We start from the raw sequence: 72,089 nt of genomic DNA on the forward strand, positions 1-72,089 counted from the left end.
AATCACTAAAAGTTTCACCCACAAAAAATATGTTAACGCACTTACATGATTACAAAGAATCCAATGAACTTGTTTACAAAATCCAGTGAGTACATGTTACAACAAATGGTGCCCACATGATAACAAAAATTATGAACCTCAAGCACACTCAAGGGAAATATTCACTCATCTTCCATTGTTTTCAACCCAGAGCACTCAAATTTCCTCACCAATGTGTATCTCTCAATGATATGTTGTGAAGGGTGAGTGTTTCTCTCATTTCATGCACTAAAACACGCTAAGTCTGATTTGTTACTCGTCTCCCACAAGTCTATTGTTAAGACTAAGCATGGATCACTAAGGGCTTAAGAGGGTTGTAATGTGGCCTGGCTATCAGAGATTTGGTTTTTCTTTGGGAATCTGAAGGCCTGTTTGACAAGAGACATTCTCACTCATATGGGTTAATTCCAAATTCTTGCACTAACTTGAACTCTCTTGACTCTTTATGTTTCATCCCTCTTTTTGATTGAATTTACTGGTTCCTTCTCTTTCAGACTGTACACAAATTGATGAACTGATAACAAGGAACCTTGATTATAAAATTAACTCTATTTTTTTTTTAAAGTAATGGATATACACAGGAAACACACTTTGCCTGTACAATTCAGCTCCAACCATATGATCTCTTCATACATGCTACCCCCAACTTGGTTCAAAACCCACTTGTTTCATGAGAATGTCTCTTACCAACAAGGCTAAGGACAATCATGGTTTTTCTTTTTAAGCTTAGGGGTTCTGTTTAGGCTCAAAACTGTTTGATTAAAGGTTTATGTAGTTCATGGGTTGGCTTTTTGGCTACTGGCTACATATAATAAACAATTGCCTTAGTAAATTCCAAGCATAGCTTAACTGTAACTCATGGGAGACTCAAACAAAACTGACTGCATGAATCAGTGATGACTCTCAATGATTGAATTTTAACTGTTTGGCTCACTCCCTCACACGGCTTGGTTAAGTGCCCTGGATGTCAACAACTTCAGACTCATTTCAATTTCACTTGAACATACTTGAAGCACACAATTAAAGTCAAAAATGTACAACCACTGGTGCAACAATGTAGATTTCCAGATTAGCAAACAATGCTCATTGAAAACTTTGAACCATGAAAATGCTCATTCCAGAAAGATTATCAATTTGATTCCCAAAAAGAATTTTGTCATCACCACAAGTGGACACAAAACACATTAGATACTAATACGATATTTGCATGAAAGCACAACAGAAATCAAAAGAGAGAACTTAAAACTTACCTTGAATCAAAGAGAATGATGGTGTGTATGAAAAAGAAGAAAGCGAGAGAAAATGAGAAGACCAGGTTTGAAAGTGTTGGGAATGAAAGACAAATAAAGGGATAACTTCTTTTCTGTTCTTGGATTGGTCTTTCTCAATTTTATTTTTTTTGAGGCGCTCAGCCCTTTTTAGGCGCTCAGCCATTTGGGTACAGAGAGCATTATAAAGAAAAGCGCTGAGCGCTTTGAAAACGCTCAGCCATTTGATGCAGAAATCTCAACTAAAATGTTTTGCTGATATGAACGGCTGAGCGCCTTGAAACGGCTGAGCCGTTTACCCCCTGTGAGGAAAATTTATCTACAAAGTAGACACTGCAGCCAAACGGCTGAGCCATTTTTAATGGCTGAGCCGTTTTGTCAGTTTTGTAAACTTACCTGGAAGAATCACATTTTGTTCTCCTTTCACACTCCCACTTCCAGTTACCTTCAATAAACTATAAAAAACATAACACAAGAGAAGAGAATGTTGAAGGAACAAAACATTTGATAGAATGCATCATCAAAACATCAAATCACAAACTCAACTCTTCAAAAGCATAACTACATATGTAAAGTATTAAACTAAAATGAAAATGAGAATTCAAACCAAAATAGTTGGGTTGCCTCCCAGTAAGCGCTTCTTTATTGTCATTAGCTTGACACTTCCTGTATGACCATGGCTCCTTCAGATGAGTAATGGTGGTGAGTCTTTCACCTCACCACCCAAATATTGTTTGAGCCTTTGACCATTTACTACCCAAATCCTTCCAGTGGCAGGATCTTCAAGTTCAATAGCCCCATATGATTTGACTTACTTGTAAATATATAGGTGAGTCCACAAAACACAACAAAACAAATATATCTATATATTATAAATATTCACAAACTAAATTATTTACAAAATTACAAAATCACAAGAACAAGAATTACTAAATAACACCAAATCTCCGGCAACGGCGCCAAAAACTTGATGAAGATTTTCGCAATCTCTCCACTTGGTAAGCGGACCAAGTTTCGATGTAGTATTTAAGTATCGTCCTCAGGGATTTGAGAATTTAGTAATTCTTACTCTAATGATTAATATAGAGATGTTGATATGATTGGAAGTGAGCTAATGTGAGGCAAAATTAAAACGGTAATGTAAAAGTTATAAGAACAATTATATGAAACAAGGATTGGACCCTAGAGCACTTGCTAACTCCTAAATTTCCTTAAAATAAATATGATTTCATCTTCATGACTTCCACGTTCATTTAGTAATTCAACAAGATCCCTCAAAATTGAATCCTAAAGTAATTAATCTAAAACATGATTCCTCTATGTTTTATGATTAACACTTTGCATTAAGAGCAATGACTTGAACAAGGTGACTAAACAAATCAAGTCTATTCCTAGAGCAAGAGATGTTTAGGTGCAAGATTCAGTTCGGGTTTTCAAAAACGTTTTCCAACCGGATTCAAAAACCAAAAATCATACAACGGGTGATCAAGCCGATATAAGCATTAAGAGAAGAATCAAACACAAGTAATGAAAATGAAATGCATATATATATTTAAGAAGAAGAAGAGTTAGTAGTTACATCTAGACCAATCCTCAAAGATTTAGCCCCTCATGGCCATTTACAAGATCAAAGGAGTGGAAGAAGAAATTACAAAGGAAGAGATGAAGAAAAAGGAGTTGATCCTCGTTCCCAAGTGATCCAGCCTCCAAATCTTCGTTCCCACTCTGTTCTTTCTTCCTCCTGTGCTCCCCGCTCTTGTTTTTCTCTTTGTTTTCGTCTCCCTTTTCCTTTTCTCTTTCCCCTGCCCTTTTATAATTGCTAGAATTAAAACAGAGTAGGCAGGAAGAGAAGAATCCGCTCAGCGCCTTGAAACGGCTGAGCGGATTGGGAGTTCTTCACCATGAAGAAACCTCAAGGGCTGAGCGCCTGAGATCCGCTGAGCGCTTTAGAGGTAGAGAGCACCCCTTGTTCCTGGATGAAATCCGCTGAGCGGATGGGAATGGCTGAGCGGATTGAAGGCAGAGAGCACTCCTTCTCCTCCAAGGCCAATCTGCTGGGCGCTTTGAAGTGGCTGAGCGCCTTGAGTTTGGGAAGTTCTCTGACCTGATTCCGCTGAGCGCTTTAGAATGGCTGAGCCATTCTTCTCCAGGTTTCAAAACCTACAAAATAAGCACCAAATTGGATCAAAGGCTTCCTATTCTCTGTACTAACATTAATCAAAAGCACCTCTTTGATTCTAAGCATATATAGATCAAAATAATATCAATATGTACACAAAATGTACTAGATAAGTGTCTCAAGTGAGTATTAAATCAAACTAATTAGACACGTATCACCAGCTCTGCATTTTCATAATGCCCATTTTTACTCACTTCATGGAAAATATTTTTTATGGATATTCTTAAAATTCATATATATTTTGTCATCCTAATTTCAACTCGGGATTTTGCTTGGGATGTTGATCCATTTTGGAACATCTTTTTGTTCATTGAAGTTACACATTAATAATTAAATGAAGGTTAATGTTTGTTCTCATCTTAATAAATTTTACACGAATCTAATTGGACCATATTTCACGATCGTGAATCGCAATGCAAAGCAGAAATCATTTGAATAAAAAGCAAGAGACAAAATCAGCCTTAGAATATTCACTTCATTTCGATGGGTATGCAAGAAAATTTAACATTTGTAAATCATTGTGTTTTTCTTTTTCTTTTTATTTTAATATTATGGTAAATTATACTTTATCCAACAGAATTTTTATACTTTTTAACTTAGTTATTAATTTTTTTTGGGTTCAATAAATTTTCTTAAAATTTGAGTTGAAATAATTTTCTATATTTTTCAATTACATTGCGTAATGATTTATACCAATTAAATAATTTTCTATATTTTGGCATTTTGGGGCTGAATTTGTTGCTTAGTATTATATATTCTCTCATATGAGAACAAACTCCTCTAAGGTGCAATTATTTATAATTAAGTTTTCTTGTCTACTTGAAAAAATCCACATAGATAAGATAATATTTCACCTGTGAGCAAGTCGAATAAGCAATGTACTATATAATTTGTAAATAAACAAATGAATGATTGATAATTCTAATATAGGATTAAAAAATTTTTCCCTTGTATATATATATATATATATATATATATATATATATATATATATATATATATATATATATATATATATATGTAAGTATTCATTTTAAAACTTTTATTTTAAAACGTTGACTCTTAGTTTTAAAAAAAAAACATTTTAAATAAGAAAAAAACCAAAAATTGACATTTTAAAAATGAAAGATTAAAAATAAATTTTTACATATTTATATTAAAAAAATATTCAGTCCTTTTAATGTATTATAAAATCTAATTACTGTAAGAAATTTAAGTCTATCTTCTCATCTATGATATTTTTTTATTATTATTCTTGAGTCAAAGGTGATATTTTCCTTGTCTAGCAAGGACATAAGTGAACCTTAAATTAAACGTCACGTTGCCAATACACTTTGTGTCAAGTAGTCCTTCCTAAATTGGGATGTATATCTAAACTTGACTTGTATGTGTTCCATATATTTTATTTTTTATTTTATTTTTGGGTGAGGTGTATGTGTTATTGCACACCCACATAGTCCAGACATAAATATATGAATAAATATAATTTAACTGTATGACACTAAAGTTTAGAGAAAATAATATTAATTTAATGATAGAATTTTACCATAAAATACGGGTACAATCTATATCATGAATTTTGAAGGAACTACAGACTCATCCATAGGTTTAGGTTTAGACTGCTTGACCATCGTGTGATTCGTAATATTTGCAACATGGCACACACAAGGTTAAGAATGCTTAATTATACATACCCGTTCTTAATATATGTCTACTAGTTTTATTATTACTTATTATATGTTATTTCTCTCCCTTAGATCGGTTCATGCTACAACTATTTTGCCCCCTCCTACGTGACATTCGTATAAAATAAAAACAAATTAACAATTAACAACATGCATGCATGAGCTGAAATAAAGGAATTTACTGACTTATACTCTTCTATCTTGATTTTCCATCTGGTAATAGAACGTTAAAATAGATAGAATAAAACTTACCTTTCCCTTGAAAAGGAACAATATATCAGGCTTTGCCAAATGATGAATAGCATTATAAAACTATGGCATATGATGAGGAACGCAATGAGTGTACAATTTGGAAGAAGCCATTCACATTGCAAGCGCACCCTTATGCAATGTGGAGTACTATTACTATTTTTTTAACCTATATCTTTGCTTGCGACAAGGTTAGAACCTAATTTTTTATTTTGAACTCGATCATGTTTTGTCAGGTGTTGGTTAATGGATTATGATGTGATTCCAAGTCGAAGTGATGATGTTGCCAAAATTGTAGACAAAGAGCTTCTTTCACCAAAAAATCCAACACACAGTTGCAGTTTGCAAATCCAAATCGTGACTTCAGAATAACATCCGAAAAGACATTACATCCAAAATTATTAAGGAACATATTCTTGGACATCTAATATGCTAAAATATACCTAGAAAGAGGAGAAAAAACAAAAAGTGATAGATTAATAAGTGTATCTATCTGGTGGGCACACTAAGTCTTCTAGTACTCTGAAGGCCGAACGAGAACTCCGATTGAATATTCCGGTGAAGGGGTTGGTACTTGCAAAAGGCACTCCAACGCTGAAATCAGGACAAACACGAATATCGATGGTAATTAATGAACAGTGACGGTACCTCGTGACATGAGCTATTTATACTGACATTTATGAGCCCGGATTCCCATGGGCCCTGCAACAGGATTACCAGATTAGGTAATACGCCTCTAATCGGCTTATTGGTGTGATTAACTCTTAATCCTTAATTAGGGGTAGTTATTGGCTCTTTATTAGTAGGAATCTGAGCTTATGGATCATCTTGTGGTCGATCGACAATCGGCCACCTGGTTCGGCCATTCGGGTGCCAATTGGGTATCGACTATCAGGTGGCCGAATGGCCGAACCAGGTGACCGAATGGTCTTACTAGTACAATAGGTATATGATATAATCGGATTAGAAAGATAGAGAAAAATATAAGTATTGTTTGAAATATTTGAATGTTCAAATATTATTATTCAATTATCAATAAATTGTTGGTTAAAAGAGGGGACTCTAGCCATAATTTTAAGCAAAAGACTAGTTATGGATTAGAAAAATTAGAAAATACTTTATATTAATAATATGATTATTAAAGATAATAATTATAATTCATAATAAAAAAAATAGTTAAATTGTAATTTAATTAAGATTTATAATAAATAAATATTTTTAAATTATATTTTAATTTATAATAAATAATTTAAATTGTTACATAATGTTGTTTTTTTTTAAAATGAAATGGATAAATAGTTAAGAAAAATATAAAGATAAAAATAAAATAGTTTAAAATGATTGCCAGAAATGATTTCGGGCTAACGGTTCTCAAAATATTATATGAAATGAAACTCTCAAGGAGATAAGAGAAAGAATATTGAGAATATTTAATTGAGATAATAAGAAGAGTAATAATTTTACTTGTCAAATTAGGAATATATTGTTAGTGTAAAAAATTTATTTACAATGTATTGATATTTTCTTATGTTATTATTGATTTTTTTTTAAGATCATAGGAGTCATTTTTTTATTAAAAAAAATTTGTTCGAGACATATAAGATTATTGTAGAATATTGGTGTAAAAAAATCATTTTTACCTTCGTGTATTTTTTAAATAAAAATAAAATAAATAATTAAATTAATTAAAAAAAATACATTTAATAATGTGAACAATTTGTATAAGTTATTTAGAATTTAGAAGATGTAATAAGTTTCACAAATAAATTCATGAAAAAATAGGGAAAAAATAATAATAATTACATAAAAAAGTATGAGAAGAAAATTGTGATTTGAAAGTTAATAAAAAAACAATTAACAAAATATTTACACCTAAAAAGTGTATTGTCTTTATTAAAAAAATAGATATATGTGGTACAAAAGTTATTTTACATAAGATGAACACATTTAAGTCAATTGAAAAGATCTTCTCTATTTGTTTTTTCTGTATTTCTTCCATTACAAAGCGTATCATCTTCATTTTATTTATTTTTTCCAAAAGCATAAGAAGAAAAAAATAGAGTTTAAAAGAAAATAGAAATGGTCCTTTCTCTCGACTTATACTTTAAGTCAATTGAAAAGGTTTTCTCTATTTACTTTTTCTATATTTCTTCTATTACAATTTTTTTAAGAAAATAAATGTTGCTTTTTATAAAAGTGTATCATCTTCATTTTATTTATTTTTCTAAAAGCTTAAGAAAAAAAAATAGAGTTCAAAAGAAAATAGAAATGATCCTTTCTCTCAACTCATACAATCATATATCATAAATAAATGATGAAATAAAAAATTTATAAATTTTTTAATTTATAATAAAATATAATAGTCTATTATTTATTCTTTTCGCTCAACTTGAATGACATTAAACTTACTAAACCTTTCTAATCCAGTTTTATTACATGTTAAGGATTCTTAAGCTTTTGTTCAAAAGTCCTTTCACCCAACTTAAAAAGGTTTCAAATTTTGTAGAATATATTCCTCTTAGCTTACTTTACATTTAAAAATAATTATACCTAAGATATTACATGAATCTTTCGGCTGAAAAGAGAGTAAACTTCAAGAAAAATCTTCCATTACTAATGAAAAGAGCTGCAAGAATGGAACGCAGTTCTTTAAGCTAGAGAAAATTTACTCTCAAAGATAACCGTTCCAAATACAGGGTTCCTATTGCAACATATCAATTTGGTACTAAAATCAAATGAAACTCGTACAAAATAACAAGCGGAGCATACATAGAAATTGAATGAACCATATGAAGAACAGACAAACAGGATGGCTTAAAGAAGTTGAGCAAGCTTTAGACAGAATGGCATCTAATAAAAAAAATCCATTTATTTATGGCAAAGAAGAAGCCGCAGGAAGTGATGATGATAACGAGGTTTTCTCTTTTCTTAGTTCCTTGACAACAGCAGCAAGTGCTTCGGGATTAACTCCAAGATCACAAAGTGCAATAAGAACGGAAAGTGTGTGACGGTCTAGACCTGTATCAAGTATATTTGACATATGGAATGCCAGGTCTAGAGATTCTCGGGCAGTTCGTGCAGCCTCTGGATCCATGCTTTACGCTGAGAACTAAGAACTGAGTAGAGTATGGTCAATTCACTAGTATCACAGAAATGAAAACCCCTGAACAAAAGTCAAAGATTCAGATATCACAAATCACAAATCAATAGTTGCTTGTATCGAGCATTTGAAAATTGAATTACCTACTAAATTTTTTGGCTTGGATAGAATTATTAGGTTTCTTTCTTTCACAAAATACCCTATTTAGATGATAATTTTGACAATAACCATAAAAAATAAGGAGAGCATTTACAAATCAAATAATATGAATTTTAAAATGGAAATCTATATATACACACTAAATCCTGTGAAATGCGTGGAGAAGCATGAACGAAACCGATTATAATAGCAATGAATCATCAAAATAATATATCAAAATGGCTTTTGAACAAAAAGTACACTCCACTATTGCCTTAATTCTAAGCTAAGGCAATTCCTTAACTCCACTGAGCACGCAAAAAGACTTGACATCAGTAGAAAACTCTATGCTAAGCTAAAGTGTGTTAAATCACTTAGATATGATCACAGAAAAATTTCCATACCCGGTTATTTAAGTTTTCTTCAACCTAGAGAAACAGAATTTGTCACTTTAGACTAGTCTATAGGTTCGTTTTCTTCCATGTTGAAATCTGTATACTTTCACACTATTTTAAAGTTCCTATAGAGAGTCTTCCAGAACACTTTTCAATTGTCAAGTCTCAAATTACTTATCTATAATACCATTAAAACTCAAGTAAAGTTCCTTTGAGAAAAATGAACTTTTTAAAATAACATTAAGAAGAAACAAAACTTGAACTGTTTTGTTAAATGTCAATTGACTATTGCTTTTCCCTTGCCATTTTTGCATGCAATCAATTTTTAAAGAAATTTAAACACTAAAATTAGAGATTGAAAACAAATAACTTGTGAAACATTTTATGGAGTGACAACCAATTCTTTTCCTCATACAGTTGCTTTTTCATTTTTATTTTCTTGTTTTCGATGTAGTGTGGAGGTGATTTTTATTATTCTTGGCTACATGAATCCACTGCCCCATTTGAATAGAAAACAGCACAACAGGGGCTGAAATCTGGCCCCAAAGAAGTATCATTGATGCAAGACTGTTTTGAATGGTACTCGAGATTCATCACTCTTGAATGGGTCTTTTGCCACTACGTGTTAAAACTTAAAAAGAGAATATAAACAAAAGTTAAGTCAGAAGAGAAGAGTTAGATATGATAAGATAAGTAGTTGTCTAAGAGATATAGCGAGTTTGGATTTGTGTCCACAATCAATGGTTTCACGTCAAATTATGCAAAAGACACATGAGCCACTCTGTTGCTTTGGAGTTGACACACATACATATATGATGGTGCCAATTGCCAAACACCCTAATAGGATCACATTTAACACAAATTGTTTAATTTGAAGGCTAGATCAGTTGTCATTGACCCATTTCCATCCTTAAGTACTTAATCTGACGCACTCAAAAGTGAGATTTTAAACACAAATTCAACTCCCCGCCCCAAACACCACAGAAACCTAAAGTAATCCCTAGAGCATAGCCTAACAACAAAAGGTAACATATCCTCATTAGCATAGGAGAAAAGAAAAGAGGTAAATTCAAAATTCGAAACTGGATATATTTTAGGGCAGAAAAAAAGAATTTTAAAAAGAAGGGAAAAGTTACCTTGTATAGCGTCGTCCACTGCAGCGATCGAATGGCAACAATCTAAAAATGCCGAAAGAGATTGGCTAAGGGTTTTGTGATGAATCGCACGAGTCTGGGCAAAGGAGGTCTCACTGTGTCGTTGCTCCTCCAAAGGCCGTCGCTCCTGGAGCAGTGCGTTTCGTCGGAGCAAGCAAATCGCAACCCTAATTATAAACAACAAGAAAATGAAATATATATATAAATAAATAAAAAATTACGACTACCAGAGACCGTAGGTTAGGGTTTCGGATCGAATCAGAAGAATGAGAGACGAAGGTGAATAAGTGTTCTTGCTCTTTTACTTTCTCTCTCTATGAAACGATTGGGCTTTGTGACTGAAACGGCGGGAATTAAAGCCCTCTTTAATTTGTGGTTAGTTGAAAAGGTGCGTTCAAAATTATGATAAAAATTATTATTAATCAAATCACTAAATATTTCATCTTTATATCTATACTTACTAATTGATAAGGAATAGATATTTCTATTTCTACGATTCGTTTTCGTCATTATAATTGTGGATGATTACATTTCTAAATTTTAAGAAAAAAATATTTTTAATAATTATTGTTAATTAATTTTAAATAATCATTTATATTGTTATATTTTATTTATTTATTTTATTTTTTAAAATATTTAGAAATATAAAATATCTTTTTCTCTTATTATCTATAACATATTTGTAAAATAAATAATATTAAAATGTATAATATTGTATTTATATTAATAAATAAAGGAATAATTATTTTTATAATTATTTTTCGTCTCCAGAATTATTGATGATTATACTCTTAAGTTTTAAGAAAAAAATATTTTTAGCAACTGGTATTAATTAATTATAAATAACTACTTATATAATTATATTTTTTTATTTTATTTTTAGAAATATTTAGAGTCATGAAATGTCTCTTTCTCCTAATATTTATAACATTTTTGTAAAATAAATAATATTAAAATGTATAATATTGTAATGGGAGGAAATTAATAGAATCAAAATTTGATTAGTTTGAGAGTAATTATTAACAACTTTCATGTAAATAATAATAATATTATTATTAATTTTTAAATATAAATAAGTGACTTTTAATTTTATTTTTAAATTTTTATTTTTAAATTTTTATTTTTAAAAACTTATAAACATTATTTTTTTTAATATAATTAAGTTTTTAATATAAAATAAGTGAGTTTCAATTTTAGTTCCTGGAATTTTATGTGTCTATTTTCACTTTTTTAAAATTATTAAACATTATTTTTAGTCTTTGCAATATATTTTTCATTTTGTAAAATGTGTAAATTTTTATTTTTATTTTTATCTCTCTAAAATATAAAATCACTATTATTACTGTTTAATGATGATTTTAACAAAATTTAAAAATATTATTTTTTTAAAAGATTCAATTAAATTATATAATAATTATCACCCAAATTTTATGTATACAATTAGTTGCAATTAAATATAAATGTTTGAGTAAATATCATTCTAAAACGAATTTTTTTTTAAAATAATTCTTATAAATTTTTTATCAGAAACATTTAATGAAAAACAATCATAAAAACAAAAAACCATATAATTATATTACTCATATTTAATGTATAATGTATTCTCTATTTTTGTAAATCACTATAGATGGACTAAAACACTTTATACTATAGTTATTTAAAGATAATATAAGTTTTTTATTTTTATTTTTACGGTATAATGATTCACAAAAAGTGAAGATCAAAAGAGTAGTTATCAAAATATATTTCATTTATAATAAATATAAATACAAAATCACAACGTGTTATCCTTTACTTCTTAACTTCAAGAATCTCTAACTCGAATAAATAAAATTATTATAAAATATAATAAATAAATAAGATCTAAAATTTGTAATAGTTTGTTAATTACAAATATTTAATTAAATTTAATATTAGAATTTTTATTATAAATTTAATATAAATGATTATAATAGGAGAATATTAAATTTTAATATTATTCTATTATAACAAATTTTAACATTAATTATACATTTTATATTCTAGACTTATGATTTTTTAGTTATTAATAATATATATGTGTTGTAATATGTTTTTGTTGAATTATATATACATATATATTATTTTTATAAATATTAAATATAAAATAATTCTAATTACAAAATATTTATAATAAATTTTAATATTTTTCTATTATAACAAAATTAAACATTAATTATACATTTTATATTCTAGACTTATGATTTTTAGTTATTAATAATATATATGTGTTGTAATATGTTTTTGTTAAATTATATATACATATATATTATTTTTATAAATATTAAATATTAAACAATTCTAATTACAAAATATTTATAATAAATTTTAATATTTTTCTATTACAACAAATTTTAACTTTAATTATACATTTTATATTCTAGACTTATGATTTTTAGTTATTAATAATATATGTGTTATAATATGTCTTTTTTAAATTATATATATATATATATGAGGAAGGTTCAAACGACACTGGTGTAACTCTTACCAAGTATTACACTATTCAATAACTTTTATATTCAATGTGAATTTTGTAAATTCAACCGTTAGATTGAAAGTTCTTTAATATTAGATCATATATACAAAATTTTATATTAATACAAGATGATTTAATACTCCATTCTTGTAAAAAAAAATTGATGTAATATATACACTTTAAAATATAATAAAATATGAACACTTTGATTACCTTCAACTTGTTGTTCAATTTTAATAAAATTTGTTATACACATATAAAGTGATATAAACTTTCAATCTAACAGTTAGATTTACAAAATTCACATTTAATATAAAAATATTGAATGGTGTAATACTTAGTAAAAATTATATCGGTATCGTTTAAACCCTTTTATATATATATATATATATAAAAATATATAATGATCATCAATTTTAAGGTTCTCGATACTATTCACAATTCAAAAAATACATTTTTCAATATACAATCTGTATCCCCATTCAACTCCCATACCTCAAATAAAACAGATGACTTCATGCAGCTACAGTATTTTTACTCTCACATGAATTGGGCTTCTTTTGGGCTTTTTATTTCAAATACAACACCAACATCTATATTTGTTTTAGTGCCTCCTCTATTCCTTTTTATTTTTATTATAATCACCGTAAAAATAAAATATTAATAATTCAATAGCTGCAAAAACAAATATCAAGTTCTTGCTTAAATTTTAACCGTATTATTGCCTGAATTAGTTAATTATATTGTCATTCTTTTTTACTTTAAAATATTTTTTATTTTAATAAAATTTTATGAATTGACTTATAATCAAATGATTTGTAGTTTCACTACAATCTTTAAAATCAAATGATTAATTAAGTTGTTCCGAAACCTAATTTTAGATATAGAACAAATTATATTAGACATTTGTATTTCAAGCCAGATTCAAGCCTATTAATATCGAAACTTTATAAGAGAATACTTTAAAGAAAAATCCACATATTTATTTATTTGACCTTAGCCAAAGACACATCGGATGCATTAGTTTAAACCTTTATTTTCTTATAAAAGAATTTTTTTTATAAATAAAAATAAGCAAATTTTTTTCACTTTTTAATGTGTTTATTTTGAAATTTTGTTCTTAAAACAAGTCATTTGCTACTACTACTACTATTTCTTCTTCTTCTTCTTCTTCTTTAAAAAAAAAAAAAAAAAAAACTTCTATTTATTTCTTAAAAAGTTATTTTTAAAAAGTGTTGTTTGAAAACACTTTTTTTTTTAATTTAAACAAACAAATTATTTTTATTCTATTTCTTTGGTAACGAATAAAACATAAGTGTTATTTTACGTTAAATAAATCTATCATATATAACAACATTATTATTGAGCCTAATTTAAATTATTTTGCTAAATAGATTTTGTAGAGTCAACTTTTAAGTGTGAATGTGTGATTGAATAAACTTATCTAAAAGCACTTTTGAGGGAGAATTATTTTTTCTCCTATAAATTAAAATTCGTTATACAGAAACTAATTTATAAAAACTTTTTCTTATTAACTTGTTCAATATTATTTTAACTCATTTATAAGTAAATTATAATTTATAAAAAAAATTATTCTAATTTGACTTCATATTTTTGTTGGGTAACGGCATTTTGGGAGAAACATATCCGAAAGAATAGTGGTAAATTAATATGACAGTTGTTCTCTTAGGGAACCAATTGAGCAAGCATATTGAATTATGATGCTTTAGGGAGTGGTTTTCCTTCAACAAACGCATTAAACAATACAAAAGATCTCCTTGGTTGGGTAGCTGGAGTTTCGTGTGAGGCTCCTCTTATTGTCGCATACGTCACTTGATTGCCATAAACTTGTGTCCATCCTCCAACCTGCATGTGTGTAAAATTATAACAACCTAAATATACAGAGATAATAATCATTTATAATAAAAGTGTATTTTGAAAATAAGACTTGAATTTATGGCGAAATTAAATAAAAGTAATTGTATTAAATTTCTTTTTTACCTGGATGATTTGTCATGTTACCTATAATTAGTTATATATGTAAAACTAGAAAATGCTTTTGTTAATCATGATTTGTTAAATAATTTTATATTTAAATAAAGTCCTTAAAATAAGAGAGAATGAATATATATATATATTAACCTGGTTGTCGAGAATCCAGGGAGTGTAAGGCAGGGTTGTTTTAAGTGCCAGTTTCTTGGCCAGTCCGTCAATCAATCTTCTCGTGCCCATGAATGGAACCACAGAGTCTTGATCCCCGCTATACATTTTCAAATCATCACATGGAATGGATTAATCTCATCATGCATATCAAATTCATTAATTAATCAATAAATTATGTATAAATTAATTTAACTTTTTAATTAATAATTAAACTGTCAGTCACATATATCACCTGTAAACCGTGACTCGAAGACCTGATTTTACAAGGAAGCCTATAACATCAGTTGTTGGGATCTCTATGTCCGATCGCTCATAATTTGTTTGTAAAATCCTGAAAATGTAAGAAATGTCAGCCGGATCATATATATATATATATATATAGGACTTTTTTGTCTTTTTTTAATGATTGTGGGGATAGTTTTATTTAATTTTTTTTTCCAAAAAATTGGATGTAACATGCCACGTGAAAATTGCTGTGCCCCAGCCTTTTAAAATATATTTTTATTTTTTTAAAGGTATCATTGTAATTCTCAGCCCTACACTCATTCATTATTAATTATTTTTAAAATAATTTGTAATTAGTTGCACGAATCATACATAAAAGTTAAACTATAGTAGTTTTACTTGTTGCACAAACGATAATCGGTAGTTCCCACCAGGCGAGCATGGAGGGCTTTCTGCACATCTTTTCTGTTCAAGTACATCTCTGAATATTTCAGATTACACTCATCAATTGGCTGCTTCATCTAAATTGAAAAGCAAATTCCAATTAACACTACACAGATCCAATCAGAATAAAATATGAACATTTTTAAAACTAAAAAGCATATTTGCTGCACCAATTGGTTTATCTCAACTTTTTTTTTTTTTTTTTGTCTTTTAAAATTATAAAAATAAACGTATACCGTTTTATTTAAATTTAGGAAAAAAGAAAAAGAATAAAATTAAATCAAAATGCTATGTTTTTAGAGAAATCTCACCTGGTCAGTAGGATCTTCAATTTGCTGCACATTATGGGACGACTTCCTAAGGCGAAACGTTCCTAAATTTAGCATTTCACTAAGAAAACTTGCCTGAGAAAGATTGTATGAAAGACATCTGTCACCAATGACATAATATTTGTCAATGAGAAGTGTAGAAGAATATTCTTCCGATACTTTTTGAGCTGCAACAAGACAATCAGTAGAATGATGGCCACTAAAGTTTTCTCTATATCTTCTTGACGAGTTACATAGAGAGGTACTGATTTTGTAAGCATAATCGCTAATAATTCCATGAGACCAGTAATATTCATCAACTGCATTCATATCAGTGTCCAAATCCAGAAGGGGGTTTCCTAGCTACAATGCAAATGCAAAGATAACTCAGAAAATGGCACAACATGAAAGTAACCATTATAAAAAATATAAATAAAAAAAAGGGTAAAAGCCTCAAGGGCCATATTTTACTCACTGCTATGCCCCTTAGATTGAAATTCACTTTACTCTTAACAATGAGTTCAGCAAGTTGAGGAACATAGTGACCTGCCATGCCAAAGACATCAACATTGCCCGTGGGCAAGCTATAGATTTTAGGATCCGATTCTATGCAGTGCAGTTTCAAACTTAATAACATCTAATTTTTAATGTTAATTTGTTATATAATAAAATAAAATAAATGGATGAGATTCATGCAGTTTTTAGGAAAACCGCAGAGGATCAAAATGTAAATTATTGTTTTTACCTGCATAACTCTCTCCTGTTATATAGAAATCTCTATTTGTGTATTCTGGGAACTTGGCAAACCAGCGCTGCAGGAAAACCAGACTGTCTCGGGCTAATAAAACAATTAATATTAATACACAAAATGTTAATTTTTTATTCAACTTTTGAGGGAATCTGACCAACCATTTTTTGGCAATTCTAAATTTAAAAATTATTACAAATATCAAAAATAAAATTTTTGAAAAAATACTTATCAAAACAAATAGTTTGTACTAATGTGACCCAGATTAAAAAAAATAAAATTGGAGTAACATTTTTTAAACATAAAATATTTGAATAAAAAACATTTAGGAGAACAACGCATTTTGAACCTATAATTTTTTAATAGAAAATACCTTTCTCTAAACATTTTCTATTCATGTTCCATCATGAATCAATTGAACAGAAAATGCTTCAAAATATTTAAATTATAATTTAATTTAATGTTTAATTTTAATAATTATATTAAACTTTAAGTTTCTAAATTTAAATATTAATTCTATTATACTTGTATATTTAAGATCATATTTATAATTTTTTTTATTTTTTTTTTGGTTTTTTAGTATTTAATATATTATGATTGATTTTGAAAAATTAGTTAATCTACTAACAACCAAGTTAATCTACTAAATATGATTATGCCTAGAATCATTTAGAAACTATTATAGAAGTTTCACTTAAGCTACAAACAAAACAAATTTATAAACATGCAAATAGATACATCACTTTGCAATTAGAAGAAATTATTACTTTTTAATTCTTACAATTTCAAATGAATTACTATTGTAAAGAATGAAGATACATCATACATCTAAGTAAAGAAAGAAAGATCGACTAGATATTACAAAATTTATACAATTAAATTTAAGTGTAAACATTATAACAAATTGATTTTATTTTATCTAATTCAACAAATAACTTACCACATTCATAATATATTAAATAAAATAAATAAGTAAAACTATAAATATTATCTTAAATCTACATAAAATTAATATTTAAGTTTGTAAATTTGAAATTTAATAATAAAAAAATAAATATAATTTTAAAATAAAATTACAATTTAAACATTTTTGAAAGAAAAAAAACATCACTTTCAAAAACGTTTTCTTTGATCTAGTAGCGTTGATATTAATTATTTATTTTAGTAAATAATTTTATTTTTGATATTTGTTTAATTTATAATGGGCAAAAAGCCTAACAAAAGAGTAAGATGAAGAAAAGAAGAAATGGATTAATTAAAATTTAAAAGCGTTGCATAAGGATAAGGATAAGTGAAGCACCTGTGACCTTATCGTTCACTGTTTTATAAAACGACAAATTGAGAGAGTAAGAGAATCCAGCACCTGCCGGTGACTCAACGTACAAAATGTTTGCCACTGCCAAGGAAAGAGATGGATTGTCTTTCACTTCACGAGACACAAAATATAGTCTTAGTATAAATTTAAAATGAAAGATTTTAGTCTTAAAATATATAATTTATTATTATAATTCTAAAGTTGTATAATTTATTATCATTTTAGTTTCTTAAAAAAAAAACTCACCACAACAAGAATAATATAGTTAATGAATTTACTTTTAAGAGATTTATTAAATTTGTATATTTCAAAAGAATGATGCGACAATTTGTCTTAAACATATGGAGTAATGAGAGTTTATTGTTTGTTAAAATATTGCAGCACCTTTGTTCCAGCTATACTGGTTTTGAACGATAGCCTGTCCTTGATTTGTAAGAAAAGGACCATGTTCGGTGAAGGCTCCAACTCCAACGGATGAACAGCCCAGCCCTGCAACAAACCAATTGAAACTTAAAAGACACACACATATATATATATATAGATAACTCTTTTCCCATCTCTAAGAGTTCGTTATAAATAAATAAATAAATAAAAATTGATCCATGTGTTTATAAAACTATAGAACTGGTTTGAATGAAATTAGAAAGAGAAAGGGATTTACCTCCATTTAGCCAGAGAACTAGAGGCTTGGAAGCAGGGTTGGTTTGTGCTTCAACAAAATAGTAGAAGAGAGCTCTGTTATTATTGTCATCCACTGCTACATAGCCAGCAAATTGTTGGAAGGAAACATCTGACTGGCCGGGCAAGGATTTTACCTTATCAGCTTCGGGAAATGACCTAACCATGAGCACTGAAGTTGCAACCGTCGTCATTATTATCAACATCCACGCCCGGTCAAACATTCTGACTGAGAAGCTCAAGTCAAAACTCAAGTCAGAAGCTTCTTCATCATGAATGCTACTATCAACTTTATAGATAAAGGATTTAGGTGGAAAAGAGAAAGAAAGAAAGGGAAAGCGAGGAAGAGGGAAAAAGAACAGACCATAAAGGATAAAGAGAGACAGACAAGAGAAACAGAGAGATCAATGAACTGAACAATATACTTCTATTAGTCAGTGGAAAATACAATACACTTCTTTTATCTATAGGCAGCTAACCAAGGGCTCTAACTAGCATTTAATGATCAAATTCTAGCTAGCAACAAATGATTATGTTCCTATTTATATTTATATAACAAACATGTTCTATTAAATCTGCATAAATTCAGATGTAATGTTTATATTTTCCAAAATTTGTGTTCTTCCATGAATGTTTTTAATATCTGATCCCTTAATCTTTTATAGATATTTTGTTTGCTTTCATATTGATATTAATGCTCTTATAGATTACTATATATTATCTTTTGTTTTCTCTGCAAAATGGGCTTCAATGCACTTAGACTTGGTGTTTGAAAACAGGACAATGTATATTTCTGAACACTTGCAAATTTCACGATCCTTCTTTGTTAAGAAACCTCGTCTCGGTTATCAAGTAGCTTAAAACATGATATGCTCATAACTCCTTGCAAGGTAAAACGTGATATGCTCATAAAATATAAAGCAAAATAGAATTCTTCTTAAGAAACGTAGTCTCGTTTATTTATTTAATTTTTTGCCCTTACACTAGATATGATTGAAACAATATACGCACATGTCTCTATGGTCCAAAGCCACGAATTTTTAATGTTATTAATATTTTTATTTTATTTTATTTTTGTATATATTAGAAACAATCTAAAAAGACAGCCTACCTTTTGTATTCTAATCCTACCGAGTGTTATATAAAATAGAAACAATCATGTTTGATTAGATAAAATATTGAAATGTCTTATGTTTGTGATTAAGGGATATTTCATTAGTAATATCATTAAGTATGAATTTTTTACTAAATTTTCATAATTTTCTTAATAAAATATGACAAGTTTCACTAGAAATTAATTCTAATCTTTTGTGAAAGGTTTAAGTAAAAACATTCTTGTTGAAAGTTAAAAGATAGTGAATTATGTTTGAATAGGACAAAGTAAAAAAAAAAAACTCGTGAAAGACCAGAATGATATTAATGTATAAATTATTCATCTCATTAACATACGTTACAAATAATTTTTTTGACATTTTAAAAATGATATAATCAAATAAAAAATTTAAAAATGAATATAACTTTTACTTATAACTTAATAATAATTTTTTTTCATTATGAGGGTTGTGCTTATAAAGTGAAACTTAACCACATAATCATTAACAAATAAATAGTACGTAATTCTCATGTCCCTTATATTTTTTCCAAAGTAAATTGATCTAGACCACAAATAAAAATATTTAGGGGGAAAGGCTAATGTGTTCTATATCGTTAAGGAGAGTGGGGTACTTATATGCCTCAGCCCTCTGGGTTAACAAAATCAGTCTCCTGGTTCCTTTCCCTTCATTAATTAGATTTATTAGGTGGAAAGAAATCATTGAATATGCAATTAAACCTGTGCATTTAAAATAAGTTCCAATTTCTGCAAGTTGTAGTCCAAATGGTGTTAAGTTTGAATTTCTTAAGAAAAATCTCGAATTTGAATATTGGAGTGAAAAATGCCTAATCAAAATTGGAATATTGGAATTTGAATTCATTGAATTTCTTAATGATTTTAAATAAAGACATTGAATCTAAATAAAATGCCTAATCAACTATTGAAGTGGGCATTGGGTAACGGCATATAGGACACATGTGACTTATTTTTAGCCACTTGACGAGGCAAGGCATTCTTGGTGATACACATGTTTGCATGGCATTAATGAGACTTCCATGTCTTTATGGAATTCAGTTAGACAAATAGTGTACTTTTCTTTGGCAGCACCATCTTCTAGCTTCACTTTCTCAAGGGATTCGATGGCCATGTTTGATGCAGGAACTGTTTTGACTTGTCTTACGGACTCCATCAAGATCATGTTGGTGATGTCATTATCATAAAACTTTTGAATGAAAATATTCAAATTCAAAGTGAACAAACAGAAATTGAGACTTTCATAATGGAAGCCAGGACGAGGATTTTGAGCCACGGCTTTGGCATATGTTACCACTTGAGGCATCATTGAGTAAATCAATTCATTAGGAATGACTGGAGGAGGAAAGTACATTTCTATGTGTGATGGACTGTTTCGAAAGAATTCTTGGCTAGGCAAGAACATGAAGCCTTGAAAGAGAAACTCATTGAAAGGTAATGTTGAAGGGCATGATAGTTTTCCAATTCGACTTCATCTAAAGAAGCACAAATCACTTCCCAAGAGAAAAGAAATGGCATGGAACTCATGATTAATCTAAACAAAATTGGATTATACTTGGTGAGTCTAATTGCAAATAACAAAGACTAAAACTCGAGATTTTTAGTTAAATCAAAATACCTTATGAACTGATCTGCATATTCATAGTTAGAACCCTAATAATTGGTCGGTCTCCTATTGAGAAAAAAAATTGAGAGCCAAAAGAGAGGATATATAATAACTAAATAACGAAACCAACTTAATTAACGAAAGGGATTCAACAAATAGAAGATCATGTAATAATATGATTGTAGACTTATAGTCGTGTTCAATATACCAAAATCTATATCCACGCTTTAAAGATATGCAAGATTCTCGTGCATTCATTATACGCGTTTTCTTTTATGGAATAAAATTTAAAAATCAGAGGAAAAATTTATATGTATTAAAATTATCATTATTAATAAATGATAGTAAAATTATGTATTTTAAGAAAGAAAAGTATAATATAAAATATCTTTGTAGTCAATAATAAAGATTCTATTCAATTAAATAACAGTAATTTAAAAAGAATTTAAGGAAAGAATTGTAAAATAAATTATTTGAATCAAAATATATTATCACCGTAACTACTAGATTCACGTGATATATCAAAGTTTAAAATTTAATCTCGAATTTAAATGGTGAGATAATTTTTTTTTTTTTTTAAAAAAAAGCAAGACTATTCATGATAGCTCTTAATTTTTGACGGTAACTAGTCATGATAGCTTAATCTATAGGGATAGTGACCAATGGCCCAGGGTTGAAAGTGACCCAAAATTAAAAAATAAAATTTAAACAATTGTTTAGTAAGTTTTTTCATATGAATTGAAAATATTATCTCATTTCATTATTTATATCCAAATTAAAATTTGACATACGATTAGAAAATACTACTCACATATAATTGTTAGCTTTTTTCTACTTGTTATTTTCATAAATCTATATATGTTAAATGGATGCTCATTATGACATATTAACATATAATGGACATACGATAAAATGTGACTTAAAGTGTTTACCTTTTTAATAAGATAAAAAAAAAACACAAACTAAAACTCAAATTATAAAAGAACTAAATTACGTTTGACCCAACTTATTTTAGCTTAAGAGTTGTTTTAGAATTATAGCTCAAAACAATAACTTAAAAAAAAGAGAGTAGAAGTTATTTGATAATTTTAATTTCTTTTAATTTGAATGATGATTTAAGCTAAAAGCTATTTGATAAAAAAGAATATTAAAACTAATTGACTCGATCAATAGAAAAATATCATGTAAAATTAATTTAATCACCATACATTTATTTTATTGATAAAAATATAAAATTATACAAAAATATGCGTTAAAAAATTTCTTTTGAAAATATGGAAATATTTTAATTATTCAAACCATTTTCAAAGGTAACATAAAAAAATTTGTTATACATAATATTAGTTAAAGAAATTTATGTATTAAATACATAAATTAAATGTTTAAAACCTCCATATTATTATTCAATAATATTCTTAGAAGAATAAATAATTTATTTGAATATAATTCAATAAAGTAAAATTATATTAAAAATATTTAATAAATAATCATATATAATATTAATAATTAAAAAAATAAAAAATATTTAAAAACTTACATATTATTATTCAATAATAATTTTAGAAGAATAATTATTTATTTGAATATAATTCAATAATGTCAAATTATATACAAATGTATTTAATAAATAATCAAATATTATTGATTATATAAAATTAATTATTAATTTAAAATTATAAAATGTTTAAAAACTTCAACATTACTAGTCAATAATATTTTTAGAAGATAAAAAATAAATTATTTAAACATATTTTGATAATTTCAAATTATGTTAAAAATACTTAATAAGTTACCCAAAAAGTATTTAGTAAATACATTAATGTAATTATAATTCAAAAACTTAACTATAAATTAATTTAAAAAATCATTAAATATAAATTAAAATTAAAGAATAAAAATTATAAATATTTAAAAACATCAAAATTTTATTTAACTATATCATTGACTCATTTCAGTAATATTTTTTATTTCATGTAATAAAAACTATAAAAAAAACTAGGATAATGAATATTTCTGTCTGTCAAAAATAAATTCCATATTTCTTAATTTGCTAATATAATTTTTTTAAAAATAAATTAAGACATCACAATAAATAATAGAAGGTTAAAATAATCTAAAGTATGTGAAGGTCAATGAAAAATAAAATAAAATGGTATTTTGAGTTGAGTTGAGGATGAAAGAGGAGAATGTATGAATAAATTTCATGCATGCTTTGATAAAGTTCCTCTTTGTTAAGTGAATTGAAATTTTATAAGATTATTTTAACTTTAAAAGAGTTACGTGAATTTTTAAAAGTTTGACATGAATTTAATGATTTTTTAAAAGATGTTTATAACAAAATAGATTTATGTTACAAGAATGTATAGAATTTATGGGTAATTTATTATGTTATTTCAAAGGATAATATAAACTTGTAAAAAACAATATTTTTAATCTTTTAATGATTAAATTATACTTGTGGTTTTTTTTTAATCTTATTTTATAAATTTTTTTTATTTTATTATATGATAAAATATTCATTTGGATGATTTATCTTTTATATTTGAATAAATTTAATTTTTTAAAAATAATGATTATTTTTAATTTTGCAAAATAATTTAAAAAAAAACTAATTTAAGACATGAAATTAATAATATTAGATTCATTTTAATTAAAATTATAAAAAATAATTAATGTTTGAATTCAAATGAACTATAAACATGAAGAAAAAAAATCATATGAAAAGTATATATATGAATAATTAGAAAAATACTATAAAATGATGAAAAAATAATTATTTTGAGAAAAAAGTAACTTAATATTTAAAAAAAATATAGAATTGATATACTAAATGATAACTTATAAAGTGATGATTACTTTACATACTTGATAGCAAGTGACACGATGAATCTAATAATAATTAATAATTATTATGATAAATTTTAATATCATCTTAAAAAGTAAATTAGAACTTAATTTAATTTTATAAAATTAATTTGTGAAATAAAGATTGTCCTTCATTTATAAATACCTGAATGATAATATCACTACTCTATATAAAATTTCTATAAAAAGAAAACAATTTGGTTAATCAAATTTATTTTTACAAAAATAACGTAAATCGGTTTGTCATCTAAATTATTTAACACAAATAAAAAATTAATAAAATAGATAAAAAAGAATACAATTTTTATAAAATCAATATTGTGATTAATATCTTTTAAAAAAATAATATAACAAAATTATTTTTAAAAAAATATTATAAAAAATATAAATAGAAAACATAATTGATACTACATAAACAACTAACATATTAACTTATTTTATGAATTTATTTTTTGAAACACAAGACCTATAACAAATTTAGATCCTTCTATTTCAGGAAAAGACAACACTTGTAACAAATTTAGATCCTTGTGTTTCAGTAAAGATGATGTATCACTCTTCCCCAACCTCTCTCGCTGAGGCAGCTTGAATGGACGAAGCAGGGAGACAGTGATATTAATTGTTATGTTTGATTTTCGTGGTTGTGCTTTCATAAAAATAATACTAATTTAGTATAAATTTTTTTTACATTGATAATTAATTATATTTTTAATTATATCATATTATCATAAATATATTTATATAATATAATTAAAAAATATAATTAATTATCGATATAAATTATTTTTATAAATGTATAAATAATTAACTCGTACTTTAACTGTTCTTGCACGTGCTTGACAGCTCAACCGCTGTTCAAATCCAACAGTAAGTATAGTTGGACTTTCTTGGAACATTAAAATATGGTTTGTAATATTAAGGGCTCAATTCTTGTAAAATAAAAAATGTTAAGAAGTGTCGGAAGCCTCAAAAGAATCCTTATAAGAAGCAGCGTTGAGGATGGAAATGACCAGAGGAACCATTCCAGGCGTGATAAGAGCAAGTAATAGACTGTTCAAATCCAATGGCCACCGTAATCGACGGCAAAGCAATTTCACAAACTATCCGAAATCAAATCGCCGACGAGGTGCGTCTGCTCTCTCAGAAATACGGCAAGGTCAGCCCTTTTCCTCTATATAATAAGCTTAATTGTAACTTCACTCTCTCAACCACATTTGCGCCATTTTTCTGCTCTAAGTTTTAATGCCAAAAACTAGGTACTTCTAGTAGAATTTTAAGAAAAGATTGATAAAGGAGTACAATAGAGATTCAATTTGTTTAATTGAAACATAAAGTTCAAAATATCATAATTGAGATACTTAAAAATGTAATTTACCTAACATAATAATGATACTAGCACTAGTCTAGTGGTTGGAAGATAGAAGCAAGATCTGATATTCGATTTTTATTGGACCATCTTTGTAATTTTTTTTTTATCTTTATTAAAAAATCTTATATAATAAATAAATCGATTCTCTTCGTCTAATGGTTATAACTTATAAGGTTTTATGATAAGATAAAAGAGTTAACTTGATACTTGGAAGATCAATTATTGCTATTAAGAAATATGTGTTGTGATAATGTTGCAGGTTCCGGGATTAGCTGTGATGGTAGTAGGGAGCACAAAAGATTCACCACGCTATTTAGAAATGAAGAGAAAGGCATGCGCTGAATTAGGAATCAAATGCTTCGTTGTGGACCTAGCTGAGCAAGTCTCCGAAACTGAAGTAATAAAGCAAGTTCACGACTTGAATGCAAACCCTCATGTACATGGTTGGTCAAGAATGTGCTATTTTAAATATCAACTCTATTTCTTCTTTTTTTATTCTGAGGGTTAGCGTATTTATATCAACAGGTATATTGATTCAACTTCCATTGCCTAAGCACATAAATGAAGAGAATGTTCTGAGTGAAATCAGCTTTGAGAAGGATGTGGATGGCTTTCATTCTTTGAACATGGGCAAACTTGCAATGAAAGGCAGAGAACCCCTGCGCCTTCCCAGCATCCCCAAGGCAAATGCTCCCGAATATCATGTCATTTATGTAGTTTATTTTCCCTCTCGAATCATCATCAAGAAAGACGATTTTGGAGCTTGGCTAAGAATAGAAGAGGGGAAAACCAACTAATCTATCAAAATAACATGTCATTTTTTCTTCAAATAATAATAAAAAAAAACCCTCATTCATCTCTCTCTCTATACATTAAGGTGTCCCTTCTTTGGACTGAATTTTGGTCTGAAATGTATTGCTGTTGGGAGTTCAATTTTTTCTTTGTCTAAAGCATATATTTTTTAACATACGAGTAGCTTTAGCTTAGACATTGGTGTTTTATATAACCTCATTATCCTATATTGTTCTGGAGAGGTGATAAACGCTGGCCAAGAACGCTGCATATATGAAAATATTTGAACATAGAGATATTATTCATTATACCTAAAAGTAAAATGTACTCTATATTTGTTAACCAAATTCTGCCTGATCCTCACTAAAAGCATGGGATGGTTCTATTTTATGCTTTTTTCTTGTTTTGGTTTAAATAACTCTTGCTGATCAAGATTGTCTAACTGCAAGTTATCTTCTGGAATATTTTCTCAAAATCTCATATTTAAATTTGCTATTGTATGCAGGCATTTGTTGAACTATTAGAACGAAGTGGTGTAGGTATAAAGGGAAAGAGGGCAGTTGTGGTTGGTAGAGGCAACATAGTTGGATTACCAGCTTCATTGGTGCTTTTGAAAGCAGATGCTACAGTTACTATTGTCCATTCACACACAAGTCAACCAGAAAATATCATACGTGAAGCAGATATTCTTATTGCAGCAGCAGGACAGCCAATGATGGTAATTGGCAAAATGTATTTTTTACTTTATTGGTCTATTTGGATAAACTTTTTCAAAAATAATTTTAGATAAGAAAAATAAGTAGAAAAATCAAATCGTAAGTAAAATTAGTTTATAAAAAAACCTTATTTCATTTTTCCTTCTTATTTTAAACCCTTAAAAGTGTCATTACTTGTGGAGTTTCAATTTTTATCCATTGGCACTTCGATGTTTATTATTCTAAAACGTCATGGACAACAACATAAAGTATTAAAGTATGTATGAAACGCATTGCTGCTAACCTTCTTCCTGATGGATAGTTCCCTTATGCATGGTGAAATTCTTAATGTTTACAGATAAAGGGCAATTGGATCAAACCTGGAGCCGCAGTCATAGATTTTGGCAATAATGCTGTCGATGACCCAACAAAGAAGTCTGGTTACAGGCTTGTTGGAGACGTAGATTTTGAGGAAGCATCTAAAATTGCTGGTTGGATTACTCCTGTTCCTGGTGGTGTAGGTCCAATGATAGTCACAATGTTGCTCAAGTACACTTTGGAGGGAGCCAAGCGCTACATTGAGCAAAATAATTGATCTTCCTTTAATTTGAATGGGAAATTCTTCGTGGTTTCTAGTTTTCTGCTAAGGTAGGTAAAAATGTATTTTGTAAAATCACAAGGATCGGTTTTCAAAATCGACAAATAGAATTGGTCCAATCGAAACTATATGCCCTGTATCTTGTTCTCTCCTGTCCTTCATGTGTGTACTCAGCATATTTAGATTGGATTTACTGCCTGTTTGAATCTCCTACTTTGTTAACTTGTAAGACCGCGAGTTAGCGGGAACCGAGTACATGGTTAATCCAAAATAAAGAAAGATAATTTATGAGTGGTTGTGGATGGATATTTACACCATAGACTAAGGTTTCATGAATTTACTCTTAGAGGCCCATTGAAACACAAATAATAAGATAATAAATAATTTTATTTTATTTATTTAATAAAAGTTATTTTATTTTTTATTGTTGGTTTTAATTATCTAATCATTTATTTTCTTTTCATATGATTTCTATTAATATTACTAGATCAAAAAATATATAAACTTGGAAGATAAACGTTTACAAAAATAGGGAGAGGTTGATTTGGATGATGAGGTTAAATATTTACATATTTGTTTTTTAAAATTTAGAGTATATAATTTAATCTATAATTTTAATTTAACCAATTTTTGTATAATTTTTTCGTAGATTTTGGAGAATATTGTTAATATATGATTATGATATTAAAAGTTTAACAACAACTTTTACTATATTATTTTTTTCTTAAATTTATTCACAAGAATTGAATGTTTTGTAATATTTATTTATAAAAATTGTTATGTTAAATTTTTGTAATATTAAAGACATGACAAATTAATATTATGTTTATTTGTATAAAATGTTATTTTTTATTGATTTATTTACTTTATTTATAAGTAAAATGTGAATATATGAGAATACATGTATTTAATAGATACGAGAATGATCATTAAAATTACTATTAACGCGAATATAAAATTAGATAGATATTATTTTTAAATATAAGTATAAAAACGAGTATTATAATACTCTATCTACTGTCATCCTTAGATCAAACTAAGAATGCAGTACATGTGAAAGACCAAATTAATAGTGTTTTACATATATAAAAATTAAATTAACAATGTGTAAGATAATGAATGATGTTAGAAACCAAGTCAGCAATATTTAACAAGTATAGAAATTGATTGAACATGTTGAAGGACTAGTTGATATATTTAGCTTTAAAAAATAATAAATAAATGATACGAATAGTTTTTTATTTTTGTCTTTAATTGGATATCTTTTCACAATTTGATTGGATATCTATAACTCTTATTCACTACAGCTTACACGTTTGAGATTGGAGGCGTTCCTGAAGTTGGAGCGTGGCTACGTATCTCTAGAATGCAGTCAAATTCCAAGTCAATTCAACATTAGAACAAGAGTGTGTATATCATTATCTATATTCTATATCCATATCCATATATAACTAAGGAAAAGATTCACGTGTGGTTGGCCATTGAAGCCAAGTATGAATTGGGCCTCAACAATTACATTTTTCTACAGTGGAGTGTGGACCCAACAAATCGTCAACCAACTTCTGCTTCACTTCCTTACCATGCGCTGACTACGTTTGAACAGTACGACCAAAAATGGAAACTTAGCACATGCTAATTTCTATCCTAGCCAAGAATCTAGAATAATATATTCACATGCAAATGCTGGTAACTAAGGTTTTCTTTATTTCTTTTTAACACATTCTAACAATGTATTCGTTTGAGATTACACTTTACAGAAATTAGGAGACACATTGAATGGTGGGAGATCTTTCCCTTATCAAGTTAGCAACGCACTTTAGTATTTTGTCTTGCTATTTTTCGCGTAAGAAGGTACCGCGCAGGGGTTTCGATGAAATCATGAAACCACCAACTTTCCCATTTTAGAAACATCTACTAATTTCTTTATTCACAACACTAATAATTTTTTTATCAGATCGAAGAAAATAAAGTAAAATCTTCTTTAAAATGTACAAAAATCAAACATTTTGTTTCATTTTTTTTTATTTTACTTTTTCTTCAACAAAATGATAGAATTTTTCAATTTCAATTTCAATTTTTATATTTATTTTCTCACTTCATCCAAACACACGATAAATTTACATATAATTTAAAATTTAATTATAACGTTACGGTAGTAAAAAAAATAACTTAAATTAGTGGTGATCAAAATGTTCATGGATTTCGTGTGGGCTTGAAATAAAAAAAAAATTGATTTATATATTCTTTCACATTATTTTTAGTTAACTCAAATTAAATCAAGCTAAATATATTTGACAAGGCCATTTTACTCCTCAAAATAAGAATACAAATTGTTAGTTTTTATAAATTATTCTGATTCAATATGTTTTTTTATTCAAATTTTTGGTACATAGTTACAAAATATATAAAATATCGATTAACTTTTACATGTTACTGTTCAACTCAAACCATCACTACTAGAAAAATGTCATTTTCCTGCAAAAAAAAATATTTTTAAAATTTATTTGCGAAAAATAATTTACAGATATTTTTTACAAATTTTTTTATGAAAAATAATCTACAAGAAATTTTTGAAAATTTTGCTATAATTTTAATGATCATAGAATTTTTTTTCCATGATAAAAATTTGCAGAAAATATTGTAAGAATTTTATTTTGTTTCTTGTAGATTTTCTTGCAAAAAATAAATTCGCAAGTAATGTTTACTAAATGGTAGAAAAATTTTGCAGGTAACTTTTATTGTGGATTTTTCTGCCAATTTTAATTCGCAGGAAAAATCAAAAAAATATTTAAATTTATAAGTTTTATATTTTAAAAAAACTTTAAGCCCCACATTAATTGAAAATAAAATATATAAGTTGGGACAACACTTACCTTACAAGTTGATTTGTATTGTTGAGTGTTAGACTTATAATCTATAATCTTATAATTTAAAAAGATTATGTATCACATGTTGGAGGCGTAAAAACAAATGCTTCGTATGAATTCATTGTGAGCATTTGAAAATTGAAGAATTATTGATAGAATTTATAATAATTTCTTTAATTTTTTTTGGTAAAACATATTCTTGCAAAATTTCTTGCGAAAAAATTCGCAAGAAACTTTCCTGCGATTTTTTTGAGGAAACTTTCCTACAAATTTTTTTCGCAGGAAAATTTCTTGCGAATTTTAAAATTCGCAAAAACATATTATCTACAAAGGTATTACCTATAGATAAAATTCGCAGAAAAATTTATAGGAACAACGTTTCTAGCAAAATTTTATGAAAAATTCGCAAGAAAAGTCGCATGTAATAAGAAATTTCTAGTAGTGACTAAGACGATATTATAAATATAAATTTCTTATTTCTTTCCATGATCTCACAAAATATGTTATATTATATTGTTATTATCATTAATATATCTATAAATCTTAGAATTTATGATTATTATTATAACTATTTCAAATTATAACACATTGTGTCAACTACTTGTTATGGGATAATTTGGTTTAAAATTTGTCTTGTTATGAGACATATTTAATAAATTGGTTTATCATTAATGGGACTTTCTTGGTTCACTTAGTTAATCGAAGATTAATATAATAGACAATTGTCTAAGTTCAAATGTTAAATGTTAAAACAGGTTGGAATTTCTTTGTTAATCTTTTATGGGAAGTGAGGGGTTATATTGCCTTGTAATTCCTTTATTATTTCTCAACATTTTTGTATTTGGGTTTGGCACCCCTAATACCTCCTTAATACATTTCTTTTAGTTGATAAAAAAAAATATCAAGAGTCTAAGCAAGTGGGATGCTTCATCATTGAAATATATCAATATGGTAAAATAACATTAATATATATATATATAAATGAAAATGATTAATGAAGTAATAAATAAGCATAAATTTGACCGATTCTTTTTCTGATAAACAAATAGAATGAAGGAATTATTAATAGCTTTAAGAAAGAAAAATATTTTATAATTTTCATTATTCGTCTCATTGATTGCGTGTACACATCATATGTGTGTGTACAAATTAAAAAATAAAAGATGAGAGAAAGATAGTAGGAAGAGAAGATGAAAGTAAAATAACAATGGTAAATAGATGTCTTTAAATACGTAACAGGTTCAGAATGAGGTGTTCATTAATTCCTGCATTTTATGCTCTAGCCACCCAATAGCCATGCACGTCTTCTCACTCTTCCTCTTTCTCCTCTTCTTCTCAACTTCATTTGCAGCCACAGATACAGTCCCAGAGGGTTCCTCACTCTCCGTAGAGAAACCCAGCGACACCCTCATTTCATCCAACGGCGACTTCTCCGCCGGCTTCATTCAAGTCGGGGACAACGCCTTCTGCTTTGCCGTCTGCTTCACGCGCTCCAATCCACCCACCGTTTTATGGATGGCCAACCGCGACGTCCCCGTCAACGGCAAAGCCTCGCGCCTCTCGCTCTGGAAAAACGGCAACCTCGTTTTAACCGACGCAGGAGAAACCATTGTATGGACAACCGCCACCGTCTCCTCCTCCAACCTACACCTTAAGCTAAGAAACGACGGCAACCTCCTTCTCCTCACTTCAAAACACACAGTCGTTTGGCAAAGCTTCGATTCCCCAACCGACACCCTTCTCCCCGACCAAAAACTCACGGAGAGAGCAAGCCTGGTTTCTTCGAGAAGCGCAACCAACTTTTCCTCCGGTTTCTACAAGCTTTACTTCGACAACGACAACGTTCTTCGTTTACTCTACAAGGGCCCCACCTTGTCCAGCGTCTACTGGCCAGAATCGTGGCGGTTACCAATCGACGCAGGCAGATCCACCTACAACGTAACCAAAACCGCTCTGTTAGATTCCTTTGGACGCTTCTCCTCCTCCGATGGCTTTCACTTCCGCTCCACCGATTACCCAAACAAACTCTATAGAAGACTCAAGATGGATCCTGATGGTAACTTGCGTTTGTACAGCTTCAACCAGGAGACCAAGACGTGGCAGGTGACGTGGCAGGTTATTCCCCAACCCTGCACCGTTCATGGAATATGCGGTGCTAACAGCATGTGCAGTAACCATCATGTCACTGGAAGGACGTGCCATTGCTTGAAAGGGTTTAGGGTTAAGGATCCTAATGATTGGACTCAGGGTTGCGTGCCTCACTTTGACCCTTCTCTATTTTCTTGCCAGAGTCCTCAGCCTATGGCTTTTCTTCATCTTCCAACCACGGAATCCTACGGCTATGACTTGAACGTCACTCGCGTTACCAGCTTGAAGGAGTGCCAGGATTTGTGCCTGCGCCTTTGTGATAAATGCAAAGGGGTTCAGTTCAAGTTCAACGAGGTTTCTACTTACAACTGCTACCCCAAAACGATGGTGTTCAATGGACGGGATCCCCCCAACTTCGACGGAGAGTTCTATCTGAAATTGCCCAAAGCGGTTTTGCAATCTTCCGGGGACCCTCTTAAGTATTCCCCGATCAAGTGTTCGGCTGGTTTGTCTCAGCCGTTGAAGAGGTTTTATCAAACGCCTGGGAAAAACTCCACGTTGAGTTTCTTGGTTTGGTTCGCTTTGGGGATAGGGGCGTTTGAGTTGTCCACTATTTTCCTGGTGTGGTTCTTCTTGTTGAGAAGTAGCAAGAACCCTGAGGCGGTGGAACAACAGAAACACCTTCTTTCGGCCACGGGGTTTCAAAGGTTCACGTACGCAGAGCTGAAAAGCGCGACGAAAGGGTTCAGGGAAGAGGTTGGGAGAGGAGCGGGTGGGGTTGTTTACAAAGGAACGTTATATGATAACCGCGTTGCGGCTATTAAACGCTTAAGCGAAGCTACTCAGGGAGAAGCTGAGTTTTTAGCTGAGATAAGGACGATTGGGATGTTGAACCACATGAATTTGATTGACATGTGGGGATACTGCGTTGAAGGGAAGCACAGGCTGTTGGTGTACGAGTACATGGAAAATGGTTCCTTAGCGGATAATCTCTTTTCCAATGCACTTGATTGGAAGAGGAGGTTTAACGTTGCTTTGGGTACAGCGAGAGGGTTGGCTTACTTGCACGAAGAGTGTTTGGAGTGGATTTTGCATTGCGATGTGAAGCCACAAAACATTCTCCTTGACTCGGATTTCGAAGCTAAGGTGGCAGATTTTGGGTTGTCAAAGCTTTTAAATAGAGACGATGGTGGGAATGGGAATGGGAATTCAAACTTTTCGAGGATAAGAGGAACGCGAGGGTACATGGCTCCGGAGTGGGTTTACAATCTTCGCATAACTTCGAAGGTGGATGTTTATAGCTATGGGATTGTGGTGTTGGAAATGGTGAGTGGAAGGAGTCCAATGGAAATGCAGAGCCTTGAGAACAGTAGGGGCATAGAGCAGCGACGGTTGGTGACGTGGGTAACGGAGAAGATAAAGCATGCACCGACGAGTGCATTTTGGATTGAGGAGATAATTGATCCCAACTTGGAAGGCGAATACAACGTTTCAGAAGTGGAGATTTTGGTGAAAGTGGCTTTGCAGTGTGTGCAAGATGACATGAATCAAAGACCGTCCCTGAGCCAGGTCGCCGAGATGCTTCTCTCTCATCAAAACAAACTCCTCCCTCGTTAGTTCTTACGTAACATTTACGTACTTTGCAACTTTTCAAATATTTTAATGCATGTTGTATATTCATCCAGATTGTAAACACGTGACGATTATGTTCGTGAACCATGTACTGCGAATTGCTCATCCAATTACCACCACGTACGTGCTTATAGTTAAACTAATCTCTAGTTTAGCACTTAAACTTCTCAGAAGCTCCATAATGAGATTGACATGAATTAGGTCATGACTCATGATGATGACCGTAAAAATAAGCAAATATTAAAACCCTGCGCCACCACTATGTCAAGTTGTCAACCCTAGTGGGTGATTATATATCTCAATCATTTTACAAGAGTTTCTTTCTCTACAATCACAATTTCAACGCTCAATTTATAATTACTTTAAAAGACGCACGCACACATTCTACGCACAATGATTTTCCAAGAAACTCCTTCCTAAGAAAAAAACACGATGGATTTTTTAATTAGTCGAAATGAAACTTCGCCTAGACAGTCGTATTTGAGATACACTTCCCGCTCATAATCATATCGAATCCAAATTATCTCACGTACTAATTAAAGATATCACATCTCACACGCATTTTATTTCAATTTTTCACTTTTATCTTCTACTCAAATTGTATCTATAAAATTAGTGAGGAAATAAGATTTATGAACCAGAAACATTAAAATTTTCCAATTATTCAAGCCTCGAACTAGGACAATCGATGGAAAAGATTTACTCCACTCTATAGTTATTACCACACATTTCCTAATGTGAAATTTGTAACATAGAAGATCTACAAGAAATCTGATGATTGATATAATATTCCAATAACAAGGGGTTCAATAAGCTTAATTAACAGATAAAATTAATTTGATATCATTTAAATTAATTTAAGATTAACTCAATGTCACAAAATTAACATAAAATTTTTCTCCTCTAATATTAATATATATATATATATATATATATATATATATTATTTTAGTTAATTATACTTTTTAGTTAATGCAGAATCTCCGATTAAATAATTAAGTATACTAACTAATGATAAATAATTTATACACCCTCACAATATTTCACAAGTCCTAATTAATGTCCTAAGTGTAGTTTATGTACAAGATTGATAATCATTATCTGTCATTTCATTTCTTTTTTCCTCTCTCATCTTAAATCATTTTATATTTTATGTAAAATACAAAGAAATGTAAGGTAAATTAAGTGAAGAAAACATTATTCTTATATATTGAATGAGATGACAAATATGAGTTCCCACTATTATCCGTCAAATCTGCTGAGTTCCCACAAAAATCAGTGCGATGGCTTAATGGAACCACGAACACTTGAACTAAAACCATTCACCACGAAATTTGGGTCAATCTAAGGCAGCTACGTCTGTTATAATAATAATAATAACAACAAATCAGCAATGCCAACTTGCTACCCTGCGCAACAATACAAACCTATTTCATTATCTATTGGTCCCTATATTTGTTTTTTGAATTTTTGTACCTGCTTTCATATAGTCATTGGAATCATGATACCAATATATAATATGTATTGTTATGAACATTGTATTAATCAAATAGAAAACGACATAATTAGCATGCCCTACGGCCTGTAGCAACTTGGCAAATGGTACTTAATTTATGCTTCAGTTTGTGAGGTTGGTCAAGTTTTTTGGTCTGCGCGTCGGTATCAATGCCACACATTCATCCATTTATTTATTTTCTTTCCTTGGAATTTTAGGACAACTTGCTATTTTTGACAAAAAGTCCTCGGTTTTTATTTTCTGAATTCTCATACCATCTATGCCACAACTGTGTGCGTGCTTGGATCAACGTCAGTTCTTTTTAGCAAATTTATGTCCAAAATTAGAAATTGACAAAGAAACAAGGATTATTAATTTCATATTGATACAGCAAAAGTAAATAGACACTTAATTATTCCTCTTTGTTATGGTTGTATTAAGTAAAGCAACTAGAGTTATTATTCCTCGTTATTATTGAATAAAAATCATTATGATAGTACTTGTTTTTGAATGTTAAACGTCATGTAATATTTTGTAAATATATGTATTTAATCTATACTATTATATAAAGGATTCACTTTTTAGTATTCGTTTTTGGTTTACATAGACTTTTTTATCCTTTAATAATAATGACTCTGTCATTTCTCTCGCTCTCAAAACCACCTTCTCTCATGTTAGTATCTTTTTTTAGTTTATACATCTAGTTTTTTTCCCTTCTTATTTTATATAGGCATATAGCGTTTTGTTTCTAGTGTACAATTGATGGACCCACTCGAAAAACTACAAACAAGTCGAAACAATCATGTAGATTCCTCGAAAAATGATATGAAGATGGACACCTTTCAATAGCAAATATTCGAGATCGAGAAGAGCTATGCTCGAAAACTAGTAAAAGTGTAGTACCAATGGTCACATGAAGGTGGTCAAACGTCTAAATCGAGAAGTTAACATATGTGTGGACAGGTAAGTCGAGAGGTTAATATGAACGTGGGAGGACGGTTAAAGGAAATTATAACTCAAGACCACGTAGCAAGCATAGTGGATAGCGGTTATGAGTTAGAGGTGTACGTGCACAAAATTAATCGCTCTTGATTGCTCTATAAATACAAGGATTACGGACCGTAACAGAGGTCGAAAAACTCATACCAGAACTACTTTCAACTCGCTCACATGGCTTTCGTGCAAGGAATCGTTTTCGGGTATGACTGCTTCTTGACCACATTTCTTTTCTTGTTTTAGGAGTAGGTATAGTATAATTTCTTGTGTAGTTTCTTACTGTTCTTGTAAGCACGTAGTGAGATTATGTACTTTGAAGAGTATGCTCTATGTAATTTGATCACTACCTAAAGTGAACCATGATCTGTATTGCCAATATTATAATTGTTCACTCGATTCATCTAAGCGTTCATGTGCATGAAAATTGTTATATGCTGATCGTTGAGGAGTGTTGGGAAATGGGTAATCATTAATTATTCCACTCTGTTCTTCTTAGCGCGAAAAATATACCTAAATTGAAACACTCGCTGTGCTAGTCTACATAAAAAGAACCCGTAAAAGATTAATGGTTAATTCCACCGTAAACAACGATATAAAAAAAAAATACGAACACGGGCTTAGAGAGGATTTTTTGTTGTTGTTTTCTTATTGAATTTGCTTGGAAAAGAAAACGTCCATTGCATCAAGCGCAAGCCCAATCCTGATTGGGGTTTTAGAAGGGGCCGATTACCCTTGTTCTGTGGCCGATTGAAGCCCCAAAAATTCAAATAACTTCAATTGAGTTGGAAAAAAATATAAATAAACTTAATGACAAAATAATAAACAGAAGACCTTATATACAAATATTATAAAAGATAAATATTTATAGCATAAAAATAAATATATAATTTAATTTAAAAAATTATTGTATTAAAAATTATCATAATGTTAATAAATCTAAAAAAAATACATTATAACTTTCATTCAATTTATTTCTATATTATCATTTATTATAAAACGTTATCTAAATAACTTTGAGAACTCAAATTGATTTTTCAAATTAGAAGAACCAAAAAATATAAGACAAAATAAACTGAGGAACTAAATACAAACTTGAAAAATTTAGAGAGATTAAAAACATATTTTACCCTTTTATGAATATAATAGGGGGAAAAAAGTAAAAATAAAGATAAAAAGACTCTATAATCTTATTATATTTTTCATTAAGATATTAAAATAAATATATTAATTTATTTTAAAATATTATTAAAAAAAATATTATACAATTATATATATACTATTTTTAATTTTTGAGTTCCTGTTATAATTTTCATAACTTTAGTCCTTGTTATTATGGAGCCTCCAATTTCCTTATCTCTCTTTAGCCTTTGATGGCCATGCTCCTTCCTCACATTTCTAAAACGAATAGCTCTATATTTACTTAAACTTCACATAATTCCTATAATACTTTTTAAATTTATTTTTATCGTTTCACAAAGCATCAATTATCTTATTCTATATATTTCTCTCTTCCTTTCTTATGGCTTTACTTGTTTTAAAAGTTATTTTAAAATAAACAGTACGTTATATGAGTTGGAACCTTACTCCATAGTCCTATGACGAGTAATGTTATTAGTAGGATTAGAACACTCCATCACCAAAACATAATATACATTGTTCAAACTACTTAATTTTATTTGTACACTAAACAAACACAGGATTCCCCATTCTGTGATGATCACTGATTATCATTTTGGTGGCTAGATTTCTGAAGTATCTCCACTACTTGGCTCATGGTGGGCCTCTTGTCTTTCTCTTCCTCCACGCATTGCAAAGCCACTTTGCCCAAAGCTTCCATCTTACCCTCCTCATATACTCCTTCTACCGTGGGGTCTAAGATTTCATTAACCCACCCACTTCCCATTTTCTGTTTCTCTTTAAGCCACGCAACCAGGTTCAGATTCCGCTTCTCCACACCCTTATCATCACTGATAACAACATCCTTTGCTACGCTCTTTCCAGTGATCATCTCCAAAACAACAATTCCATAGCTATAAACGTCAACTTTGGATGTGATTGGTAGGTTAAAAACCCACTCAGGAGCCATGTAACCTCTTGTTCCACGTATCCTTGAAAAACTAGAGTATGTGCTAGTATCATTTCTGTTTCTCAGCTTGGACAACCCAAAATCCGCAACCTTGGGATGGTAGTTAGAATCTAGAAGTATGTTCTGGGGCTTTACATCACAGTGTAGAATCCACTCTAAACACTCCTCATGAAGATAAGCTAGACCTCTTGCTGTACCTAAGGCTATATCAAACCTTTTGGACCAATCCAATGCATTGGACTCGATATTTTGTGCTAGAGAGCCATGCTCCATGTACTCATACACCAATAGCCTGTGTTTTCCCTCAGCACAGTACCCCCACATCTCAATCAGGTTCATGTGGTTAAGCCTTCCAATGCTGCTTACTTCTGCGAGAAACTCTTCTTCTCCTTGATTAGCATCCTTGAGTCGCTTCACTGCTGCAACTCGTTGATCCAACAACACACCTTTGTACACAAACCCTCCTGCACCCCTTCCTATCTCTTCCCTAAACCCTCTCGTGGCTTGTTTCACCTCAGAATAACTGAATTTCCTAAAACCGGTCATGGCCAGATTATAGAGTCGTCCATCTACACCAGAATATTGCTTCCCCCGTGTTCTCACCAGAAAAAGCCAAATCACCAATATAGACGAAACTTGAAGCCCTCCCACTCCCCCTACAAACCAAACCAAGAACTTCACATATCTGCTTCCATGACCCATGTCATAAGCTCTCTCAAGCAGAACCGTTCTCAAACTGGAAGAACAATCAAGACCATGCTCACTTAGGGACCCCTCGTAAGAATAAGTACTGTTTGATGGGAGTTTCAAGTACAAATCAGCATTAAAATACGCTGTACGATACGCATTCCGCAACTGCAACTTGGGGTAACAGGTATAAGTGCCAGTGTCATAGACATAGGTATACTGGACTCCTCCGCAGTTGCATAATTGAAGGCATAACTCCAGACACTGACGGAGCGTGTAATTTTGCATGATCCCATAGTCATAGCCATACAACTCCACGTTACTTATACGCAAAAAGCGAGAGTGGTTTCCAGTGCAAGAAGTAGAGAATTCGGGTTGGCAGCCATAAGACCAATCACGATCATCCTTCCACTTATACCCGGGAAGGCAAGAGCACTTGACACTAGAATTTTGATTGTAAGAGCAGAAACTATTAGGGCCACAAATACCATGAATGTTACAGGGTCTTGCTTTGGCTTGCCACGTAATGGACCATTTGTCTCCACCGCGTCTGCGACTATAAACACGAAGGTTTCCATCGTGATCCAGGGTGAATCTTCTCTGCATGACGGCGCCGTAATCGGAAGTGGTGAAAGTGAAATCATCGGAAGAACTGAAGTTGCCGAGCGTGTCCATGACGGCGAGTCTGGTGTTGTTGTAAGTGGACCTTTTGGCGTTCCAAGTGAGCAACCATGGATCGGGCCAGTAAAGGCCAGAGACTTCGGGGCCGTCGTAGAGAAGACGAAGAATGTTGTCGTTGTCGAAGAAGAAGGAGTAGAAGCCGGAGGAGCTGTTGCTATCGCTTCGAGAAGAAACGAGTTTCGCGTGCCTCGTGAACACTTGCTGAGGCAGAAGCGTATCCGTTGGGAAATCAAAGCTTTGCCACAAAACGACACCGCCGCCCTTCGTTTCGCTGAGAACGAGGTTCCCAGTGTTGTGGAGAGATAGACGCAGAGAGGAGGAGAGCGAAACGGTGTTTGTGGACCATACGTGGGACTCGTCAGCGTCGCTCAGGGCGAGATTCCCGTTTTGGAGCAGCGAAAGCTTTGAGCCCCTGCCGTTTACGGGCTGCTCACGGTTTGCCATCCACACGGCGGTCGCGTTTTGGACGTCGGCTTGGGAGAACCAAACGGCCAAGGCATATGCGTTTTCACCAACGGCATAGAAGCCCGCAGAGAAGATGCCGTTTGGTGAGAGCATGATGTCGTTTGGGTCCTCCACTGAGAGGGATGACCCTTGTCGCATGGTATCCACCGCTGAAGATGGAGACCAAATAAGATAGAGGAAGATGAGTATTACATTTACAGCCATGGAATCAGTTATGATTCAGGTTCATCAGCTTCCATATATATGTTGCTCTCAAATTCACGTTTCATTTCATTACAATTATCATTCACTATTTACCATAATATATATATAAATGGTGTCATTGGGTACGTGACAGGAACGACTTTTTGGTCCGGCAAGGACTTGGTTTCATAGATTAATCATCTTCTAGAACTACAACTATGAACTATCTTCCACATTCAAACTACTCCTTTCTCTATTTAAACAAAAGGACGGCAATGCATATTATTGGCCTTATTAGTTATTTTCCATATTCGATTATATTTATTTATTTTAACAATTAATCATGCATATTCAACTCTAATTTTACTTTAAGATTCGATCATACAAATAAGACAATTTCAAATTTATATCATTAGTTTATTAATTAAAGATATAAACGTCAAGCATTTACCTTTAATTAAGAACGTAAGATAATACTAAATCCAAATTCAAAAATGTCTTGTACCTTTAAAAAACAAAATTGATAATACTTTTTAAAAGAAAATAATGATATATTGTAAAATTTTACTCATATATATAATAAAAAGGCATGTCTTGTTTTATCGATTAAAATTGTGTAGCCAGGACAATTGTGTAAGAAACTACCCTCTTTTCAAGTCAACGATTAAGGAATTATAGTATTCTAGAATATTCTCATAACAACTTGTTTGGGTAAATATTGTCCTATATTGCAATAAATATAATCATAACTTAATCGCAAGGAATATATTATATATGTGAATTATTGCATTACTTAATAATTATGCAAATCACTGAAGGTAACCGTCGTTGTGGCTGTTGACCACCCTGTTATCCAACTAATGAGATTGAGTAGATGTCGAAATCATTAATTCGTCACGACCATTAAATATTCACTCATCAAATATAAATCTAATAATTTTGCATTAAAAATTTAATAAATCAGAAGTTACACAAAATAAATTTATAAAAAAAAACATTTTTTATTGAATTAGATTAAATTTCATGTTTTATTTTGATACATAATTAAATTCAACCAAAACCAAAATTATAAATATATTTAATTATTGGACAAAAAATATATTTAACTAAATATAATTTTTAGTAACTATTTGAATAAAGGTATGTAAATGATTAATACAGTTTTTTTTAAACTGAATTAAACTAAGAATGTCCATAGGATCATAGCTATATAAAGAAGTAATTCTATATCTTGAAAATAATAGAGATAAACAAACATGGATTTATTGAGTTTTGGATTCCTTTTTTATGTGAAAAATAAATTTAAATTTGTATAAGTTTAAATGTCTCATTTAATCAAGTGGAGGAAGTCCACATCATGGTAGAGTGTGAATGACTCATTTTGAAAAAAACATTAACAGAATATAGAGGGAAGAGAAGAGTGAAAATTACATTGTTCAATTGCATATCCACAATATCCTTTGTCCAATTATAATTAGAGATTCGTTTACCATTGGATGAAATCTATAAACAATAGGATTGAAAGCAATAGTCTTTGATTTGCTATGGTTTATTGGTGCATTCATTAAAGACTCTCTTGTACTTTTTATTGATCTTAGTGAAATTTTATTTTGACTTGAACGACTCATGATTTTTATCCTTCTATTAAGAATTTTTCACATTAAAAATATTTATATGTATTTATTGTACTTTTGAGTTATTTATTTTTGTTCTATTTTGTTGATATTTCTTGTTGATTCTTATAAGTATAGAGATTTAATTTTCACTCCGTTATTATTTTTTTAAGTTTTTATTGTGTTAGACTTTTACTCATCAATATTGCACCTAGTTACATTAATTGTATGGTGAAAAGTGTGGGTTTGTGTTACAGAAATCTTGCAAATTTTGAAAACATGAACCACTCAAATAATTTTCAGCGGTTAAGGATGCAATGGGATTTTGTTTGGTTTGTATATAACGTTCAATTACAAAGACGAAGGCAAATAAAAGCAGCAAAAGACCGAAAACAGCGACAGAAAATAACATGAAATTTGGTTTGAGTTTGAGCATCGGAAGGCAGTTAGTTGACAATTATTGTCTGGAGACTGCATAATCAACCCTCCTCTCTCCTTAAAGTATATTAAGATATTTTAAAATAAATAGAATGGAACAGAATTAAATAAAATGGAGTAGAATAAAACAAACTTTTTATCCATTATTTGAATGAATATTTGATGATAGAACGAAACGAACCCTTCATCATTTGATAAGTAAATGAAATGATTTTCAACTTTTTCATTTCCTTACCTTTATTTTAAATATACATTGTATTTTTATTTTTTTACTTTTATTTTGAACTTATCCATTGGATCACGTTAGACCGAATTTCTTAAGGACTACAAATTTGTTAACTTGACCTATATAGTCTATCTATCAACTCAGATCAAACTAGACTTTTTTTAGCTCTTTATGAGCTCAGTTTACCCTCTCTCTTTTTTTTTTTAATTCTGAATCAGTTTATCCGTCTAGTCAAACTAAATTGATCGAATTTTTTTCAAAATTTAAAAATTTAACAGCTCTACCCAATCTAAACCATTTAACGAGGCCAAATTTAACATTTCTTTTGTCATCACCCAAAATTACAAACAGACCAATTTTAGCAGCCCTTTTGTCATCGCCCAAAACTACAAACAGACCAATTTTGACAGCTCTATTATCCTGTCTATCCGTCATCCAAAACTACAAACAAATGTTGCGCTGCAACTATCTGAAATTGGATAAATGCTTTTGTTTGAACTTTGGTTATCTTTGTATGTATGGTGCTGTACAGTGCTCGCAAAGTTCATTGTCTTTCACTTTTATAGAATCAGATGATAAAAAGCATAACGTTGTTACAATAAGAAACTATAGTTTCATATCTTTAAAGTTTATGGCAATAAAAATGTAGTCACCCAATTACTAGTTTGGTGGATAAAAATGAATAACATAAATTAATTTTATAAAACTCGGTGACACAGAGAACAAAGTTCAATTTTCTGGAAAGATAATTCATAGGATAAAAATAAAGACTATAATTATCTAGTAATAATAAGAATTAATCACCTATATATACACTGCCAGTATAAATTTTTTTTAAACTAACAACCAATCATATTTTTTAATAGTGTCATGTTAATTGTTCATTTAATAAAATAAAAATAAAATAAAATAATTTAAAAAATATGATTAATTGTCGGTGTAAAAATCTTTACACTGGCAATGCATGGATGATTAACTCTAAAAATAATAATAAATTTATTCTTTGGTTCTTTGAAAACGAAGTAAATTGATGGACATGGCCACCTAGCCAGTGATAACGAAGTAAATTGTCAAAGCAAATCAAACACAGGAAAACGGTAACATGAACAATGGATACAATGGCACACCGCAACACTTTTCAACGACGAACGAAATTGGATTAATAAAAATTTGTGAAGAGGGCGAAAGTAGTGTTTAGCGGAAAGGCGACAAGAATGAATAGTGAAGTGTGGAAAGAAGATAATAAGACGGGGATGAAATAGCAATAGAATGAAAAATTGGAAAGGAAGAAAAATGACAGTCGTAGAATGAGATGGAATACATGCCATTGGGTTTCATTCCGTTCCATCCAATCCAAAATGGAATATGAATTATTCCATTTCATTCCATTCCACCGATTCAAACATAGCCATGGAAAATCTGATATCACATCATTTTGATGAGAAAAAATAAAAATAAACTGCTATTGTGACAAGCATTCTATACCAGCAGCAGCTATGAAACTATGTACAAAGCAAAATCAATTCTTGTCCAAAAGTCTAGTGACCTTGTTTGTTGGTGCTGTTCTCAATATCTTCTGCAACATGATAAGTAGAAAGGAAAAATGCGCTCTGGTTTTTTTGCAAGAACCTGCACCATAAAGTGGATAATTATGCATCAAAATTTGCTGGTGAAATGCCAACAGAATTATTTCCCCATTTAAACTCATCAGGAATGACTATTTTTAATATAAAACTAGGAGAAAAACATTGAAACCTGAGAAAGTCAAGAAAGTGTGCCTGTAGTTCTATCAATGTCTCCTCTTCAATGCTAGCGTAAAACAATAACTCGGGCAACTTAACTTCAAAGGTCAAATACAGAAAAGAAGAGGGAAAAAAAAAAAAAAAAAAAAAAAAAAAAAAAAAAAAAAACAGACAAGGCACCACTAATTAGAATCCCAAAATATTGGAAGACATAATAAAGCTCTACAAAATGCAGACTTGACAAAATCATGATCTCATAGCAATAAACTCGTGCAAGGCTGAATCCAAAGGGCCAGCATTTTGCTGTAGACAAACCTGACAACTATCTATATTTCCATTACAACATGATGTAAAAAAGAGTCGAGAGTCATGACAAACTAACAAAAAGTTGAACTTGAAACCTATAATAAGCTCGTCAGGTAGCAGACAAACGAGCATACCAAAAAGACGTAACAAATGCTCAGCACCATATATAGCAGAAGGAGAGACATTGGCTGGACAAGCCTCTTGGTACTGTTGGCGCTCGTTATTGTACAAGAGTATCACTGGCAGTGCTTTGTCAAAGTAACAACACACTCCTTTCATAATTTCTTCAACTGAACCAGCCATCCTGTATTAAATTTAGTATTAAACAGTAACAATAAACACCATAAGTAAAAATATAAGACTCTAGCTGTACCCAAAACTGAAACAGTAATGAATTCAACACTATATAATTACAAAACTTGCAAAGCTGATTGTAGACAGACTAATCAAACTGAAACTCTACTTGGATATGGTATTTACTGGGCAGAAAAACAAAATTATATTCCAAAAAAATACTTTAAAATATGGGTAAATGATTTATGAAAAGATTAAGAGGCAGGGGTTTATTCTAAATAATAATAATAACAACTTTGGTTAAAATGATTGCTGTTTCCATGTTTCCGTTCAAACTGATTAACTGTTTAAAATAATTTGATGCACACTTCAATTCCCAATATAGAAAAAAAAAAATATTTCAACATCAAGCTTAAAAAGTGGAGGGGTGTGTTAGCATGAACTTACGAGCCACATTTCTTCAATCTGTAATCAAAATAATTTTTCAATATGTCATTCACATTAGGAGTACGAGGAAGTTTAACAAGCTGCAGAGGACAAAAAACATAAATTCAACAATTTGAATGACTTCTTGGACGTAAAACGGTATTCTGTAACAATTAACAAGCTATATCTGTAATATCAACTTGCTACTAGAGAAAATGAGGCACCGAGTAATCTTTGTAAATTACATTAATATATTATAGATGAAATCGTTACCTTGCCCAGATGTGTAATAAACTCACAATCATCAACTAATTTTTTTTTTAGTGTTGTAGGAATTTGAATGTTGACAAGCTTCTCAGGATCAACCCCAGGTTTTGCCTACAAATAATCAAGCAATAAAATCAAGTAAATTTATATCCGTAGGCCAAAACAGAATTGAGAAGAACCATCCCCATACCTCCCTACGGAACAAAAACATCAGCGAAAAGTTTGCTATATTTACACTTAAATTATTCAACTAAGCCGACTAGCAAGTTGAAACCAAGAATGGATTTCAAAGGGGAAGGCTCGGAAGACAGATTGAACTCCTTATATAAATTGGATTTTTTGCCCACCCCTACCTTATATAAATTGAAATTTAAAATGAGAGAGTACCTTGGTGACAGATTCATTCCTTCGTTTCCTGCCTCTTGAAACTGCATTTCATTTTTTCCCAGAACGTCTCAGAAATACTAGGGACACAGTGAAGTAAAATTTGATCTTTTACATATTTACATGTGGTTATAAATCATAAAGTCCTTTTAATTTACAACATAAGCTACAAGAATAATTACATTAAAACAAGGAATACATCGAGTATTATATCATATATCTTCTTGATCAAATGGCTGCCAACTTTTAAGTGGAAAGAAGAACTAAGCACAGATGCAAGGAATAGTACATGATCAGATCTATGTTGGGTGTGGGGCTCCAACTAAGCACAAGGATTTTCCACCATTGGCCCCAATATAAATCTAGAATTTCCTCAACTGCACTGTCACTCACTAAACAAGTGGAATGCAATATTATAAAAGATAAGTCATTAAACTTTGCATATTAACTAAGAAGACGAATAAATATATATTCTGCTCATTTGAAAGTCGTCCCATTAAATAAAGTGGAAGAGGTAACTATTAGTGACAAATTCAAGAGAATTGGTTTTCACAAATTCATAGACTGCTTCTGAGTTGCTTGTAGTTTATTACTAAAAGGTCCAAAATTATTTATTCTAATTAGTGCTTCACTATCAGTTTACTCTACGAGTATAGGTGTTAGTATACAATTGCAAGGTATGGAATTTGAGGCTCACATCAAAATACGGGATTCTAGTGTGTGGGGAGTTTATATTATTTATAAAGCCTTGAGTTCTCCAGCTACAACAGTTAGCCTCTTTGGGTGGTTCTTCCAAGGAGAATTCCATAAGACCTTTCTTCCTATAAGCTGCTCAGTCTTCTATGCAATTTATTATCTCACTGTTAGGTATATTGACTAATACAACAACAACAAAGTCTTATCCCACAATTCAAAGAGAAATGATATGTTTTCCTTACTTTGAAAAATGAAAAACTTGTCCAATTATAATTTCACAGTTTTCTCCTATGGATATATATATTAATTATGTTTTTATTTAAATGCATATATACTCATTTAATACATTCACAAAATAATTGTTCATATTTTTGTATTTCCCTATTGTACAATATTTTTTGGATCAGCATCAGCCACTGAACTAGAACAGAATACCATAAAAAGTTAATTTGGAGATAAAGCACATAAGGCCATCTCCAGTTAGAGGTACCAGTTCTTAAAATAAGAACTGGTTCTTAATTTTTTTTTATTATTGGAGTGAAGTGACATGACTTCCATGTGTAGAACTTATTTTTCTATAACCCAGAAGCACCGGGTTCTTGAAGCAAAAAAGAAAGAAAATGAGTCTATTGTGGAACTCACATAAAGTAAATTAAGAATTTAAATTAGGTTTTTCTATTGGAATAAAAAGTAGGAAAAGTTTTTAAATCCTACATGGCATTGAGGGACTCACAAAAAGTGCATTAAGAACCCAAAATAGATTCTATTATTAGAGATGCTCTAATACATATATTAAAAAAAGATTTTGATGCCAACCCCCAAATACTCATAACCATAGAGTCAAATTATGAGAAGTTCCCAGTTCCCGAACATGATGAAGGTCTTAAACAAATCGTTTCTAACCATGTATATTCAGTATGACAATGCCTCTACGGAGACAAATTAGAGAGCGATCATTCAAGAACTAAATCAACTCTAATCCTACGACAACAAAATGCACAAACATCAAAATATTTCCTTCCCATCCCCCTCACCCTACCAGACACAAAACACATGAAGTCATCTGCACACCAAGAAAAATACGATGAACCTTTAGGCTGGATTCCTAAATGAGAAGTGAGTCAGACAACATCAACCTCTACATTCTCCAGTTGAGAACGACAACACATACAAAATCGAATCAAAAGTCATTCTACTAATTAATTTGGCAATCACACAGTCACTAGCTCTCCACTACAGCAAGTCATTGAGATTGAGGTAAGTAGAGTGCATAAAGAAAACATCTGACCGTAAGTAGTCTTGGATTTAGCCTGAGAGCCACGCGGGACTTTAGCATTCTTTTCATTGCCATGTTTCTCGTCAAGGGCATGTTTCTTGCGCATATTCTCCTCAGTGTGTTTCATCAAACGATCCATGCCAACCCATTCATCCCAACTGCAGCAAACACACAAAGGGTGGCAAACTAAGCCCGCAGTTCTTAACCGAACGTTGAATAAGACGACAATACACTTACCTTTTCTTCCAACCCTGAAAACAAAAAATGAATCCAAATGAGAAGGCAGTGGCAGGTAACGGAATAGTTTAGTGAAAGTAGAGAAATGCTTACGAGATAATGAACATGGAAGAGCCATGCTTTACGGTTGTGTTCAACTTTCCTAACCTTTTAAACAAGACAAGTATTTGGGTTGTGACTTGTGAGTGATTTTGGAATTAGGGGAAAAGAAAGAATATTTATATATAATAAAAAGAACCTTGGCTTCATAAAGGCATTGATTGTGGTTGGCTAAGACCTTCTCTCCCTCGACGTAGGGAGCAACGGAGCTATGATTGTCAGTTTCAGACTGCGTGCTGCTGCTGCTATTGGAATTCTCTGTGCTTGTCTTGGAAATCTCCATTTCCTATTTCCTATTTCCTATTTCCTATTTCCTATTTCTCCTCCTTCTTCTTCTTCTTCTTCCGATCAGAATCGGATTGATTGTCTTTCTCTTTCCCTTTATCCGAATCAATTTCTTCCCCCCTTAAACCCAAACCCAACAAAGATTTTCTTTTTTCTCTATTCCGTCAACTACGCCTAAGTAACACTCTCTTTATCTCAATAAATATTTTACCCTCCTTAACCTAAAACTAATCAAACTTTACATTATATTATATGCTTTCATTTAATCACAAATAAATGCAATCAAATTTCACTCCATATTTTTATATGATACTTTCAATTTAAATTTTATAAATTAAAAGGGAAATTAAAAAAAAAAAACACAACACCAATAATATAATTATAAAATTATAAAACAAAAAAAATTTATATTAAGTTTATTAACTTTTATAGACTCTCAAAATGTATGATATTTTTTTATTCTTTAAATTTAAATTTATTTTTTAATTCTATAATTTTTAAAAAATTTATTTTAATCTTTCAAGTCATTAATAACATATTTGAAAATAACAAATTAAAACAGTTATATAAATTCAACTAATTTTAATGTTATGTTTTTTACTAATAAAAATACTAGTAGGTAGATTTTATATGACAATATTTTTTTTTTGGTTCGTCCCTGACCGTCGATAGCAGTGACTAATTTCCTCGCTTCGATAGCTGGTCCCAAGATTTAACGCGACTGCATACACAAGATAGGGTTCAAACCTTTGACCTTGCTTAAGCGTAGATCAACCCCTACCGCTGAACCACACGTTTGGGGTTTTATATAACAATATTTAATAAAGTTTCAAAAAAAATTAAATATAAATACTTAAATAAAAAATTTAAAATTATAATTTAAAAATATCAATTTAGTCGTTTGAAGAAGTTCACAATATGGCTAATTTTGTACATCAATTTATATTCGCATGAATGAATGACTAATGACTAGAGCTGTCAAAACGGGCCAGCCCGGCCCGTTTGGCCCGGCCCACCTCAATCCACTTTTTAAGTAGGCCAACCCGGCCCGGCCCACCAAATATATTATGCAAATTTTTCTAGCCAGGCCCGGCCCACCACGGGTTGGTGGGCTAAACGGGCCGCCCACCAACCCACCTGATTTTAAAAAAAATTATAATTTAAAATAAATTTCAATATAAAATAATATTTAATCTAAAGTAAAAATTATTAAACTAAGTATCATGAATACAACATTAAAATTAAATTAATAAGTGTGCAACTTTAAAAAATTAAAACAAAAAATAAAAAATCTTTCATGAGAGTGATTATTCATCAATATTAAATTTTATTAGAGGTTTGGATAGATAAATTTATAGTAATATCATATTGTTTAACATTGATTTTATCTTTATCTATAAAAAAAATGATATCTTATTAAAATAATGCATATATAATAATAAATAGTTAAGTGAGTTGTTAGTGGATTGTTAGTGGGTTTAGGGGATGAGTTGGTAAGTGGGTTAGGTGGGCCGCTCGGCCCACCACGGGTTCAACCCGGGGTGGGCCGGGTCGAAAGTGGGTCTGGTCACATTTTTTGACCCATCATAAATTTTTTCATTTTTTGACCCGGCCCGGCCCGTTTTCAAGGTGGGCCGGGTTGACCCACGGGCTGGAGCCCACTTTGAGAGCTCTACTAATGACCCACTTTCCTCCTTAGAAAATATATGTTAAATTTATTGGCTTTTTAATTGTGTTTACAAATTAAATTAAATTAATACATTTTAATTTGTGTTGTCTCATGTATGTGATATTGATGATTTATTAAAGTATGTACATATTATTTTGCTCACGTTATCCTTAATTGATATTAATGTATTACTCTCACCAATACGGTGTGATATAGACAAATAATTATGTTTTTATCTTTTCACACAAACAAATAATTTTGTTTCTTAAAAATGTGTTTCACAATTTCATTCCATGATTTTTAATTTTGTATATATATAAAATATTTATTAAGATATATCATATCCTAAACAAAATATATTATATTAAATAATTTTGATTGTGGTAACTCGTAACAGGTTGTGTAAATGTTAATTTTGTATTTTTCAAAGTAATTAAAAAACAAATATTTTATCTATATTTTAAAATTTAAAAGAGGAACACGTAATAGCTCTCTCTTTTTCCTATTAATATATAAAAACTAATACTTTAATTATATATTTATATATATATATATATATATATATATATATATATATATATATATAATTAAGATATATAACTCTCTCTCATTGGTGTGAAAATTGATCCAAATATAAAGCAGTTCCTCCAAATTAAAAACTTTATAGTTAGTGTAAAGATCAAATCTTGAATATCTTGAATTTTAATTAAAGAACACAAGTATTAAATTTATTATATAAACAACTTTCAGACTTGATATTTTAATTTGTGTAATGTACAAGATAATTATTAATTTGATATAACTAAGAATTAATACTTTAATTTTATATATATATATATATATATATATAATTACATTTTATAGTAAATAATTTATATGTTATATAAAATAAATTTAACCATTAATATTTTAAAATATATATAATTAATATAATTATCTCTAAGTAGTGTATATAAATAGTTATTATGAGTGATAAGAGGATTAAATAATAGTCTTTGATTTAAAATTAGTAAATTGGATTTGATTTTCAATGAATGATTATCTTACTTGACAACTATATTCATTTTGGCTGGTATCACTACCATCATTACCATCATCAATACTCCCATCATTATTGTTGTCAAGCATCGGTGAAAAAATTATTGTAGTAACATCAACAACCATTATTATCATCATAAAATTGTTTGAATAATCATAATAGAATGTTTTTCTTGTTAGTAACAATACTTTTATAGTTGGTGCAAGCTTCCATTTCCTATTTGTATGGGCTCACAATGTAATTGTTATCGATTGGATATTTTTTTTAAATAGAGATTATAATTATGACAGTAAAATTCAAATTTAAATTTGTATACATACTATTTAAAGTCTTCACTAAATCGACCTTACTATTTTGGTTTGACCTTTCTCATCAAGGGTTAAGTGTAACGCAGACAAGTTTGGTGTTGTGTACAAGTGAACTTCAGGTTAATTGGAGAAGAGGAAGCATCTAACGTGGTTCTTTTAGAGAGGTTGTAACCTCATTTTTTTTCATTTTGTGTTTAAAGGGAAAAAATACTTTTGGACACTCAAGAAGTGTCTACATCTTACGAGAGACGAGAAGAAAGGAGACATGGACACAAAATTAGGAATATCAATGAGGTGTTTCATTTATTTGAGTGCCTAAAATCATCTACATGTACCTCAACTTTCAATTGCTAACATGAGTTTGGTTCTTTGTGGGGGTGACAAAATAAATTCATTTGTCTGTCATCCATCTAATTTATCAATTATACAATATAATATTAATGAATCGGACCCAATTCATTTATTTAATTTTATGGATGGTTAATGATCGATTCACTTTATTTTCATAATTAATTGTATTACAATAAGGAAAACGTATTGGATTGAGTTTTTATATATATATATATATATATATATATATATATATATATATATATATATATTTGTTATGTATTTAAATTATGATTTTAAAAGACTATTTTGACATATAAAAAAATCTTATAAATTTTTAAAAATTATGTAAAAATGTAATAATTTATAAGATTTTTATAAAACATTTTTACAATTAAGATTTTGTACTTTATATCTTAATGAATTTATATCATACAAATTTTAAAATATGAAAAGACTATAAATTTGAATTCAAATTTGAATTTGAATTCAAATTTGAATTTGAATTCAAATTTGGATGTCCACTTGCACCATGCCATGTGCAACCATCCCTTTTAGAATCCTAATTGCATTTAGAGGTAATTTAGGATTCATTTAAGTGTACACATGTGCAGCCACCTTTGGCACAAAACATGTGACTCAGATGAAACTCTAATTACTCCTAAATGTAATTAACATTCTATGATTTATGTCTAATACTTATTCCCTTTAAATTCCTATTCTAATAGCCTAAATACAATGACCAATCAAATACAATATAAAGGAAAAATTACAAGGATTAAAATGAGCACAATATTGGGTACCAAAAACCCAAAGGCCCATGAAGCCCAAAACTAGGCCCAATGAGCCTAAAGTCCAAAAGTCTTATACTAATGTCCATAATACAAGATCAAACAATATGAAATTCTATACTACCAAAGATATAAGAAAGGTGGTCAATCATGTAAAGCCCAAGTGAAGAGAACCTTAGGCCCACCAAATCCATTTGACTCACTAAGCTCTAAAGCAGTCAAATCTTCAAGTAATCTTCTGGCCATAACTCTAGTGGTTGGACCGTTGATCCATGCTCTTCCATCAAGTTATCCATCTAATCTATCAATTATACAACATAATATTAATAAATTATTATTATTACTTTTATTTTATAGATGGTTAGTGATTAATTCACTTTATTTTCATAATTCATTGTATTACAATAAGAAAAGTATATTGGGTTGAGTTTTTTTTTAAATATTTTTTTGTTATGTATTTAAATCATGATTTTAAAAGATTATTTTGATATAAAAAAATCTTATAATTTTTTAAAAATTATGTAAAAATATAATAAAACAATTTTATAATTAACATTTTATACTTTAGATCTTAATGAATTTATATCATAAAAATTTTAAATTTTGAAAAGACTATAAATTTATAAATTAAAAAAAAAACTAAATAAATTTTAGTAATCATTCAAAGTTACTTGAAAAATATAACAAAAAAAATTCATAAGGTTTGGATTTGGATTAAGAAAAGGAAAAATAATACAACATTTTAATTATTTTTTAATTTGTTTTTGTCAAATCAATTTGAAATCTCACTTCCATCGGAGGATAAACAACCACCACAAAATCAACATGTTGAATTTGCAAAATATATAAATAAATTTCGTTGTCAATATAACGACAAAACATTATGAAATTTAAGATATTAAGTATGTAGATAGTAAAAAAAAATAGAGATAGGAGAATGAAAGAAAAATAAAGAGAAGGAAAATATTTCAAAATAAAAATTATAAAAATCTTTTTTTTATAAATACATCCATAAAAAAATTATTAATGAATAAATCGAATAATTATTTTCTTAAATGAATTGGAGGAATTAATTTTTTGAATAATATTTTAGTAAATTTAAATAAATGAATACATTATGTTTATTTAATCCATTAATCTTACTTAAAAAAAGAAAATGAATACATTATTTCGGCCAGCACATAGTCTGAATGTTTGTTTGACCCATCAAAAATAAAATTTCCTTTGGATCTTCCAAATACTTATTTTTTTTGTATCATGTGCAACCGAGCCCAAGTTGTAAGGTCATTCGTACTGCTTGACGGATTACCTGTGATGTTGATGTTGATATTCCACCCTTCGCTCATTTGGGATTAAGGAAACTACTCGTTAAGTCCCGTTTGTTTCGGGGGATTTACTGTTCACGACAAACGAAAGGTAAAGAAACTTGACGTTTGTTTTCGCTAATTTGTACTGAAAGAAAAGCGAAGAAAAGCGGGAGAACCTGCGTGGCCGTTCCTCGTGAAGTTGTGAAGAAAAGAGATGAAAGTCACGTAAGAAATGAGAAAACTCGATAATACCCTTGCCCAAAAGCTGAAAATAGATTAAGCTCTGCCATGCTCATGCATGCAGAGACTGTGCCATGCAGCAGAGGTTCATTTCTTTATACATGAGGGAGGGTAAAAGAGGTATGGGAATGAAGAATGGAGGACAAACCGCGGAGAAAAACTGAACCCCTAGCCAACATAATCAATTATGCATGACACAAATCGATTATGGGCCAGCATAATCGATTATGCATGGCACATAATCGATTATGCATGCATAATCGATTATGGTGGCATATTTTTGCTTCCAGTCGTGTAACGTAGTTAGTAGCCTAGAACGGATCGTTCCAAAATTGGAACGGGTCATTCCAAACTACTAAAACAAGGGTAATTTAGTAGCCTAGAACGGGCCGTTCCCAAACTGGAACGAGCCGTTCCAAACTACTAATAGCGTGTTTGTTTTACCGTTTGAATATCATTCAACGGATTTTTTACACTTTCCAAAGCAGAAAAGTGAAGGGATGGATTACCGTTCAGTTTCATTCAACGTGAAAACAAACACGTTATAAATTAGCTTAAAAATCCTAGTTGAGAACGGGCCGTTCCAAATTGACTGTTATTAAAAATGAAAATTAGAAAATATAATTATCATAATATATTTTGTTATTATTTATTATTATAAATATTATTATTATTATTTATTATAATTACTATCATTGTTATTTATTATGATTCTTATTATTTTTCTAATATTTATTATTATTATTATCATTATTTATTATTTTTTTAATAAATTATACCTATTAATATAATTTTATTGTAATTATTATTATTTACAATAAATAATATTCTACTCATTTTTAATCTAAGAGTAAAAGTGCAAATTACATATTCATCTATTAAATTTTTAATTTTTATCTATCACATCAATCAATTTCTACACAAATTCTCACAAACTTTTCACTACTCACTTTCCACTATCTTTCCCTTAATCCAAAAAACCTCACTTTCCACTTTCTTTCTCTTCAAATTTTTCCTTTTCCACTCCCCCAAATCCATCCTTCAATCCAAACACAACCTAAGTGTTAACTTGTACCCGTACACGGATTGCGCATGCCGTTCCTCTTATTTTTAACTCTTACCCCAATATTTTTACTGTCAAATAGCATATTTAGATATCAATTTAAGATTCATTTAATAAAAAAAATACATATTTTAATATAAAAAATTAAAACTTATAAGTATAATTTTTTTTCTTCTAAACACACCAATTCATCTTAATATCTTATTGCTTATGTTCTGTTGAATTAAAGGGAAATAAGTGAAAAAAAATAAATAAAAATAAATTTTTAATAGAATATATTTTGATTTAACCAATTAAAAATAATAACAATTTCGTGTGTAAAAAACAAATAAATTAATTATGAATACATTGGATCGATCTTAGATGTTGTTATTCCAAATGAATCATGTGTTCCTTTGCTACCGATAGAGTATCCTTTTTTAATTTTTGTCACCTACTTTGGCAATGGAATACGAAAGGAAAGGGATTGGTGTGTCGTTTCCGTATTGGGCGGAAGTAAGAGGCAGAAGACAGAAGACATAAGCAGTCGCAGACATTTATCCAAACCCTAATTTATCATCATTCATAATTGGATCCAATAGTTATTTATATAGTACATACAGATGCAGATTACAAAAGACGTTCAGCTTAGACTAATTGGCCCAATAAAAAGCAGATCTGGATTGGAATGGAAGAATCAAGTGGGTGTGTTATTGAAATTGATGTTCTCGAAGTAACGAATGGAGAGAAGCGAAAGAGAGAGGTGAAGCTCGTCTTTGCCCAAACGGAGGGGCTTGGAGAGAGGGAAGAGATAGAGCGCAAGGAGGCGGCGGAACCCACCCAGAGCGAGGACCACCGATCGTAGCTGTTGCTCTCCGCACCCCGTGTTTGCCCAGAGCTTGGTGCAGATCAGCTCCCACAGCCTCTCGTCCTGCGCCGTCTTCTGCCACTCTTTGTTCACGCAGGCCGCCATGCCCAGCGTCCGCGCGTCCACGTGCTTCAGCACCTCGAACACAAGGTTTGAGTCCAAGCAACCCAGGCCCTTGCTTTCCACCGCCTTTGCCTTTGCCTTTGCCTTTGCCTTCTTCATCTTCATCTCACCCTCACCCTCACCCTCACCCTCACCGCTCGCCGGACGCTTCATCCTCTTGTCGTTTCTCTCTGGCGCTGCTTCTGCTTCTGCTTCTGCTTCTGCTTGATGAATAAATAAAAAGGGAATGGGAATGGGGCATGTGAAGTAAAGGTTAAGGTTAAGGCCTATGGGGCTGTACCTGCTTTTCATGCTTTTCCAACACGACAAATACACAACATCAATGCTCTTCTTCCTCTTTCATTCTACAAACTATTCTTTTTTTCTTTTCCTCTGCTTCATAAATCATTACCAGCCCACACGTCCACTTCAATAATTCTACTTTTCAAATATAAATATACAAATTAATTATTATTCACTCCAATATATCAAGTTAATTAAATAAACTAACTCTACTAGCGATTACTTGGTAACTTGACCTTCTTCCCCACCATTATTTTTTATGGGTCACAGAGGGAGCTAGCTTACCTATTCTACCATGACTCTATCAAAAGCAAGTTGTCGTGGATTGTTCCGCTTGTCCTATGTCTACTAAAAAAACTCTAGTAAAGCAAAACTCATTTATGAGTGAATATAAACACCAAAAAAATAGAAAATTTAAAAAGTGAAGGTAAATATAAAGAAAGTCTTTTTTTATTTTCACAACTTCAAAGCCTTATTTATTACCTCAACAGTATGTACCATACAAAATTTATTAACAAAAATCTTTTTTTTAATACAAATCGTCCATTTTTTTTAAAACTTTTTACTTGTTTTAATAAAAAATATTTGATGGACTAGTCTGCCTCAATGGATTATTAACTCAATTTGTGGGTGAGTTATGTAAGCCCATGGATTGAACTTTCTAAGTTTAGTCCGCAAAAGACAGTTAGTTAGTAATTGGTCCAACAAATATAACCTAACTTATCATTACTACTACTACTAATAATTATTATTGTTAATGACATTCAATTAATTATGACAGTTTTTTTTCCGATCAACTGCAAAATAATTTACTAAGCATAATTATTTTCAATTTAAGAGTTGAATTAGGATTTTTTTTGTTGACTTACTTTGGTAGTATTATTGTATTAATTGTAGAATAATTATGAAAAAAGAGTGTTTCGGGTGTTAAAATATTTATGGTTTTAATCTTTGTAAATATGTCAAAATGTAGTTTTAATCTTCTAAAATTTTAATAATTTTAAAATATCCCTTAAAAGAATGTGCAACAAAATATGTTAAAAAGCAAGTTTTATCATCAGCAACGAGTGATATAGATTACTATTAAAAATTAAGATGGCATTGAATATAAAAAACAATGGCGACTTCATGTATTTAATTAATTGGATGAACCAATCTTTTGTATCTTAAAAAGTTTTTGGTTTAACCCTTTTATTTTGACGCTATTTCAGTCGTTTCGCTTTCAACCTATTTTGGGCACTACAAAGAGAAGAGCAAATTAAGTGGTTAGGACCAATTCCACGTTGGAAGGGATGTGCTTACCATCATGGAAAGCTTCAACAATGGTTCGCTAATCTCTACACAAAATATTTGGAGAATCGCTTTTGAAAACGACTTCTTTGGCATTTACTTAACCGCATTCATTTCAACTATATCTTCTTTATAGGGGTTGGTGTACCCGCCTATCGGCCCATTTAAGGCCCGGCCCACCGAAACAATGTCTTATTTGAGAATACCACCATCCCACCCATTATTTTTCTCTCAATCCACCAATTTCTTTGGATTCACAATAAATATATATGTAGCACTGTATATCTTAATTTCAAATTCAACATGCATTTGTTATTTTATTACTGTCTGTATGAATAATTAATTATCATGTTGGTTGCGTTAGATGCGGCTGCAAGCATGTCATACAAAAATGTTTTTGGTAAATATTATTGAAGTTTTTTTAAAAAGAAATTGAATATAATTTTATTTATTCTTTATAACAGACAACAGGGGAAAAAATAATACTAACAATTAACAATCTAAAGATAATACTCTAAATATGGCATTGATGCATGAGACTAATTTTATTTTAGGTAGGCACTGCTGCGAAAGGACAAAGAATTCTCTAATATTCCTATGTTCAGATTAATTAAACAAACACGTAGCTTTCATTAAGTTCTTGGTATCAAGACAATGTGGTTATAAATTATTAACAACCAAAAACATAAATGGAGAAGATGGTTTATGTTAACTGTGAAGAAATGAATTTATGACCGATTCCACGTGGACTAGGACCAGAGTATGCTTGAGCCATCATAAAGGGAGAGGAAACAGATGAATGTTTATACGGTACAGGCCTCGAGCCTTGCACGTGGCATGCTGAGAAGCAAAAGAATATTGACCGAGAGAGCATGTGTACATTTCATCTTTATATTTGCCTCTTAACACACACTAGCTCTAATATTAAGTTTTTATGTGTCTTTTAGTTCATTGGGGGCATCATATATATATATATATATATACACATCGAAATGAGAATGTGTTTTCAACAAATTAACCATTGAATACTCGTGGGGTTGTCTCAAATCTCAACAGATGTAAATTAACAAGCTCTTGCGTGGAGAATATTATTAAATTTGGGTGTGAATAGTTAAAGAGACTGCAGAGAAAATGTGAACCATCTAATTATTACATAATATAATATTCCACTTTATATATTCTCTGCTTGCATGAATAATACGGATAATACAAATTAAGAGAATTCAAATTCAATTCTACGTCACTCAGATAAGGTACCACTTTCCGCGAGTTGCTAATTTCCCAACAATATGGCTTTCCGGGAGTTGTTAGTTTCCCAATTATATATAAAGTGTTTCGAATGCAAGTTCATTCATATCTTTAAAATCATTGCATCTTCTATATTATTGATCACTTCTCATAGTTTGATCTTTGAAAAGAAATCTCAGTAACTTAAAAGAGGAAGATATTTATAAACTAGTCTATTTTAATATTTATTGGACTATCATGATTTTGTCTTTAAAAAAGTACATCAATGTATTAAAGAAAAAAAATATTTATAGATTATTCTTAGTCTCAACTCTTAAATAATTCAAAATTTTTAGACATATAAAAAAGAAAGAAAATACATATACTCTTCCTTATCAGACTTTTATATAATCAGATGTTTGGTTCAATATTAAAATATCAATATGGAATATTGAAAACTCTTTTTCTAATAATAATTTTGGGTTTTGTGGTTTGTTTGTCAGAGAACACGAATGACCACAAGACAAAGTGTAAAGTAATTGTTGATCGAAGGAATAGCTCAGGAGACTTCATGTGTAATTAATTAGGAAAATGAAAGACTATTTTATTAGGATTTTACTTCTACACACTTTCAATTAAACTTTTAATCAATCAAAATTCTTGGTAAATATGAATTTTAAATATTTATTATTATAAAAATTATTAAATTTATTATACGAAACGATTATGATTGGATGAGAATATATAAACTCTGTAATCTCAATGTATAGGGCATTAATTTTATTAATTAGTTCTACAAAAATTAAAAATCTTATGTTGATCGAGTTGACATTTCATGTAATTTCCTCCTTTCAGTTAAGCAAAGAAATATAACAAGAGATTGTTCCAACCTGTTTTGTCAACCCATGTTCACAAGGACATTATTAGTCATAGACCAAAAAGAAATATATATGTTATATTTATAATGCAAGAGATTTATGTTGGTTCACGTGTAGTAGTATGCACCTCTAATGCGCAAAGTATTATGAATTGGAAAATGGTTACATACATTGTTTAAAATTCTAATTTAGATAAAATTTTGAACAAATATTTTTATATAGAAATAAATAAAGTGGTAAAGTAAACTAAAATTTGATTACAAGTTAAAACCGGCCAATTTATATATTTATTTATTATTTATAACTTTTTTGTCTATTTTTTTCCCTAAAAGTTAAGGTGCATAATTGAATTAATTTTAGCTTACAAATTTTATTCATTTTACATTTGTAATTTATTTTGTTGGAAAACAATTTGATTTCTAAATAAATGTGAGAAAATTTAGAAGGTATTTTTCAATAAATAGTAAAATGTATCTTTACTAAGAAAGAATTTCATTATCATAAAAGCTCTAAGTGGAGAGGTGAGACAATTAAGCTCCACTAAATCACATTCATGAATGATTGAATGAAATCATTTAACTTTTATCACTACTATAAAAAAGAGAGAGTCTTATTGTAAAGGTATAAAGAAAGGAGAGTTTCAAATAGAAGGTTCACAATATGAGTAATTAGAAAGTGTTTGTCATTTGTTGTAACTTTTGAGTAGGGCACTCATTTTTATAAGGTGGTACGTTATTTGAAAGGTTTGTAAAAAAAAACTTGTAATAGAATTTTTTTTTCCCAAAATTGTAATATTATTTGAGATAGTAAATATTCCAATTTGTAGGCATAAAAGTAAGAAATGCTAAACATGCTAAATTTGTATTTTTGGCTATTTTTATTGGTGGTATTATTTGATTTTTGTGATCCTTAATTGTTGTGTGTGCTAGGAAGTTTGTCCCAACATATGCTTTTATAAATGCTTATTGAGAAATTTATTCATATTCAACCAAAATAAGCTAGAATAAATGTATGAAAATAACAACTTAATTTAATACTTAAGATTGTAGTTAATTTATAATTGACCCACTATTATTTATTTGATATAATATTAAGAGAAGGAAATAAAAATCTTTTTGTTTAATTTGATTAAAAAAATGAAGAAAAATAAATAAATCAACTTATTTGATTTATGAGAGGATACGTGATAAAATATTAATAATACATTATTATTATTATTATTTTCTTTTGTATAATCGATACATCTTGTATCTTTATGTATTTTGTTTAAAAATAATATAAAATATAACATAAAAATAATAGAGGTTACAAAGTTTAAATTAAACATCCAAACAAAAGTGAGATATTATCTAATTAGAAAAGTTTAAAATAATCTTAAATAAAATTGGAGATAGAGAGTAGTTATTTATTGATAGAGTAAATAATTATTTTGTATATATATATATATATATATATATATATTAGTTTATTCTTAAGAGATATGATAGTAAAAAAAAATTATAAGAGTATGATGTTTACAAAATGTAAAAACTAAAAGGAGATATTCCCTTAATATAGAACTATAAATGATTGTAATAAAAGAAATGGGATAAAATAAAATATTGAGACAATTTAATGATCAATACATTTTAAAAGATATAAATAATTTTCCTTCCCTTAAAATTCTTCCCAATATTAGCAAGGAGAGAAAAAATGAAGGGATTTTAGTTTTCCTAATTTCCTTTTTTTCTAAATTAAATCAAATGAGATAAAAACATTTTTTTTTTAAAAAACACCTCTCTTCTTTTCCTTTTCTCTCCAGCCCTCAAGGCAAAACACATTGCAGTAGAACATGTAAATTTAAGCAAAACCCATTTAATAATTTCTTGAAAATACTAATTTCTAAGCACTGGAACAGAATAACCCGTATACCTAACAAGATTTTTGAGATCTAACACATTTGTTCCGTGATAGTCTTAATCTCTTCTCCGTATATCTTTGCCAAGTTGCTACCTGAGCCAGGTTGGATTAACTCCAAAATTAAAACTTAAGTTGATTTGGTCTTCAATTGATATATATATATAGTTGCATCTTCAGAAACAGTAAAATCTAATTCAGGAGCGATATTTTCAAAATAACTTCTCTGTTCAAAGTAACTAAGTGTATTTACTTTTATTAATTTGATAAAGTAATTTTTTGTAAAAACATAAACACACTTTTACTTATCAAAATAAAAATTAAATTCACCATTTAAATGAATTTTCCCCTTTTGCCAAATAATAGTTTAAAAGAGCATCCATCTTGACCTTTTTATGACGTGAAAGGTATACTCCTGAATAATATTGTTTTGGGGCCATTCAAAAGTCGTACAAAGATTGAAACTGAGCTAATTAAGAACTGAGTTTGTTAGGTGTGCGTGATTAATTAATTGCTCCTAACCACAATCCAATCATGATCTTATGAGAATAAAATTCGGCGCAGGATATATATTCTCAAATAATCATGATTGCATAAATTAATAACACATGATTAATTAATAAAACAATTAATGCGAAGACCTTTTCGTATTTTAAATCGCTCTTTAATTAATTTTGTACAACAATAGCTAGGGTATGGTGGAACAGGCAAGTGGCTGCACCCTTTTTCTGGGTTAAACTTTTGTGGCATTAATTTGTAATCATGCAACATATATCGAATGATATATAAAAGACAGGTCCTTTTCAAACTGGATTGGAAGTTGATAAACATTGTGGAATACAAATATGAGGTGTCAAATTATAACGACGATAACTAGTATTATTCTAAGTTCTTAACTCTTGCATATGATTGATCATAAGTACCCTAGCCCATAATTGGTCAACTAATTGTTGTTTTTGGTGAGTTATTATTATCATACCCCAAAATATAAATCATTTTCCTTTTTGGTCTGAATTACTTTGTACGGAGCAGCGGTTCTATTTGAAATTTGGCGTCACTGGAAAATTTTGTTTCTAATTAATAAGTAAAAAGGAGTAACTAACCAAAACCTATATTGTATAAGCAGCTAGGTGGAAGAAGAAGAAGAATCGGAATGCACCTGCGAGATGGAGAAGAACAAACCCAAAACACAACATTAAATGGGGTCTAGGGCAACGGGGATAAGAAGATAAGAATCTAACATGATTTTCAATTGTGTGTATAAACGATCGACTTAGAATTTTGTTTTTTCTTTCTGTATTTGTTACGGAAAACAGATTTAGAGACTTAATTAATTTTGAACTCAGTTAATTTAGAACCTCAAGACATTATAAAAGTGTTATTAACATCACATTATAACTTTATCCAATTTGATACTCGTTCTCATATATACTCTTGAAAACATTATATTGCGTTTGTACACACGCATGGTTTGGGTAGGATGGGCCAGTGTCCTACACACGGTCAAAAGGTGGACATTTGAATCAAACGAGCACTTTTTTCGTAATTGACAGGTAGACAATAAATTTCAAAGGACACATTCTTAGTTGTTTAGTGTTTACTAGTGTCGCATGCAAATGTTTAAAAATTGAACACATGGACTCAGCATGCACCGCGTTACACACTTTCTACGCATGCATGATGCATCGAGTCAAAAACCCGTGTGAAACCAATGGGTTGAAACTTGAACGTGAACATGCAAAAGCACACCCACGAGCTCGTATAGACTAGAGAGTTCCCTTTGCATTTTTTACGTGTTGATCATTTTTATTATTATCTTTCGCGAGCTGCGATGACATGAACTAGGTCGACGCATAGTAGTAGTATTCATGATAAAGTCAAATTCGAACAATTGAAGAATTTCATAGCAAGTGAGAAACCAAAATCCCCACACGGGCACCACCACAATTCTTGAAATGGTTAGAGTCAAAATCAAAATGCAGCTTTTAAGGGCCCACATGGGAAACGCTTCACCGTCCTCAGCAGAATTATTTTTGTATATAAACCAAGCAGTGGCTCTTCGTTAAGCTGAAAATACAAGTGGTGGAAATACAAAAAATAGCAGCAGGCCCTTAAAAATAAGGAATATTATTATTTGTGAAAAAAGATGCCGATGAAGAAGAGCCTTTGGATTGCGTTTGTAACCGTAATGCTTGTGTTGTCATGGGAGCTGTGTTTGGTGCATGGTCGAGTTCTTCGATCGAAGGTGGCAGAGAATTGTGTAGACTTCAAAGGAGAATGCTCATCTCTGTGGATGCCTTTGATTTCTCTTTCATCTAACAATTCCACCACTCGTCTTTCAAAACGAAGCTTGGCATTTAGACTAGCTTCTGGACCCAGCAAAAGAGGACGTGGACATTAACTAACCACTTGCTTTCGGTTTTCATTTTTACAAATATTTTTTCCCATTTAGAGGAAATTTTTCTCCCACTGACACTGATCTCATATGTTTATGTAGCTTCTACTTTGTAGATTGCTTGCTCATTGTAAAAACAAGGCGTTACACACCTTATATTGATACATGTTTGATGTTTTTTTTATCGCGACTGTATATGCAAAACGCATTTTCAGTATTCAAATTATTAGAAATATCAAATATGAACAAAGTATTTGCATTCTTTAGCTTAATTATTAAATTGATCATTGTAGTGAAATTAATTACACCCATACGCGCTTCTTATCATCAACTTATAGGGCATGACACAAGTTATATTATCTAAGGGACATGATTCTTTCACAAAACATGAGGCTAACAAAGGACACAAGAATCCAGCTTCAATTAAGGATTGTTTGTTTGGTCTAATATCATTAGTATTAATTAAAAGTCAATTTAGGTTCTTTCTGACTAGCATGAATTTAGTAGAATGAACTCATCGTAAGGTCAAAGTTTTTTTTCCAATTACAAGACATGGTAGCTTCTTAAATGAAGCCAGGTTCCAAGACATTCGTACTAATTAGCGCTGATTTTGAGCTATTGATCATGATGTAAAAATTAAAAAAGGAGACAGAAAATAGAAAAATAAATGTAACAAAGGTAGCAATCAACTTTAGAGTTACATAGTTTCCACTGAGCAAAGTCAAGAGTATCCCGAGACTACAGACAAATAATTTACACACCTTACCTAACCTCCTGAATTGAAGTCAAAGATAAGATCATCTATGACTATGAATGAAAGTCACTGCCCCAATACTTGACCCTGCCTGGCTGCTTGTTCACTATATACGATATCACATGGAACATTATTTTCTTCTACAACATTTGCTGGGATATCACAAAGACTTCCCGTGTTAAGATCAACGTAATAATCTACATACGGGAAAATGGATACGAGCTATATACATATAGGTTTTGATTTCATTTCTTCAGTGAATCACTTGTAAGTAAATTATACATCCCAAAAAAATTTACATTTTCTTTTTGTATTTTAAGGCTTAATACAAGTAAACTTGGTAGACCCTTGGAGGCTTATAATGTGTAGAGCTACCAAATTCAAATATATAATAAACACGTTAACCGAACCTTTTGCTTTGCTGTACGGTTTTATCTCGTAGTTTCCAATGATACAATCATACGGTTTTGTGTGTATATATATACACATTCATACATACAAAAAAAAAAAAGCAAAAAATAACAAACAACAAAAATAAATTAAAAACGACATATCAACTTAAATAGTTAAATATCATAACACAATACTATATTTCAGAAAGTCTTAAACATAATTGGTTTAAACACAACAAAAAGAGTAGACTTTATTCTAAAAATAAGAATAAGAACAATAATAAAATAAGAACTCAATATTAATCTTAGAATTTAGAATAAATAGGAACTTAAACTCGACCCAATTGATAGAAAAGTAGAATTGAAAATGAAAAAAATGTTGCTATAGACACAACAGATGCATATGAAAGAAGTATTAAAAGGAAAAAGAATGAAAAAATAAGCATAACAAGCAAATGAAGAATAGAAGGAAGAAGTAGGATTAAAAACAGGAAAAGAAAATTGTTGTTATGGTAACTGGAGTTACTTATCGGATTGTTGGGTCACTGCAATTCAGGTCGCGACCGGAAAGGTATCTAGAGAGTGGTGGTCAATATTGAACAAAGGTGGTCGGAGAGGCTTTCTACCTAGGCTAAGGTTTGTGTTGCGTGAGTCCCGTTTGAGTTCACGGTTCATGTGAGACAAGTCGAATTGAGTTGACCATAAGTCATTATATAATAGATCGTGAATGACAATGAAATTATAATTCGATCCCCCGTAGCTTTATAACAATGTTATAAGCTTTTTTTTTTATTTTTTTTTTACAACATTGAATATCATTCAATTAATCATATCATTAAAAGGGCAATTATGCTTATTCCAAAACAACTATTAAGTGGGAATATTGTAAGAATATAGATGGATAGCGTAAAATTCCATGTAAAACCTAAAAGATGAGAAGTGGATGTAGTAGCATGTTATAGTGTGTGTTTGAATTGTTGTTAGAAAGGTATTAAATGTTCGTTAGCACATTCCAAAGCACAAAATGGAGAAACAACACCGATGAATTGAAAAAAAAAAAATGGATTACGTTCAGTAGAACGATAACCCAAACACGCCAATAGTCCTAAAATTCCATTAGTATTTCACACACGGAGACTATGCCACCCATGAACCTCTTTCTCCCAAGTCCCAACATTATGTCCGTTTCTAAACTAGCATTAATTCACGCTATCAGTAAAGAAATGAAGGAATCCCAACACAGATGAATATCAAGGCAAACACTACTAACCCACATCCTCAGAAGCTAAATCAGGAACATAATAATATTCATGGACATGGAATACAGGGAACAGCATTGGATAACACGAACAAATTGAAATAAAGAAAAGGTGGATCACCTTTAGTTGAAATAGGGTACTAAAAAAAATTGACCTATTATAGAATCAATTGCCTTTTTTCATGAAATACCATTTTTGATTGTGTATGTTGCAGAAGACTTATAACACAAACAATAGCTCAGTTTCATGAGGCGAATGATAATTTTTCTAAAGGATTTATCTGCAGAAACCACACAAGCTTCCAAGATACAACAGGAACCTCCATCCAGAACGTAGAATCAGAGCACATAACTAACAACATAAGAACTACAAATAGATATGTTTAGCGAAGTAAAGGACAAAGAAGAGAAGTCATTTTTTTTTTATAAAAGATCTCAGTATTTAATCACAAAAAATAAAAAAATAAAAAACTCTCAACAATGTTCCAATTCCAAAGACAGTTCCGAAACCCAACCCCTCTAATGAAATGTTCAGAACTGTTTTGGAAAGTGAGGGTGTTTGGGATTAAATACTGAGATCTTTTCACCAAGAAAAAAAGACTTCTCTTAATCGTCTTTTTCTTCGTTAAACATATTTGGGTCCTACTTCTTATTAATCTTGTTAGTTTTGCGCATTGGTTCTACATCTAAGAAGTTTCTGATGTATCCTAAGAGGCTTGCAGCTGTTGTATCTTAAGAGGCTTGCACGCCTCAAGAAACTGGGCTATTGTTCGTGTTATCAGTCTACTACAACAACAGATTGTTAAACAAAGTCTCAAGATCAAGTCTTGTTATGAAAAAAAACCTGATTGGGAGGGATACTTCACTAAAAGTAAGAATCTCAAGATGCTATACTCTCATGGTCAAAAGACACAACCTCTACATAGAATTACCCAAAACCAGCATGAGGCAAGAGAAGTGTATCGTTACTGACCCGCAGAAATGAGGCAAGATAAATGCATTGTTACTGACCCGCAGAAATGAGGCACAGAATCAGAATTCAAACAAAGGTGCTTAACAAACATCACTAGAGGTATATTTTTTTCAGCTTTTCAGACAGGGAAGTATAAGTAACTCTACAGTCTCTTAACAAAGCAATGAGGATATGACCACCGGCAAATTTGAGACAGTAAGAAAAAGCCATGAGAAACCAACACTTCCCATAAATTTAATCCTCAATCATAATACCTATTCATTTAAGAATATAAGTTGGATAGCCCCAAAATAACTGGATCTTTTCTCTTTTGGCTCATAAAGATCCTAAGATTCCACTCTACCCAGTCATGTTACACAGGCAATCAAACAAAGGTGCCAATGCTATGATGTTCCAACAATAAAAACAGAACAAGGCATAATGAAACCTTGCATCACTTGAATGCAAACAAACCAGTGTGATGCTCCTCATGACTAATCCAAAATGAACTTTTGTAATTGAAAAAGAATGATGAAAAAGAATGTGAAGCACATTTAGTTTTCAGCTGAAGAATCGAGTGGGGTATATACTAAGTGATGATATACACACTAGTATTTTAACATCCCTTATTTTCTCTACAAAAAAAAGTAAAATACGTGTTGTGAAATACAGAAGAAACATTGCCAGTTCCCCGACAATCGAAAGCAGAGTAAAGAAACACACATTTCCGATTTGTCCTCTTCTCAACAGAGTCGTCATACACAGAACCTGCAGAAATAACAAGACAAAATTATTCCCAACGAGTTTGGCATTCTAATCCTATTGCGAGTGGAGAACTAGCAATGATAAATCGATGATATAGAAAAAGAAGCATAAACCCTAAACCCTGTGTTGTGGCAAATTACCGCGACTAGAAGGGGGGTTGTTGGAGTTCCATGACGCTGCGAAGCGAAGGGGTGTAGAGAGAGTAGACGAGGGCTTGTCTTTTGAGGAGGGCGAGCTGAGACTCGCCGTGGGAAAAGGCAGAGGAAATGGAAGAAGGGTCGGAGAGGGTGGCGTTTTCACGAAACGCATCGACGGTGCGTCGTTTGGCGTATTCCCTGATGTTGTAATCGGGGAAGTTGCGCGCGACACGTTGGAGGGAACGGAACAGAGAGCGGACCTGCGCGGCGGAAGGAGTAGCAGATGATGACGCACTCATGGCTCCGTCCAGAAACAGAATACAGGTTGTTAGCGATAGCGTCAACGTAGCTAGTGAGCACCAGAAACAGATATAGTATAGGTGCACTTTTGGGGCCTAAAATCTTGGCCCAAATAAAGCCCAACCAGAAGTCTTCTCTACTTTCCCTGCCTTTCATTTTTTGTGTTTTTTTTTCTTCCCAAACTCAAGGACTAATTTTACAAGTTATTAAAATTTACTAAAAATTCAATTCTGTTAACAAATATTTTTTCATATATTTTATACTTATGAAACATGGATATTTATCAACCATATACACTTATATCTTATTTTTATTTTCGTCTATCTTCGGTTTAATAATACTTACCTTAAAGTGCTTTAAATTTTTTCATGATTTAAAATTAATATATATACTTTAATACTCTTAAAATATTTTTTCTCTGTTTTTTTTAAGGATGAGATGTGTGAATTGATTTTAATTTACTAAAACGTTCTTTTTTTTTTGGTAGGCGTATCTTCGGAATTTTATTAAGATTGGCTCTAAATTAAGTAAACAAAATACATAATTTTGAAGTTAATTTTAACAAAAGGTATTATTTATCAAAAATAAAATGGTGATTCTAACAATTTATTTCAAAATTTACTTGTAAAAAAATTACTTTAAACTGTATATTTCGTAAATAAAGATGACAAAGTACCTTAACTCGTTTAAAATATAATGGAATTTGTTGTCTCACCAAACAATTAGGGCAAGATAGGACCCTTCAAAGAAAACAGGTTGAAAAATGTAACTCACTTCACTTAATGATAGGTTAGTAGGTTGACAAGTTGACTCATTTTAGTAATTACAAGAGTTAACAAGTTGACTCACTTTTAACCTACCAATTTTTTTTTAAAAAAAATCAATTAAAATATCTCAACTTATAATATCTATTCTATCTATAATTTTATTAATTGTAAAATTGATTAGAGGAGTTATATTTTTCATTCAATGTATCAAAGTAATATATATTTCTATTGAAAAAAGACATTATACATGAAAATATACTAGTAAAAAATATGTGATTAAAATGATATATTTCTAGTAAATATAAAATAAGAATAATTACCTAAAAAATTAAGTTATACAATTAAAATATTTATCCAATATAAATTCACGACAAATTTATCTTTTAAAAATATAAAACAAAATAAAATGAGTAGACAGGTTAATATCGAGTTGACAAGTTGGTAAATTTATTTATCTAACCTAAATTACAAAAATAAATAAATTGATTCACTTAATTCAACTCACATTCACATTCCTGTTTATAAAAAGTAATGAAGTTTGAAGTATTTTCATATATTATACATGCATACATCATTTAAAAGAGATTCAAACACTTTGTAAGAGTCTTATATCTGACTTTGTTTTGTTTTAAAAAAATAAATAAAATCAAGGTCTCGAATGAAAATAACATTTGCTAAAATTATTGAATAAAAAATATTTCTTCATTTTCTAATTGAACTATTTTTTTAATCACTACTAACTATTGTCAGTTTTACAGAAAGGTGTTAGAAACACATTTTCCAATCCAATATCCATTACTGGTTAAAAATTACTACAATACATGAAACCACGAGTGAAATTTTATTAAATAAAAGTAGGACTTATAGTTTTATGATTTAAAGAAACAGCCTATAATAAATAATAAAGTCAGGAGTATATTATACAAGTTTAATAATCATGTGTCATAAGATTTTATATCATCGACAAACCATTATCATTGATAAAATTTTTAACTTATTTATTATGAAAACCAACATTTTATTATAAATACTGATAAGTAATTAAACAATAATGTAAATCTATTTTATATTATTAGGACATCACTTATTTTTTCACGTAGTAAATAATGATGGAAACATTTCTCTAAATAGATATAATTATGATTTCATACTAATATTTGGCATTTTTAGTTGAGAGGAAATTGTTTTATCTCTATTGTTAAAAAAAAAACTGGCCAAAATAGATGATTGTTAAAAAACTGGTCAAGAAAATAATTTATTTAGAAGTTCTTCGTGCAACCGATTTAAAAGTTATCTTTTTAGAACAAATTTTTTTAATCCGTGATCTATAATGTTTATAGTAATTTTATTAAAAACCAACATTTTAAAAAAATTAACGTTTCTATATATTTCATTTAAAAATAAAAATAATAATAAAAGTAGTTGTAATTAAATGAATGAACTATTAATAATTAGAAAGTGTAAGTAGTTTTTGATAGTTAATGAGAGATTATGAGAAATTTGAAAAATAAATTTATAGGATAAAAAAAAGTGCTTTAGAAGTTATAGGGTAAAATGATTAAAAAAATGTACACAAAAATGGCAAAAACAGTTTAATCTTAAATGAATCAAGCAGTTAAATTGTACTCAACAAACACTTCACAGTGAGTTCGCAGCCAAATCATTATAAGAGGAATACAAGAAAAACAATAAAAAGTAACAGCAAACATTTCAAAAGTGGCTAGGCCAGCAACCGCTATCAGTAACTAAACGACGGAATCCCAACAAACCCTATCAATCCACAGATACTCAGAAACTAAATCAGGAACATGATATCATATTCATAGACATGGAGTAAAGATAAACGCATTGGATAAATATTCAACAACATATAACCACAAATTGAAGAAAATCTGAATAAACTTAAGAAGAGATAGGGTATAAAAAATGACCTATTATCGAATGAATTATTTTTCTTTAATGAAACACCATTCT

At 30.2% G+C, this 72,089-nt stretch overlaps 9 protein-coding genes across 14 annotated transcripts; 2 read left to right on the forward strand and 7 right to left on the reverse strand.

The window, feature by feature from the left end:
* Positions 1–8,012: 8,012 nt before the first annotated feature.
* GIP1 (AtGCP3 interacting protein 1) lies at positions 8,013–10,547 on the reverse strand. The gene is made up of 2 exons (XM_020356680.3): positions 10,190–10,547; positions 8,013–8,583 (listed from the first exon to the last, which is right to left on the reverse strand). The coding sequence occupies exon 2, from the start codon at positions 8,512–8,514 to the stop codon at positions 8,293–8,295; it is 222 nt and encodes a 73-aa protein (XP_020212269.1). The 5' UTR covers positions 8,515–8,583; positions 10,190–10,547; the 3' UTR covers positions 8,013–8,292.
* Positions 10,548–14,281: 3,734 nt separating this feature from the next.
* LOC109797548 (serine carboxypeptidase-like 45) lies at positions 14,282–19,426 on the reverse strand. 3 transcript variants are annotated; one of them, XM_020357611.3, is made up of 11 exons: positions 18,950–19,426; positions 18,569–18,814; positions 18,292–18,396; positions 17,893–18,018; positions 16,590–16,682; positions 16,320–16,390; positions 15,848–16,207; positions 15,492–15,613; positions 15,100–15,198; positions 14,847–14,964; positions 14,282–14,570 (listed from the first exon to the last, which is right to left on the reverse strand). In XM_020357611.3, the coding sequence occupies exons 2-11, from the start codon at positions 18,807–18,809 to the stop codon at positions 14,421–14,423; spliced, it is 1,485 nt and encodes a 494-aa protein (XP_020213200.1). In that variant the 5' UTR covers positions 18,810–18,814; positions 18,950–19,426; the 3' UTR covers positions 14,282–14,420. The 3 variants fall into 3 exon arrangements, with proteins under 3 accessions (XP_020213200.1, XP_020213199.1, XP_020213201.1); XM_020357610.3 differs by having other exon boundaries at positions 18,569–19,426; XM_020357612.3 differs by having other exon boundaries at positions 17,893–17,988; positions 18,569–19,425.
* A 1,240-nt stretch (positions 19,427–20,666) lies between these two features.
* LOC145958729 (uncharacterized) lies at positions 20,667–21,065 on the reverse strand. Its single transcript, XM_083076249.1, has one exon. It carries the CDS (start codon positions 21,063–21,065, stop codon positions 20,667–20,669), a length of 399 nt encoding a protein of 132 aa, XP_082932375.1.
* Positions 21,066–25,121: 4,056 nt separating this feature from the next.
* On the forward strand, positions 25,122–27,927 carry LOC109797225 (bifunctional protein FolD 2). The gene is made up of 5 exons (XM_020357189.3): positions 25,122–25,338; positions 25,811–25,994; positions 26,077–26,234; positions 26,849–27,061; positions 27,397–27,927. The coding sequence occupies exons 1-5, from the start codon at positions 25,246–25,248 to the stop codon at positions 27,631–27,633; spliced, it is 885 nt and encodes a 294-aa protein (XP_020212778.1). The 5' UTR covers positions 25,122–25,245; the 3' UTR covers positions 27,634–27,927.
* Positions 27,928–31,692: 3,765 nt separating this feature from the next.
* LOC109796329 (putative receptor protein kinase ZmPK1) lies at positions 31,693–34,310 on the forward strand. Its single transcript, XM_020356010.3, has one exon. It carries the CDS (start codon positions 31,800–31,802, stop codon positions 34,206–34,208), a length of 2,409 nt encoding a protein of 802 aa, XP_020211599.1. The 5' UTR covers positions 31,693–31,799; the 3' UTR covers positions 34,209–34,310.
* Positions 34,311–38,310: 4,000 nt separating this feature from the next.
* Positions 38,311–41,639, reverse strand: LOC109796330 (putative receptor protein kinase ZmPK1). The gene has a single exon (XM_029271212.2). The coding sequence runs from the start codon at positions 40,835–40,837 to the stop codon at positions 38,432–38,434; it is 2,406 nt and encodes an 801-aa protein (XP_029127045.1). The 5' UTR covers positions 40,838–41,639; the 3' UTR covers positions 38,311–38,431.
* Positions 41,640–44,401: 2,762 nt separating this feature from the next.
* Positions 44,402–49,305, reverse strand: LOC109797945 (protein MRG2). 3 transcript variants are annotated; one of them, XM_020358121.3, is made up of 10 exons: positions 48,960–49,299; positions 48,815–48,868; positions 48,722–48,735; positions 48,497–48,642; positions 46,516–46,556; positions 46,135–46,239; positions 45,883–45,962; positions 45,276–45,445; positions 44,849–44,933; positions 44,402–44,722 (listed from the first exon to the last, which is right to left on the reverse strand). In XM_020358121.3, exons 1-10 carry the CDS (start codon positions 49,101–49,103, stop codon positions 44,632–44,634), a joined length of 930 nt encoding a protein of 309 aa, XP_020213710.1. In that variant the 5' UTR covers positions 49,104–49,299; the 3' UTR covers positions 44,402–44,631. The 3 variants fall into 3 exon arrangements, with proteins under 3 accessions (XP_020213710.1, XP_082933392.1, XP_020213709.1); XM_083077266.1 differs by lacking the exon at positions 44,849–44,933 and having other exon boundaries at positions 48,960–49,303; XM_020358120.3 differs by lacking the exons at positions 44,402–44,722; positions 44,849–44,933 and having other exon boundaries at positions 44,967–45,445; positions 48,960–49,305.
* Positions 49,306–56,387: 7,082 nt separating this feature from the next.
* Positions 56,388–57,516, reverse strand: SLY1 (F-box family protein). 2 transcript variants are annotated; one of them, XM_020357447.3, is made up of 2 exons: positions 57,390–57,516; positions 56,388–57,239 (listed from the first exon to the last, which is right to left on the reverse strand). In XM_020357447.3, the coding sequence occupies exon 2, from the start codon at positions 57,111–57,113 to the stop codon at positions 56,529–56,531; it is 585 nt and encodes a 194-aa protein (XP_020213036.2). In that variant the 5' UTR covers positions 57,114–57,239; positions 57,390–57,516; the 3' UTR covers positions 56,388–56,528. The 2 variants fall into 2 exon arrangements, with proteins under 2 accessions (XP_020213036.2, XP_020213037.2); XM_020357448.3 differs by having other exon boundaries at positions 56,388–57,022; positions 57,103–57,430.
* Positions 57,517–68,641: 11,125 nt separating this feature from the next.
* LOC109797898 (LYR family of Fe/S cluster biogenesis protein) lies at positions 68,642–69,407 on the reverse strand. Its single transcript, XM_020358058.3, has 2 exons — positions 69,052–69,407; positions 68,642–68,914 (listed from the first exon to the last, which is right to left on the reverse strand). Exon 1 carries the CDS (start codon positions 69,345–69,347, stop codon positions 69,057–69,059), a length of 291 nt encoding a protein of 96 aa, XP_020213647.2. The 5' UTR covers positions 69,348–69,407; the 3' UTR covers positions 68,642–68,914; positions 69,052–69,056.
* Positions 69,408–72,089: the final 2,682 nt, after the last annotated feature.

This window comes from Cajanus cajan, chromosome 6 (assembly GCF_000230855.2).
Source record: "Cajanus cajan strain Asha chromosome 6, NIPB_CcT2T_4, whole genome shotgun sequence".
NCBI lineage: Eukaryota > Viridiplantae > Streptophyta > Magnoliopsida > Fabales > Fabaceae > Cajanus > Cajanus cajan.

Bases quoted from the DNA above. Each gene is read 5' to 3' on its own strand.
- SLY1 (XM_020357447.3), bottom strand. From the start codon at position 57,113: ATGAAAAGCAGGTACAGCCCCATAGGCCTTAACCTTAACCTTTACTTC.
- LOC109796329 (XM_020356010.3), top strand. From the start codon at position 31,800: ATGCACGTCTTCTCACTCTTCCTCTTTCTCCTCTTCTTCTCAACTTCA.
- LOC109797898 (XM_020358058.3), bottom strand. From the start codon at position 69,347: ATGAGTGCGTCATCATCTGCTACTCCTTCCGCCGCGCAGGTCCGCTCT.
- LOC109796330 (XM_029271212.2), bottom strand. From the start codon at position 40,837: ATGGCTGTAAATGTAATACTCATCTTCCTCTATCTTATTTGGTCTCCA.
- LOC109797225 (XM_020357189.3), top strand. From the start codon at position 25,246: ATGGCCACCGTAATCGACGGCAAAGCAATTTCACAAACTATCCGAAAT. The intron at 25,995-26,076 runs GTTGGTCAAGAA...TTATATCAACAG, and splicing joins TGCAAACCCTCATGTACATG to GTATATTGATTCAACTTCCA. The intron at 27,062-27,396 runs GTAATTGGCAAA...TAATGTTTACAG, and splicing joins CAGCAGGACAGCCAATGATG to ATAAAGGGCAATTGGATCAA.
- LOC109797945 (XM_020358120.3), bottom strand. From the start codon at position 49,103: ATGGAGATTTCCAAGACAAGCACAGAGAATTCCAATAGCAGCAGCAGC. The intron at 45,963-46,134 runs GTAACGATTTCA...TGTCCTCTGCAG, and splicing joins TTATTACACATCTGGGCAAG to CTTGTTAAACTTCCTCGTAC. The intron at 45,446-45,882 runs GTAAGTTCATGC...AATTTAATACAG, and splicing joins AGATTGAAGAAATGTGGCTC to GATGGCTGGTTCAGTTGAAG.
- LOC109797548 (XM_020357611.3), bottom strand. From the start codon at position 18,809: ATGTTTGACCGGGCGTGGATGTTGATAATAATGACGACGGTTGCAACT. The intron at 15,614-15,847 runs GTGAGATTTCTC...TTTTCAATTTAG, and splicing joins TTGAAGATCCTACTGACCAG to ATGAAGCAGCCAATTGATGA. The intron at 15,199-15,491 runs GTAAAACTACTA...TTACATTTTCAG, and splicing joins GATTATCGTTTGTGCAACAA to GATTTTACAAACAAATTATG.
- GIP1 (XM_020356680.3), bottom strand. From the start codon at position 8,514: ATGGATCCAGAGGCTGCACGAACTGCCCGAGAATCTCTAGACCTGGCA.
- LOC145958729 (XM_083076249.1), bottom strand. From the start codon at position 21,065: ATGTACTTTCCTCCTCCAGTCATTCCTAATGAATTGATTTACTCAATG.